Here is a 65,784-nt window from a genome sequence, read left to right on the forward strand (position 1 = left end):
TGGCTGTCTCTCCGATTGTCTTTGGTCTCCGGTATTTAAACATACAAAAACCGTGGCAGGCTCTAAAGCCCGCATGCACATTTGCTAATTGGCTGATTCCCTATCTCGCATCACATAACCTTTCGACTATATTTATTGTCACATGGTCACCTGTTGTTTTATTTCATGACCCTTAGTAAAACCACGGGGTCGATTTTCATGGAGCCGTCAGGCGGGGTTTCAGGCATGTGGGGGGGGGGAAATCCCGAATTTGGGGGTCCCAACACCATCCCGCCCAAAACCCCGCTCCACGCAACTTTCAGAGGCGGCGGGTACCCGCCCCGCAATGGGACCCGCCGAAACCAGGCGGGAAGGGATTAGTGCTAATTAACTGCCTGTTAACAGGCAGTTTTTAGCCTAATCCCTATTTTGAGGGTTTTCGTGTGGGATTCCCGACAGCTCCAAACCACGCCAGGTTAGAGCAGGCGGGCCGTCGGGTTGAAAGAGTTGGAGTCGCTGTAGTGTATGTACTTTGCAGAAGGAACTATATTCTGCAGCCCCTGTATACTGCAGTACCAGTAGTGACCACCCCTGTATATAAGCCTGTGTAGTAACATTTGCATAGTAGTTCCAGGTTGCCCCATTCAGTAAAGACCTGTTATAACCAACTCCTGCAGTCCGTGTCTCAATTATACATGGACATAATACTGACGACGAGCAGATACGAACTTACCTACAGTCTGCACCACATCATGGGGATGCATCCCTGAAGCGAAATCAACAGAGGTCGAGGCCAGAAGGAAGAAAGAAACAGAAGAAACGGGCGTTGACCGTGGGTATCCGCCTCTGAGTCAGCGGAGTTGAAGATTTGCAGGAGAGGCTGTCGAGAGCGGGGCTTGGTTATCCTGTCGATGGTGCTTCAGCTAATCGGGCTGGTGGCAGGTAATACACTGATCCTTCCTGGGCTGCGGCGGTCTAGAGCTCGAGCGGGTGGCTTTGCAACAGGGCCAAGCAGCGTTGTCGGGAAGAGAAGAGAGAGAGAGGGTGGAGCACACAGGGCGCGGCCGGTGCTACGAAGCCGGGCAGCGTACAGACCCGAGAAGAGGGAGGCAAGAGTCCCGCGGGGTTGTTCCGACAACGGGGAAAGAATAAAAATTAAACGCGCAGAAAGCCGCGAGGAGCTGCAGTTTGCCACGGGAACCGCGGAGAGCGGCGTTAGCAGCAGCGCGGGGGGAAGTGCGCGAAGACCATAGGGCGTCGCCATCAAGGCATAAAACGCCAGCAACAGCGCTAGCAACAGCGGAGCAGACAGAAAGCGCGGGAGGCGCCATCTTAATCCAACGGGGAAGAAGGCAAAGCGCGGGAGGCACCATTTTGGTAAATCGGGGAAGAAGGCAAAGCGTGGGAGGCGCCATCTTTGATTTCCAAGATGCCGAAGACTGGCAATATCACTGCCTTCGATAATGCAACAGAAGATTGGACCACGTATGTGGAAAGAGTCGAGGTCTATTGCGAGGCAAGCGAGGTAGCCGATGAGAAAAAGGCATCGGTACTGCTAAACTGAATGGGCGCAAGAACGTACGGCCTATTGCGGGACCTGATTACTCCAGCCAAACCGAAGGCGAAGAGTTTTAACGAAATTGTTGCTATCCTACAGGAACACCTAAATCCTACACCGCTGCTGACAGCAGAAAGATTTAAATTCCACAGGAGAAATCAGCATAAAGATGAGAGCAATGCTGATTACCTTACGGAACTACGCAAGCTATCAAAGCACTGCCAGTTCGGAGCAGGACTGGCAGATACCTTACGGGACAAATTTGTCTGTGGACTCCTGAGTGAAGGAACCCAGAAGAGGTTACTCTCAGAGAAAGAGTTGACGCTAGACAAGGCTTTCAGCGTGGCAGTATCATATGAAGCAGCAGTAAGGGGAGCTGCGGAAATACAGCAAAAGCCACAGGAATACGGCACCCACGAAATGACACGGGGATTTGCAAAATGTTATCGCTGCGGCAGAACAACCCATGACCAGAAGGACTGCTGGTCCAAGGACAAAATATGCAGGCAATGCGGAAAGATGGGACACATTGCACGAGTTTTCAGGTCTGGGAAGAAGACCAACGACAACAAAAAGGCTACTAAGGAACCATACAGGGAAGTACAAAAGATGACGGACAGTAGTTCCGAAGACCAGATGAGCGATAGTGAATCCGGGAACAAGAGACTAAGCTGTCTCAAACTTCACAACGTAATCGCAAAAGAGGATCACCGAACCATTTGGGTCACCCTCACGATAGCAGGGTCCCAAGTCAAAATGGAATTGGATACAGGATCAGCTCTAACCGTCATGAATCGACGAGACTACGAGCGGCTATTCTCACACATACCCTTGAAAGAGACATCCATTGTCTTGAAGGCGTATAAGGGGCAAAAAGTATATCCCAGAGGAAAAATAAGGGTGCCTGTCGAATACAACGGCAAGGAAATACAGAAATTGTATCTGTACATACTGCAAGATGGTAGACCACCGTTATTGGGATGTGAATGGATCAGAAAGATAAGTTTAGACTGGCACTCCATTCAGGCACTGACGGTGGCTGGTAAAAAGGACGACGACGTCACTCATGGACAATTGTCAACAATCTTAGCTAACGCCAAAGAGGTATTTCAACAAGAACTGCGAACTCTTAAAGGCATAACCGCCTCGATAAAAATAGAACAGAATGCAATTCCCAAGTTTTTCAAAGCAAGACCGGTACCATATGCAATTCGCCCAGCCGTCGAGGCAGAGCTGGAGAATCTGGAGAATGCAGGCGTGTTATCTAAGGTAGACTGGAGCGAGTGGGCGACACCCATCGTTCCTGTCATGAAGAAAACGTTAAACAATATGTCTGAGGAGCCAAGGAAGGTTCGCATCTGTGGGGACTTCAAGGTGACGGTGAACCCAGTCCTTCACACAGTACAATATCCTCTTCCAAGGATAGAAGATATCTTCGCCTCACTATCTGGAGGGAAGCGTTTTACAAAAATTGACCTAGCACAAGTATATTTGCAGATGGAGGTTGAAGAATCCTCTAGGAAGTATCTCACGATAAACACTCACAAAGGTCTTTACCAGTATAATCGACTGGTATTTGGAGTAGCAACAGCTCGGGCGATATGGCAAAGAGCGATGGAACAAGTCCTGCAAGGAATTCCGGGGACTCAGTGTTACTTGGATGGCATCCTAGTGACAGGTGAAGATGACAGTGAACACTTTGCCAACCTAGAGCAGGTGCTCACTAGACTACGTGAACATGGGCTACGGGCCAATCGCCCCAAGTGCGAGTTTTTTAAGAAACAGATATCGTATTGTGGCCACGTGATTGATGAAGAGAGGTTGCATAAGTCCCCTGACAAAATTGAAGCGGTAGTTAAGGCTCCAGCGCCTGAAAATGTGTCGCAACTGAGGTCATTCCTCGGATTGGTGAATTACTACCATAAGCTTTTGCCGAATTTGTCCACAATTCTGCACCCACTGAACGCACTACTACAAACGGGAGTAGCATGGAAATGGAGCGATGAATGTAAGCGGGCCTTTCAGAAGAGTAAGGACCTAATCACTTCAAGAGAAGTATTGGCTCACTACAACCCATCACTACCGATAAGACTGGCGTGTGATGCGTCTCCCTACGGCATTGGGGCGGTACTGTCACATAAATTCCTTGATGGTTCAGAGAGGCCGATAGCTTTTGCGTCACGCTCGTTAACTTCAGCCGAGCGTAACTACGCCCAGATTGACAGAGAGGCCCTCAGCCTGGTGTGGGGGGTGAAGAAGTTCAATCACTACCAGCACGGTCAGAAATTTACTCTACTAACTGATCATCAACCTCTCGTCTCCATTTTCAACCCTCAGAAGTGTGTACCGATAATGACGGCACAACGGCTACAGAGGTGGTCCCTTTTCCTAGGGGCACACCAATATGACATCGAGTACAAAGGAACTAAACAGCATGGGAATGCTGATAGATTGTCGCGCCTACCGTTGCGGACGGTGGAAGAAGAACTTGCAGTGGATCCAGTGGAGATATTCCACTCAACTATTGTTGAATGTCTCCCTGTGACGAATGCAAACATAGAAAAGGAAACACGAAATGACCCGGCACTCTCCTGGGCCTATGATTTAACGGTGAAGGGGTGGCCAGCACATGGCAAACCACTGCTGCCAGCATTCTTGCCGAGAAGAGAACAGCTGTCAGTGTGCAGAGGAACCTTGATGTGTGGATCCAGAGTAGTAATTCCACCCAAATTGAAGGATAGAGTGCTCAATGAGCTTCATGAGGGTCATCTGGGAGGGGTAAAAATGAATAACTTAGCCAGAGCGTTTGTGTGGTGGCCGGGATTCGATAGAGAAATCGAAGAGATGACCAAGAGCTGTACAGGATTCCAGAAGGTCCAAAACGCCCCACCACAAGCCCCTCTACTTCCATGGGAGTGGCCCTCATCTCCATGGCAAAGGGTGCACATTGATTTTGCTGGTCCATTTATGGACTCGATGTTTTTAATTGCGGTGGATGCACATTCAAAGTGGCCAGAGGTAATAAAAATGTCCTCAACCGCCACAGAAAAAACTATCACAGTCTTACGAACCATATTCGCCAGGAATGGGCTGCCTGAACAGATTTGTTCCGACAATGGACCACAGTTTGTGTCTGAAGAGTTCCGGAGGTTCTTAAAGAACAATGGTGTTAAGCATTACACATCCGCCCCATATCATCCAGCCACTAATGGATTGGCCGCGAGGTTCGTTCAAACATTCAAGAAAGCTATCAAGGCAATGTGTAATGAAGACATACCCCTACAACACAAGGTGGATATCTTCTTGTTTGCCTACCGGAATGCGACACATGCGGTTACCAACCAAACTCCAGCCATGATGTTCTTCAATCGAAGACTAAGATGCCGCTTGGATTTGGTTAAGCCAAACATCAGAAGAGATGTGGACAACAGGCAGTTTCAGAATATGAATGAAAGGCCAACCAGGAGTTTTAAGATAGGTCAACCAGTTTTGGCCCGGGACTACCGCACAGAGAAATGGCAGCCAGGAACGATCTGCACACGGCAAGGACCTCTAATGTATACCGTGGACGTTGGAGAGAGCATTGTAAGACGCCATGCTGACCAAATTCTAGAGTCACTGGAAAACGCCAAATCTACACCACGATCCTATACACCTGGTGATGAAACCGAAGTACCAATTGCATCTACCTCAGAATCGGTGATATTGGAAGCAGACGAACCAAACAACGACATTGATCCCGACTCAACTTTGCCAGAAGAACCTGATACCCCAAAGAGGCGTTATCCAGACAGAATCAGGAAGCCTCCTCAAAGACTGAATTTATAATTGCTTAACTTCAACTCATGTATCTAGCAACTGTAATTGTAAATATGTTATTTCATTGTTAATCGAATGTTATGTACTGTTTAGCTAAAAGGGGAGGAATTGTAGTGTATGTACTTTGCAGAAGGAACTATATTCTGCAGCCCCTGTATACTGCAGTACCAGTAGTGACCACCCCTGTATATAAGCCTGTGTAGTAACATTTGCATAGTAGTTCCAGGTTGCCTCCATTCAGTAAAGACCTGTTATAACCAACTCCTGCAGTCCGTGCCTCAATTATACACGGACATAATAGTCGCGATGTCGGTGTTCAGGTGAGTGATGAGTGCATGAGTGCAAAGGTAAGTGTGTTTGGTGTGTCTAAAGTGTGTAAAGAAGTTTTACTTACCTGTACTTACCTTAACAGCCTTTCTTCCTGTAGCCGTCGGGAGCCCATCACTCACCCGGCACTTAAAGCTGAACGGCTGCGATCTGTGAAAAGCGACAGCCTTCAGCTTTGAGTGCTGCTGAGAGTTCTAACTGAGTCTGTGCAGAAGGACTTAGGTTAGGACTCAGACTGTCAGTGTTTCACAGCTTCAAACAGCTGTGAAACACTGATATTACATCTGTCAAGAACTCTTGACAGATGAAATTGCAGTCTGTGACGTCACCTGTTGCCGGGTGGCCCTTAAATGGCCTGCTGAGCCCGCTGGGCGGGCTCAACAAGGTCAATCAAGGGAAAATCACGTGGATTGGCCGGACGTCGAAGTAGGCGGGTCTAAAACCCGAAAGTTGTAGTCCCGCCTTCTTCCCGACAGCTTCAGGAAAATCGACTCGCACATGTCTGCATTTCTGTTTGACTGTGCCCCGTGTGGTTTTTCTTAACTCTAGGTTCCATTGCTTGTGGTTGGTGCTTCTGTACCTGTTTTATCTAATCTTGCAAAAGCATCAAGACCTTGCAGTCAACATGTCTGAACTGAAACCGCTGTTGTGTCGTGTGCAAGCTGCATTGTTAACCCCTTAATTCCTGAAGGGTGCCAATGCTTTACTTCTGAGCCATTTGCAAGGCCTTTTTATTTCTGGCTGTTGTTGCCAGGCAGAAATGCCTTGACTACTTATTCTTACCCATGAAGCTATGCTTCTACTAAGTGTGATTTCTAAAAATCCACTTCAGTGTCCAACCTGGCAATTTGGTTTTCAAAACCTGGGTACTCAGTCCTATCTGCACTTCTATTTCTTGTTTGATGATTTTATTTATTCATTCATGGGATGTGCACATCACTGGCAAGGCCAGCATTTATTGTCCATTGCTAATTGCCCTTGAAAAGGCGGTGGTGACCTGCTTTCTTGAACCGCTTCAGTCTGTGTAGTGAAGGCACTCCCGTAGTGCTGTTAGGGAGGGAGTTCCAGGATTTTGACCCAGCAACAGTGAAGGAACTGCGATATATTTCCAAGTCAAAATGGTGTGTGACTTGGAGGGGAACTTGCAGGTGGTGGTGTTCCCATATGTCTGCTGCCCTTGTCCTTCTAGGTGGTAGAGGTCATGGGTTTGAGAGGTGCTGTCGGAGAAGCCTTGGCGAGTTGCTGCAGTGCATCTTGTGGATGGTACACACTGCAGCCATGGTGCACCGGTGGTGGAGGGAGTGAATGTTTAAGGTGGTGGATGGGGTGCCAATCAAGCGGGCTGCTTATCCTGGATGGTGTCGAGCTTCTTGAGTGTTGTTGGAGCTGCATTTATCCAGGCAAGTGGAGAGTATTCCATCACATTCCTGACTTGTGCCTTGTAGATGGTGGAAAGGCTTTGGGAAGTCAGGAGGTGAGTCACTTGCCGCAGAATACCCAGCCTCTGACCTGCTCTTGTAGCCACAGTATTTATGTGGCTGGTCCAGTTAAGTTTCTGGTCAATGGTGACCCCCATGATGTTGATGGTGGGGGATTCAGCGATGGTAATCCTGTTGACTGTCAAGGGGAGGTGGCTAGACTCTCTCTTATTGGAGATGGTCATTGCCTGGCACTCGTGTGGTATGAATGATACTTGCCACTTATCAGCCCAAGCCTGAATGTTGTCCAGATCTTGCTGCATGAGGGTACAAACTGCTTCATTATCTGAGGAGTTGCGAATGGAACTGAATACTATGCAATCATCAGCGAACTTCCCCACTTCTGACCTTATGATGGAGGGAAGGTCATTGATGAGGCAGCTGAAGATGATTGGGCCTAGGACACTGCCCTGAGGAACTCCTGCAGCGATGTTCTGGGGCTGAGATGATTGGCCTTCAACTACCACAACCATCTTCCTTTGTGCTAAGTATGACTCCAGCCAGTGGAGAGTTGCCCCCCTGATTCCCATTGACTTCAGTTTTACGAGGGCTCCTTGGTGCCATACTCGGTCAAATTCTGCCTTGATGTCAAGGGCAGTCACTCTCACCTCACCTCTAGGATTCAGTTCTTTTGTCCATGTTTGGACCAAGGCTGTAATGAAGTCGGGAGCCGAGTGGTCCTGGTGGAACCCAAACTGGGCATCGGTGAGCAAGTTATTGGTGAGTAAGTGTCGCTTAATAGCACTGTTGACGAAACCTACCATCAGTTTGCTGATGATTGAGAGTAGACTGATGGGGCGGTAATTGGCCGGATTGGAGTTGTCCTGCTTTTTGTGGACAGGACATACCTGGGCAATTTTCCACTTTGTTGGGTAAATGCCAGCATTGTAGCTGTACTGGAACAGCTTGGCTAGAGGTGCGGCTAGTTCTGGAGCACGACTTTTCAGCACTACAGCCGAGATGTTGTCGGGGCCCATAGCCTTTGCTGTATTCGGTGCGCTCAGCCATTTCTTGATATCACGTGGAGTGAATTGCATTGGCTGAAGACTGGCTTCTGTGATGGTGGAGTCCTCAGGAGGAGGCCGAGATGGATCATCCATTCGGCACTTCTGGCTGAAGATGGTTGCGAACACTTCAGCCTTGTCTTTTGCACTCACTCAAAAGTACAACCGTGACTACACTTCAAAAGTACTTCATTGGCTGTGCAGCACTTTGGGACGTCCTGAGGTTGTGAAAGGTGCTATATAAATGCAAGTCTTTTGTTTTCTTCCTTCCTAGATCTATAGTATCGGTGGCTACAGCTATATATAAATTAATGAGAACATGGATTGAAACTTCCTGGTGGGAATGAGGCAGCTGTGGGCCGAAAATGTCGGTGCACCAACCCATTTCCGCTTCCGATTCAGCTATTGTAATTTCCGACCCTTGATGGAAATGAGTAGCCAGATCACCCGCTTGTTTCAGATGGGAGCCCACTTTTAAAATGCAATGCTTTACATTGATTTACATATTTTGAGCTACCAACTGGCAGAGTATGCACATGAATGCTCCTCCTGACTCTACTTAAAAATTCCAGCCCACTGCCGGCCTGTCTGCAACCACCCCCGCCACCCCCCCACACACAGTTACCTCCTCCCTTTTATCATGCAACTTCCAGCTCGGCTCCTGGAGGAGCCGCCAGGATTCCTACCACCCCCAAACCTGTGAGCTGCCAGTGAGAACCTCACCAGCAATACCAAATGAGGCCCGTTCCTGAAAATGGCTCATGCCTCTGCAAGGACTTCGGGTGGGCAGTGCAAGCGCCCCTCTCACCGCCCGCCCAAAATCTACCCACTGTGAAAGTCACCTATATGTGGTCCCAGGACTCCATAGTACCCACTATATAGTCTATGAAGACAACACCTTGAACAATCCTGTGTTAATCATAGAATCATAGAAATTTACAGCACAGAAGGAGGCCATTCAGCCCATCGTGTCCTTGCCAGATGTAAAAGGTCTATCCAGCCTAATCCCACTTTCCAGCTTTTGGCCCGTAGCCTTGTAGGTTACGGCACTTCAAGTGCAAAGCCAAGTACTTTTTAAAAGTGATGAGGCTTTCTGCCTCTACCACCCTTTCAGGCAGTGAGTTCCAGACCCCCACCACCCTCTGGGTGAAAAAAGTTCTCCTCAACTCCCCTCTAATACTTCTACCAATTACATTAAATCTATGCCCTGTAGTTATTTGCCTCTCTGCTAAGGGAAATAGGTCCTTCCTATCCACTCTATCTATGCCCCTCATAATTTTATACACCACAATCAAGACTCCACTCAGCCTCTGTTCTAAAACAAAAAAACCCAGCCTATCCAATCTTTCCTCACAACTAAAATTCTCCAGTCCTGGCAACTAATCTCCTCTGTACCCTCTCTAGTGCAATCACATCTTTCCTGTAATGTGGAGACCAGAACTGTACGCAATACTCTAGCTGTGGCCTAACTAGTGTTTTATACAGTTCAAGCATAACCTCCCTGCTCTTATATTCTATTGCTCAGCTAATAAAGGAAAGTATCCCATGTGCCTTCTTAACCACCTTATCCACCTGTCCTGCTACCTTCAGGGATCTGTGGACATGCCCTCCAAGGTCCCTCTGTTCCTCTACACTTCTCAGTATCCTACCATTTATTGTGTATTCCCTTGCATTGTTAGCCCTCCCCTATGCATTTCCTCATACTTCTCCGGATTGAATTCCATTTACCACTTTTCTGCCCACCTGATCAGTCCATTGATATCTTCCTGCAGTCTAAAGCTTTCTTCCTCACTATCAACCACGCAGCCAATTTTTGTATCACCTGCAAACTTCTTAATCATACCCACTACATTAAAGTCTAAGGGGGAAAAATTTGGTTGCTTTGCTCCTCCCGCTAGCACCCGGGCGCAGTGCTGCTAACACCTCCCGTGAAATTCAGTTGGAGGTTAGCAGCGACGGCAGCCGGTAGTGCCCCGCGGTGCTGCGCCTCCGGTGATGACGTCACCACCATGCGCAGCGCCCCGCTTGCACTATGGCCACAAACTTGGCTCGCGCCCCCTGGCCTCCCGCCGGATGCCATGTCTGATAGAGTCAGGGTGGCGTTCTTGCGGCTGGAGCGGCGTAAATTAAAGGGCAGGTGCTGGGCGGACATTTTTTTGGAGGCCACCTGCCAGCACCTGTTGCCTCTGGCCTCCTCCTGTGGGGTGCCAGCCGTGATCAGTCAGCCCGGCACTCCTCTTGAGTGTCAGGCTCTTTTGCCGGCACCCCGCTCCCTGGTGGTCCAGCAGGGCCCCGGTGCGTGTTGTGCTAGGCTCCACCCCTTTAATCAGGGGAGGAAGGCCTGCAGTACCACGGCGCTGCTGCACGTAGTGCCGCGATATTCCACAGGAGTGCCCCAAAAGGGAGGGGGAGCATTTCCAGTAGTGCCCTGCCTCCTGCTTGGGGCACTACCATTGAATTTTGGGTGCGGGGGCACTAACTTTTTTGGGACCCGTGAAGTTAGCGCCCCAAAGGGGACGCAAGCCAATTTCCCTCACTAAATCATTGATATATACCACAAAAATCAAGGGACTTGCTACCAAACACTGCAGAACCCCACTGGAAATAGCCTTCCAATCACAAAAACACCCATTGACCATTACCCTTTGCTTCCTGCCACTGAGCCAATTTTGGATCCAACTTGCCACTTTCCCCTGGATCCCATGGGCTTTTACTTTTCTGACCAGTCTGCCATGTTGAACCTTGTCAAAAGCCTTGCTAAAATCCATGTAGACTACATCAACCGCGCTACCCTCATCAACCCTCTTCAAAAAATTAATCAAGTTAGTCAGAAACGCCCTCCCTTAACAAATCCATCCTTGATTAAAAGAGCACAGATCCTGGTGAATGGGGAAGATACAAAGAACAGCAAAGGATGACAAAACAGTCAGTAAGAGCTACAAAAAGGGAGTATGAAAAGAAACTTGCAAGGGATATGAAAATCAACACACAGAATTTTTACAATTATAAGGAAAAAGAGAATGGTCAGGACCAATGCTGGCCCTTGAAAACTGATATCGGTGATATTGTCACTCGACAGGCCGAATGATCTTCTTCCATGCTGTAACCATTCTATGATTCTATGATAATAAGGAAATGACGGTCATGTTGAATAATTATTTTGCGTCAGTATTTACAGTAGAGGAAGAGGATAGCATGCCGAAAATCCCAAGGAAACTAATATTGTATCAGGGACAGAGTGTTCTGGACATTATGTGACATTCTGGACATTTTTACATGCAGTAGCACCCTCTGGTGGTGGTTATTGTGTTAGCAGTGTGTTTGTATGAAACAGAGGTCATTTGACCTTTGTTCCTTTCTTCCTGTGTGAGGACATTTGACCTTTGTTCCTTTCTTCCTGTGTGAGGTCATTTGACCTTCGTTCCTTTCTTCCTGTGAGAGGTCATTTGACCTTCGTACCTTTCTGCCTGTGTAACACAGGAAGTAGAATTCCAGGAAGAACCTGGCAGTAATGGAGGATTCCATAAGGGTTTCACAATCCAATGTAATCTGATTTCATATGTTAGGCCAAGCGCAATATCTGTGAGTATCTTTGTTTCTTAGCATAATAGCAACGTTGTCAGAGTAGTATTTTGATAACACTATGTTTATAAAAGGTTAATATTTGATAGTTATAGAAGTTAGTCCAAATGTTAGTTAGTTATACAATTAGTCTATTCTACTGTTGTAAATATGTTTATATCTTATGTAATATCGAATGTATAGTACTCAGTTTATGTACAAAACATACTTTATCTTTGTTTACAGTTTCACAAAAATTGTTCAAGTAAAAGCTTCAAAACAGCAAATGGCTTCACGAAGAATTATTTTTGAATAAGTGTTTAACTTGCTGGATAACTAGATAGGAGCATGTCTAGCGCGGCCAGTACAGTGAAAAGATAGTAATACAGCTAGCAGTGAAAAGATATCAGTGAAAAGATATCAGTGAAAAGATATCAGTGAAAAGATATCAGTGAAAAGATAGCAATACGGCTAGCTGTGAAGAGTGGAGCAGGAGGAACCCAGAGTAAGCCTTAACCTCGTAGAGCACATCTACCTCACATCAACATGTCAGAAGATAATAACGAAAATGCTTTGCAGCAAGTAGAAGACCTTAAACAGGCAGACGAAACTGTAGAACGTGACAATCGGTCTATAAGCTCCGGTTACTACAGATCGCAAGTTGGTTCACGGTCATCGGGTGGTTCTAGAGTAAGCATAGCCATCGCCAAAGCACGGGCTAAGCTAGTAGCAGCTCAAGCCAGAGCTGCGCATGTGGACAGTGAAATAGAAATAAAAGTAAGACAGGCCCGTATCCAAGCTGAATCAAAAGCCGAACAGGCCCAACACCAAGCTGACCTGGCCCGTCACCAGGTTGAACGACAAGCTGAACAGGCCCGTCTCCAAGCCACATTAGACGCTCTGCAGCAACAAAAAGAGATAGATGCTACATTAGCCGAGACACAAGTATTCGAGGCAATTTTGGAGGGAGCTGTTCCCGAGACAGCTTACAAACCTTTTATACCCGTTTTGTGGCAGAGTCCACGAGAGCGCACCATAGAGTACGTGAGCGACCATGCCGAGATACAGTTTACAGGAGAAAGGGATGGAGGCCCGAACATCTCTGCAGATGCAAGCACTTCGTATAGCATGCCACAAGTTGCCAATCAAGGTCAAAGCAGACGGCGTGCCTCAAGCCGCAGAGTCTCCCCCAGCAGAAAGGAAGACACGGTGCAGAGGAATAGGATGCTGAATAGAGAAAGTCAGAGGCAAATCCCCTCTCGGTTCCTTGAGACCCCCAACAGAGCCCCTAGCCAAGGCAACCCTGGCACAGGTCCCAGCACCTACGACCTCGCCAAATACCTTGCACGCACCCAGCTGGTGACTTCGGGGTTAATTAAGTTTGATGACAGGCCGGAGAATTATCGGGCTTGGAAGTCCTGCTTCCACGATGCCATATCGGGCTTAGACCTGTCGGCAGGAGAAGAGCTCGGCCTCCTTATCAAATGGCTCGGCCCAGAGTCCGCCGGACAGGCCTGCAGGATAAAAGCGGCCAATGTGGGACAGCTGCCAGAGGGGTTGAAGAAGGCTTGGGTGAGGCTGGAAGAAAGCTACGGCTCGCCCAAAGCCATTGAATGGGCTCTCTTTGACAGGTTGGAGAACTTTCCGAGGTTGACGAGTAAGGAACCCCAGAAGCTCCGCGACCTTGGAGGTCTGCTGTCGGAACTCGAAGCCGCAAAGCAGGACGGCTACCTACCCGGTCTATCGTACTTAGACACTTCCAGAGGGGTAAGTCCCATCATTGAGAAGCTTCCATTTAGCCTGCAGGAGAAGTGGATAACGTTTGGATCAAAGTTCAAGCTAAAGCACAACGTGGCGTTTCCACCATTCTCTGCGTTCGTTAAATTCATCCGCAAAGAAGCCAAAGCCAGGAACGACCCCAGCTTCAACTTCTTCTCCGCCCACCCAGCACTTGCCAGAAGAGACAAGTTCGACAGACATGGAAAGACACCAATATCTGTCCACAAGATGCAAGTGTCCTCAACTGAGCACACAAAGATTCAGAAGAAACCTGAGGATATGAGCAAACAATGCCCTATCTGTGCTGTATGTAACCTGTTCCACCTTAAGAGAACTTAAGCCTGTTCCACCTTAAGAGATGTACTACTTTCTCTGGCTGCTGTATACGTAATACCGGCGGTGACCACCGGTATATAAGTACTGTGTAGTGATATTGTATTTAGTATAGTCCTGACCTCCAACTAGTAAAGACCTGTTGAACTTTATTCTTGTAGTCTGTGTCAGTAATTAATCTTAATACAACTGGAACACACAGACTTAACAGTGGCGACGAGTCCGATTCTTACCCTGCGGCAGTTTATATCCACGGCGGCTTCGCACACAGAATGGGCGTCGAAGAGAGGCATCCACCCTCATCACCCTGCTGGAAGACACGTCGCGCGGCAGGCATCGAGAACCCGGAGTGCAGAAGACATCCTGAACTCGAAGCCTCCATCAGCGGCAGTCAGCTATCTTCTTTCTACCTCGGTGGTGGGTAAGCCGGTCAGCGACGCGAGCAGAAAGTCGGCCGCATTGGCTGTACAGACGGGGGGAGGAAGACGGAGGAATAAGGGCGGTGAGATCGATCGCGACCGGAGATAAGGGCCGGGCCGCATTCGGGCCAAAAGGCGCAGCACGGGGACATCAATCGTGGCTGGTGATAAGGGCCGGGCCGCTTTCGGGCCAAAAGGCGCAGCGTCTGGGGCGACTGAAGGCGCGAGAGCTGCGGTGAAGGCGAACGCAGCTGGTGCTAATAACCGGGCTGCAAGAAGGGCTGCGAGGCGCGACATCGGGGAAGCGCGAATGCCCGAGGGAGCCGCGGTGAAGCGGAGACAGCGTCGGGGGAGTTACTAACCGCTGGGAAAGGGGAGCAGCAGCGGCACGCCAAACGCCATTGCAGCCAGTGGGTGAAGACCGCCAAGCGCGGGAAAACCGCCATTTTGTAGGCGGAGGACGAAGACAAGAGCAGGAAGCCGCCATCTTGGGATAAAATAAATTGCAACGATGCCTAAACATGGGAACATTAATACCTTTGATAGCGACATCGAAGATTGGGCCATGTATGTAGAACGCATACAAAATTATTGTAAAGCAAATAAAATCCCAGATGCAGAGAAAGCACTAACTTTATTAAACTTAATGGGTGCGAAGACATACGGGCAATTGAAACACCTTTTATCACCAGATGAACCGGCGGATAAGACGTTCGAGGAGATTGTTACTGTCCTGAAAAATCATCTAAACCCCACGCCGCTGATGCTAGCGGAACGATTTAAATTTTACAGCAGAAGGCAGCTGAAGGATGAAAGCAATGCTGAATATTTAATGGAATTGCGTAAGCTAGCAAAGTACTGTCAGTTTGGAACGGGACTAACAGACGCGCTAAGAGATAAATTTGTGTGTGGATTATTAAAAGAAGATACACAAAAGCGACTGCTCGAGGAGAATGAGCTGACGCTTGAGAAAGCGGTCACTATGGCAGCAGCACACGAAGCCGCAGCGAGAGGCACGGCAGTAATGCAGCTACGGTCACCGGAACTCAGCACAAATAAATTGGGTTTGAGTACTGTAAAATGTTATCATTGTGGAAAGACAACACACGATCAGAACCAGTGTTGGTTTAAAAACCAAGAATGCAGAACGTGTGGCAGGCTTGGCCACATAGCTAAAGTATGCCGGTCAGGAAAGAAGACCAGCAACAAAAAGTCACCGCAAGGAAAATACATAAAGGTGCACAAGGTGACAAAGACCAGTTCGAATGAACAGAAGTCAGATTCAGACGCTAGCAGTAATGAACTGGATAGCTTAAGAGTACACAACGTTGGTAAGAATGCAGATCTCCAGACAATTTGGGTCACTCTTCAGATAGCAGGAGTCCAAGTAAATATGGAATTGGACACTGGATCGGCATTGACGGTCATGAATAAGAAAGATTACAAAAGGTTATTCCAACATATTCCCCTACGGGATACGGAGATTATATTGAAAACATACACGGGGCAAAGAGTGTACCCCATCGGAAAGATAGAGGTAAAACTGGTCCACAAGGGCGAAGAAAGCCAAGTAATGGACTTATATGTGCAACCTGAAGGAGGTCCACCACTACTGGGACGGGAGTGGATTAGGAAAATGAATATGGACTGGCACTCCTTAAAAGCACCAACGGTAGATTCCGGGGAAACAGATGTCAAACCTAAACGATTGTCCAAAATATTGGATGATGCTAAAGAGGTGTTCCAGCAAGGACTGGGAATACTGAAAGGAATTACGGCAAACATCAAGATTGATGAACATGCACAACCAAAATTTTTCAAAGCCAGACCGGTACCCTATGCAATACGACCTACTGTAGAAGCGGAACTGGAAGCGCTAGAACGTTCAGGTGTACTGTCTAAGGTAGATTGGAGTGAGTGGGCTACGCCCATTGTTCCCGTTATGAAACGTCCTTCGAGCAACAAGCCAGGAGAACCAGGGAAGGTTCGCATCTGTGGAGATTTCAAGATCACCGTTAATCCGGTGCTTCACACGGTGCAGTATCCGCTTCCGCGGATTGAGGATATTTTTGCTTCGTTGTCTGGCGGGAAACACTTCACCAAGATAGACCTGGCGCAGGCGTACTTGCAGATGGAGGTTGAAGAAGAGTCACGCCAGTACCTCATGATCAACACGCATAGAGGTTTGTACCGGTATAATAGGCTGGTTTTTGGAGTGGCATCGGCTCCGGCAATTTGGCAGAGGGCCATGGAGCAGGTATTACAGGGAATTCCAGGCACACAATGTTACCTGGACGATATTCTGATTACAGGTGATGGTGATGAAGAACACCTCGCAAACTTGGAACTGGTGCTCAACAGACTGAAAGAGTATGGACTTAGAGTTAATCGGCAGAAATGTGAGTTCTTTCAGAAGCGGATCTCGTACTGTGGTCATGTCATTGACCGGGAGGGGCTTCATAAGTCTCCTGACAAGATAGAGGCAGTTGTAAAGGCTCCCGCTCCGGATAATGTCTCTCAGTTGAGGTCGTTTCTGGGATCGATTAACTATTACCATAAGTTTCTACCGAATCTATCCACGGTACTGCACCCGCTGAACGCTCTTTTACAGAAGGGGGTACCATGGGAATGGAGCGAAAACTGTAAGAAGGCATTTCGCAAAAGCAAAGAATTGATCACCTCAGAGGAAGTGTTGGCTCACTTCAACCCGACACTGCCTATTCGGTTGGCTTGTGATGCTTTTCCATATGGTATTGGGGCAGTACTCTCACACAAGTTGCCAAATGGCACGGAAAGGCCAGTCGCGTTTGCATCCAGATCATTGACCTCCACTGAGCGCAACTATGCGCAGATCGATAGGGAGGCTCTCAGCCTTGTATGGGGAGTGAAGAAGTTTAATCATTACCTGCAGGGCCAAAAATTCACACTTCTGACAGATCATCAGCCGTTGGTATCCATTTTTAACCCTAAGAAGGGTGTTTCGGTGATGACAGCACAGCGACTCCAGAGATGGTCCCTTTTCCTAGGGGCACATCAATATCAAATAGAATTCAAAGGTACAAAGCAGCATGGCAATGCTGATGGGCTGTCGCGCCTGCCACTACCTGAAGCAGAAGAGACGACGAAAGTTGACCCTGTTGAGTTATTTCATTCGACCATCATCGAGTGTTTACCAGTCACCAATGCAAGTATTGAAAGAGAAACCAGGAACGACCCGACACTGTCCCGAGTTTACGAGGTGACAGTGAAGGGATGGCCAACACATGGTGATCCTCTGTTACCGGCATTCTCGGCAAGGCGAGACCAGCTGTCCGTCTGCCATGGTACTTTGATGTACGGGACAAGAGTGATTATTCCTCCCAAGTTACGGGAAAGAGTTCTAAAGGAACTGCATGAAGGTCATCTGGGGGGAGTTAAGATGAAAAGTCTTGCTAGGGCTTATGTATGGTGGCCGGGCATTGACCAACAGATAGAGGAGTTGACAAAAAGCTGCGCAGGGTGCCAAAAAGTGCAAAATGCACCTCCGATCGCACCGCTACACCCATGGGAATGGCCTTCAGCCCCATGGCAACACGTACATATTGACTTTGCTGGTCCATTCATGGACTCCATGTTCCTAATTGCGGTGGACGCACATTCCAAATCGCCAGAAGTGATCAAGATGAATACCACTACTTCAGAAAAGACAATTGCGGTGTTAAGAACAATATTCGCAAGGAACGGATTGCCAGAACAGATATGTTCGGACAACGGACCACAGTTCGTGTCGGAAGAATTCCAAAAATTCTTAAAGAAGAATGGGGTGAAACATTATACCTCTGCCCCATATCATCCGGCGACAAACGGGTTGGCCGAGAGATTTGTCCAAACATTCAAAAAGGCAATAAAGGCCATGAACGATGATCAGATTCCGTTACAACACAAGGTGGACAATTTCCTAATGGCATATCGAAACGCCGCTCATGCAGTGACTAACCAAAGTCCTGCCATGATGTTTTATAACAGGAGGTTGCGGTCCAGGTTGGACTTGTTAAAACCAAATGTGCGGAGGGAAGTGGAAAACAAACAGTTCCGGCATATTAATAACAAATCCACTCGAAGTTTCGACGTAGGACAACCAGTGTTGGCAAGGGGCTATGGAAACGAAAAATGGCAGTCCGGAACAATTCGGGCCAGACAAGGACCTCTGATGTACACAGTAGATATTGGTAACAATGTGATAAGGCGTCATGCGGATCAACTGGTAGAATCAAGAGCAAGGGTCGAACCCATGGTTGCGACAGAGACAACTGTGGAAGACGTTAATGAACCTGAAGCATCTACCTCGGCAGGGACTGTACCTGATGATGACGTCCAATACATAGGAAACCAACAAGAAGAGTCACCTCAGCAACAAGAATCAGAGACCACTGAAAGGTGTTATCCAAACCGAATCAGAAGGCCTCCTGAGAGACTGAACCTTTGAACTGTTTATACCTGAAGTTATATATGTATATATGTTATGATGTTATGTTAAATGGGGATATGACTGTTAAGCTAAAAAGGGAGGATTGTGGTGTATGTAACCTGTTCCACCTTAAGAGAACTTAAGCCTGTTCCACCTTAAGAGATGTACTACTTTCTCTGGTTGCTGTATACGTAATACCGGTGGTGACCACCGGTATATAAGTACTGTGTAGTGATATTGTATTTAGTATAGTCCTGACCTCCAACTAGTAAAGACCTGTTGAACTTTATTCTTGTAGTCTGTGTCAGTAATTAATCTTAATACAACTGGAACACACAGGCTTAACAGTACCAGTAGCTGGCTTAAATCTCACCTTCCCTGATCTCAGGACAATTTGCACATTTAAGTGACACTCTTAATGTCTGCCTGCCACTGCTGGTGCAGCTGCACAATCTGATGTCTATAATTTCTCTCCTTCTGTCATAGGTGCACGTTTGTGTTTTTTTGGAACTCTTCTGCATGCACCAGATTACTAAAAGTGAAGAATCATTAAAATCTGAAATCCTGAAAGTTCAAAAGCCTGCAAATGTGTAAATCTGAAGGTGTGACAAAGCACCATTTTATATAACTCTCAATTTTTACAAGTAAAAAAAAAACCCTTTCAATTCAGTTGATCAATCTGAGTGACTTATGTGTCAGAACCGTTCATCTCTTTTTGGTGTCAATCATCTCAAACAGCCATGGTAATCTCAGGTTACTGTTGACTACAAAACCCAGACATGTCAGGTGATAAGTCATTCCCCTAACTTCTCAGTTTCTCAGTGCAAAGAATTTCTGTTCTGTTGTCAGTTAGGGAGTTACATAGGACCAGGAGTAGGCCAGTCAGCCCTTCAAGCCTGTTCTCCCATTCAATTAGATCATGGCTGATCTGCACTTCAACTCCATTTACCTCCTTTGATCCATATTCCTTGATACTCTTACCTAATAAAAACCTATCAATCTCAAGTCTTGAAAAGTTCAATTGACCCAGCCTTTTGGGGACAGAGTTCCAGATTTCCACTACCTATTGGGTGCAAAGGGGCATCCTGATTTCCCTCCTGAAAGGCCTAGTTCTAATTTTATGATTGTGCCCTTGTTCTGGATTCCCTCACCAGAGGAAACAGCTTCACTGTATCTGCTTCATCAAATCATTTTAAATACCTCGATTAGATCACCCCTCAACCTTCGAAACTCAATGGAATACAAGCCAAGTTTATACAACCTGTCTGCATAATTTAACCCTTTAACCCCCCAGTATCAATCTGGTGAATCTGCATTGAACCCCTTTCAAGGCCAATATATTCTTCCTGAGGTGAGGTGCTCAAAACTGAACAAACTACTCCAAATGGGGTCTCACCAGAGCTCTCTACAGTGGAAGCATAACTTCCTCCCATTTGTGCTCCTACCCCCTTGATATAAATGCTAACATTCCATTAGCTTTTTTGATTACTGTGATAAATCCATGTAGTGAGACAAGGACTCGAAGAGACGAGGTATTAGGATTAATACGAGTACTTTATTAAGCGACTGCGAAACAACCAGGCAGGCTTGCATCCAGGCATTGCACCTTTGCTGGCCTTGACAGGAAGCAAACCTCTGACCTTAACAGGAAGCAAACCTCTGACCTTAGCAGCAGCATTGGCTACAGCACCACCTGGTGGATAACCTTAATCATAACATCCCAGATTACTATATCCCTCCCCCTTAAGATTTCAGTATGACTTTCTTAACAAACAACCATTCCTGAGGGTCACATAAGGAGTCTCCATTCATCATGTTCCATACTTGATGAATCTAACAGTTCAGTATCAATCTCTCTGGTGGCTTGTGAGTCCTTTGTGAATGTCTAACAGTAAAGTCCCTGCTTGTTTGTGGTGAAGCCACCAGCTGCTCCTGAGCAGTGCTCAGAGTATCTGACTCTGCAACGATGGTTTCCTCTTGACGAATAGGTTCCTGTGGAACTGTCTCTGTCCCTGGTGGTGGCACCACAGATGCACTTGGATAACTGGGGGCAACCCTGTCTTCAGTCATTGCATCTGGAACCTTCATTTCAATTTCCCCTTGTCTGGGAAGTATCTGATCTACATGTCTGCGTACTACCCTACCATCTCCCAACATGACCTTGTATGATACTGGACCTGTCATTGAGTCGATGAAGCCAAGAATCCACTTTGGTCCATAACTGAAATTCCTAGTAAGGACCGCATCTCCTTCTCCAAAACCTCGGCTCTTTGTTCTTTTGTCATGGTTCTCTTTTTGTTTGTTTTGTCTGTTTTCCATTTTTCTTTTTAGGTCTGGGTGGACAAGGTCAAGAGTGGAGCGTAGTCTACGACCTAATAACATCTCAGCAGGAGAGAGTCCTGTGGTGGATTGAGGTGTTATTCTGTAGTTGAACAGAACCTGTGACACTTTGGCTGCTAAACTCCCTTCTGCACTTTTTTTCATCATCTCCTTAAATGTTTGTACAGCTCTCTCCGCAAGTCCATTCGAGGACAGATGATATGGAGCCGAGGTCACCTGCACTATGCCATTTTTTCTCAAGAACTCTTTTGTCTCTGTACTCACAAAACAAGTGGCATTGTCACTCACCACGATCTCCGGTAGCCCTTGATTACTGAAGCTCCGACGTAGGCAGTCTATAGTAGTAGTGGCGGAAGCAGAATTAACAGGATAAACATCCATCCATTTGGAATGTGCATCAATGATTATGAGGAACATCTTCCCCATGAATAGACCCGCATAATCTAAGTGCAATCTTCTCCATGGTTTATCCGGCCACTCCCAGGGGTGGAGAGGAGCTGCTGCTGGTACCTTCCGGTGTTCCTGACAAGTGCTGCATGTCTTGACTAGATTTTCTATCTCCTCATCTAGCTTTGGCCACCACAAGTAACTCCTAGCCAAGGCTTTCATACGCGAGACCCCAGGATGACACTGATGTAGTTGCTCTAGGATACACTGTCGTGCTGGCTGTGGAATAATCACTCGTGCTCCCCACAACACGCAACCATCCTGCACACTCAGCTCTGTTTTCCTGACACTGTAGGGTGTGAAGTCAGCCCCTTCTGGATGCTGTGGCCATCCCCTCACCACATATTCTCAAACTCTAGACAGTACTGGATCTTTACCTGTCCATGTTCTTACTTGCTCTGCAGTCACAAGTGCCATGTCAGTGTCCTCCAACATCAAAACTCTGTCCTCTGGAGCTGCACGGATAGGTGTGCCTGGCAGTGGAAGACGGCTCAAGGCATCTGCGTTCCCATGGTACTTGCCCGCCTTGTAGACGATGACATACTCATATGCCCTCAACGTCACTGCCCACCTCTGGATCCGGGGTGACACCATCTGTGGAACTGCTTTCATTTAATTGAAAAGAGAGAGGAGGTTTATGATCGGTGCATATGGTGAACTTCCTGCCATATATGTACTTGTGGAACCTCTGTAACCCAAACATTACTGCTAACCCCTCTTTGTCTAACTGGGAATAGTTTTTTTCCGCTGGTGTTAGAGTTCGGGACATAAACCCGATTGGTCTTTCAGTTCCATCTTCCATGCAGTGTGAAAGAACTGCCCCCACCCCGTAAGGTGAAGCGTCACAAGAGAGAATGATGTCTTTCTCTGCATTGTAGTGAACCAGCACATCCGACGACAGCATCAGTTTCTTGGACTGTTCAAATGAAACCCCCTGCTCCTCTCCCCACTGCCACTGTGTCTCCTTGCGCAGTAGTTTGTGAAGAGGTGCTAACACAGTTGACAAGTTTGGTAAAAACCTGTGATAATAGTTCAGCAGTCCCAGGTAAGCTTTTAACTCAGCCACATTTGTAGGAGCAGGGGCGTCCTGCAGTGCTTGTACCTTCTCCTTGAGTGGATGGAGCCCAGTGGCGTCCACTCTGTGTCCCAGGAACATTGCCTCATTCCCCAGGAAAGTGCACTTACTCCTCTTGAGCCGGAACCTTGCCCTCTCCAATCTCTAGTACCTCTCTCAGAGTGCTCAGATACTCCTGGTCGGTTCTTCCCGTCACCAGAATGTCATCCAGATAGATGGAAACATGTGGAATCCCTTGCAGTACACCTTCGATTGTCCTCTGGAAGATAGCTGGACTAGATGAGACACCAAACGGTAAGCAGTTATATGTAAACAAGCCCTTGTGTGTATTTATGGTGACATACTTCTTTGATTCGTCATCCAGTGTAATCTGCAAGTAGGCATGACTCATATCCAAATTTGTGAATTTCTTTCCTCCAGCCAGGTTTGCAAAGAGATCCTCTGTTTTGGGAATCGGATACTGCTCTAGTTTGGACACCCGATTGACTGTCAATTTATAGTCTCCACAGAGTCTTACTGAATTGTCCGGTTTTAAAACAGGTACTATGGGAGCTGCCCATTCCGAACATTTCACTGGCTCCAGTATGTTCTCTCTCAATAGACGGTCAAGCTCAGCCTCTACCTTTGGCTTCATGGCATAAGGCACAGGTCGTTGTTTAAAAAACCTTGGCGGTGCCTCCTTGTCTACATAAATCTTAGCTGGGGGGCCATTAAATGTGCCAAGTTCCTCCTTGAACACATTCTCATGTTCACTCAACACTTCTTGCAAAGTCAACTGTTTGCCCGCATCTATTTGATGTACTGCTCCCCAGTCTAATTTAAGTTCTTTTATCCAGCCCCGACCTAACAGGTTTGGTCCGGTACCCGATACTATAACTACAAGTAGCTGTTCCACTGTGTCCCTGTGTTGCACAGTTACATTAGCTGTACCTAATGTCGCTACTCGTTCACCTGTATATGTTTTAAGATGCAGGGAGCAAGGCTTTAACTCTGGAACTTTTGCACAGTTCCACAATTTTGAGTACTCTGCCTTGTTCATTATGGTCACGCCGCACCCTGTATCCACTTCAAAGTTCACCTTAGAGTCATTTACTGTCAGTTGCAATGTGATAAGAGCCACTTTTGGAATGTTCGCTAACATGCTATACATTATGAACATGTCCTCTTTTTCCTCAGCTTCCCCGCTGATGTGGTGTGCTCCATGGTTTTTCACTTCTCTCCCTTGGTTTTGCTGTCCTTCCCCTTTTGGTTTGGGTTCCTCCACAGGTGATTTCGCCCTGCAAGCTCGTTTTATGTGTCCTTGTTTCCCACACTTGTAGCACTTTTCCTCCAGAAACCGGCATTCACTCGCCAGGTGATCGCCCTTGCATCTATAACATGCCTTCACATGCTTACGTTGTGGTTTCTGACGCATGTTCAACTTGTGCACAACAACCTGACCTGCAACTTGCGTAGCATTAGCCCTGTCTGAACCCTGTATTTCTTTTACATCTCGGTTCGCTGTCTCTATGGCTTGAGCAAGTTCCAATGCTTTTTCATAAGTAAGCCCAGTCTCGGATAATAATCTGCGCTGCATTCGGTCGTCCATTATTCCGCAAACTAGCCTATCTCTCAGCATTTCCTTCAGGTTGTTCCCATAATTGCAATCTTGTGCTAATTTACGCAACACCGCTACATAGTCCAATACACTCTCTTCCTCTTTCCTGTTCCTTGAATTAAACTTGAACCGCTGTACAATCTCACTAGGCTTAGGGTTGAAATGTTCTTTTAGCAAGGCCACTAATTCAACAAATGATTTGTCTCCAGGCTTTTCAGGACTGAGCAGATTCTTCATCAAACTGTAGGTTTGGCTTCCCACTGAACTAAGCAGAATGGCTTTCCTTTTTCCAGCATCATTTATTTCATTTGCTTCAAAAAAATAACCCAACACTTCACAGTATTCCTCCCAGGTTTGTGCTTGACAATCAAAAGCGGAAATCGTTCCTACCATGGCAGCCATGCTCTCTTCCAGCTGGTAGCTAACCGTAGCTCGTAATTTTGTTGTTTAAACGTCCTGGCAGACTTTTCTTCTTTATGCAGGGTCCTTTAGTTGCCTCGTCGCCAAATGTGATAAATCCATGTACTGAGACAAGGACTCGAAGAGCCGAGGTATTAGGATTAATACGAGTACTTTATTAAACGACTGCGAAACAACCAGGCAGGCTTGCATCCAGGCATTGCACCTTTGCTGGCCTTGACAGGAAGCAAACCTCTGACCTTAACAGGAAGCAAACCTCTAACCTTAGCAGCAGCATTGGCTACAGCACCACCTGGTCGATAACCTTAATCATAACATCCCAGATTAGTATAATTACTTTTTGTACCTGTGCATTAGCTTTTAGTGATTTATGTACTTGGACACCCAAATCCCTTTGCTCCTCCACAGTTCCCAGTTAGACGTTTATCTCTCATACTGAGCTATCTCTGGCCCATAGCCTTGATGGTATATATTCCTCACAATTCTATGAAAATGCTTTCTTCCCACAGGCATTCACCGCTTTTGGGCTTTTGGCATATCGCACAGTTCCATCTGGTTACTGATTCCATTTTGAGGACATCCTTAAGGCATGTTTTAGAGCATTATGTCTACGTTGGAATACTTGCAGGTGGTTGAGCACTCAAGTGGGAGTCTAAAGACTGGGACAACTATGGAAGTTGAATCAGATGGGGGTAGGTTCGGGGGTATAGGGGGCTAAGAGGTTTGGAGTGTAAGGCCATTGGGGGCTGCCAGAATGTGGAAGAGGACTGGTAGCTGCACTGGAGGGAAATTGGGTCACGAGAGCACTTAAGGGAAACAGGAAACAACAACAATTGGGGCAAAAATTCCTCAAACCTGCAGGAAATTAGTCGGCATGGGAATTTTGGCCGCCAGTCGGGCCCAGCTTGACCCTGTCCTAAATCTATCCCACGGACAGGGCTATCTACATTCAGGGCTAGCTACATTAACACCCAAGCCATTTACAGTAATTCTTGGGTATCTGTCCGACAGGCAGAGCAATGGACACTAAGCCTTTGTGGTGACTTAAGAGCAGTCCGTAAAGGCTTGGTCAAACAGCTGGGTTTTTCACAGATTTTTAAAGGTGGAGACAGGAGTAGAGAGGCAGTGTGGGTTTACCGAGGGAGTTCCAGAGAGTAGGGCCAAGACTGATGAAGGCTTTGCTACCGGCGATGAAGCAGTGGTGGGATACACAGAAGTCAGACTCAGAGGAGCAAAGGGCATGAGAGGAGATGTAAGGCTGGAGAGGGGTGAAGGAATAGAAGGTGATGAAGCCATGTTTGTAACAGAGGACAAGGATTCTAAATTTGATGCACTGGAGACAGGGAGCCTATGTAGTTCAGTGAGGATGTGAACGATACTCAAGCAGGATTTACTGCAGGACAGGATGTGGGCAGCAGAGTTCTAGTCAAGTTAGAGTTTATGGAGGCTGGAGGACAGGAGGTTAGAGATGAGGGTAGTGGAGAAAACACTGAGGATGATGAGTTGATCAATGAAAAGTCTCAGAGTAGAGAAGGGAGGAGACCTCGTGAGGAAGTTGCCATTGGACTTGACTGGATAAGAGACAAAGGGGGCAAAATTCGGATACTTTGCACCTCCCGTTAGCGCCCCAAGGGAGCGCTAATGGAGTGTAAAGCAACTGGAGCCTGGGTATGGTGCCGCTAACGCGTCCCGTGAAATTCAGCAGGAGGTTAGCAATGGCGGTAGCGCACCGCGGTGCTGCGCCTCCGGCGATGACGTCATCACCACGCGCAGCACTCCGCTTGTGCTACGGCCGCAAACACGGCTCGTGCCCCTGGCCTACCAACGGACACTATGTCTGACAGGGTTAGGGGGGCGTTCTTGTGGCCGGGGCGGCTGCGATGATTAAAGGGGAGGTGCCAGGCGGCCAGCACCTGCCCCCACTTCCTGCGGGGTGGCGGCCTCGATTGGTCAGCCAGGCACTCCTCTTGAGTGCTGGGATCTTATGCTGGCACTCTGCTCCCTGGTAGCCCAGCTGGGCCGTGATGAAGCCCATCCTCGTGGTGAAACCCCACCCTCATGGTGAAGCCCAACCCCGGGGTGAAGCCCCCCGCCGTGGTGAACCCCTCCTTCTGGTGAAGTGACCCTCCTGTGGAGAAGCCCCCCCCCTCTGTGGTGAAGCCCCCCCCCGTGGTGAAGCCCCCCCCACCCCCGTGGTGAAGCCCCCCCCCACCGTGGTGAAGTCCCCCTCCCCCCGGGGTGAAGCCCCGCCCCCCCGGGGTGAAGCCGCCCCCCCCGTGGTGAAGCCCCCCCGCCCCGTGGTGAAGCCCCCGCCCCGTGGTGAAGCCCCCCTCCGTGGTGAAGCTCCCCCCCCCGTGGTGAAGCCCCTCCCGTTGTGAAGCCCCCCCGTGGAGAAGACCCCCCCCATGGTGTAGCCCCACCCCGTGGTGAAGCCCCCCACCGTGGTGAAGCCCCCCACCCCCCGTGGTGAAGCCCCCCCGTGGCGAAGCCCCCCCCCGTGGCGAAGCCTCGCCCCTGTGGTGAAGCCCCCCCGCCGTGGTGAAGCCCCCCCGTGGTGAAGCCCCCCCCGTGGTGAAGCCCCCCCCCGTGGTGAAGCCCCCCCCATGGTGAAGACCCCCCCCGTGGTGAAGACCCCCCCGTGGTGAAGACCCCCTCGTGGTGAAGCCCCACCCCCCCGTGGTGAAGCTCCCCCCCCAGTGAAGTCCGCCCCCCCCCCGGTGAAGCCCCCCCCCCGGTGAAGCCCCCCCCCCACGGTGAAGCCCGCCCCCTGGTGAAGCCCCCCCCCGTGGTAAAGCCCCCCCCCGTGGTGAAGCCCCCCCCCGTGGTGAAGCCCCCCCCGTGGTGAAGCCTCCACCACCCCCGTGGTGAAGCCCCCCCCCGTGGTGAAGCCCCCCCCCGTGGTGAAGCCCCCCCCCCGTGGTGAAGCCCCCCCCCCCGTGGTGAAGCCCCCCCCTCGTGGTGAAGCCCCCCCCCGTGGTGAAGCCCCCCCCCCGTGGTGAAGCCCCCCCCCCGTGGTGAAGCCCCCCCCCGTGGTGAAGCCCCCCCCGCCCCGTGGTGAAGCCCCCCCCGCCCCGTGGTGAAGCCCCCCCCCGTGGTGAAGCCCCCCCCCCGTGGTGAAGCCCCCCCCCCCGTGGTGAAGCCCCCCCCCGTGGTGAAGCCCCCCCCTCTGTGGTGAAGCCCCCCCCCTCTGTGGTGAAGCCCCCCGCCTCCATGGTGAAGCCCCCCCCCTGTGGTGAAGCCCCTTCTTCCAGTGGTGAGGCCCCGCCCCCAGTGGTTAGGCCCCGCCCCCCAGTGGTGAAATCCAGCCCCAGGTGCACAGGCCCCGCCCCCATGTGACGAGGCCCCGCCCCCAGATAGAGAAGCCCCGCCCCCAGATAGCGAAGCCCCTCCCCCAGATGAAGCCCCTCTCCCAGGTGAAGCTCTGGCCCGCCCCATGTTGACGCGGTGCTGCACGCAATCCTGTGTTGCCGCAGACGGCAGGGCGGAGGGATCCGCGGGCCGCCGTCTTCACGCCGCCATGGCCGAATACTTCTCGCTGGCCGACTGCGACGTGATCGGCTTCGACCTGGACCACACTCTCTGCCGCTACAACGTCGGCAACACCTTCTCGGTGAGTTCAGAGCGGGCCCGGCATCGCGGCGCCTCCCTCGACCCCGCTCCGGGGGCAGCCCCAGAGCGCGGCCACCACACCAGGGTAGAGCCGGCTCCCTGTGAGCGGGGTACCCGGGGCGGGCGGAGGGATGCCCCGGTCAGCAGGCCGCGGAAGGCGAAAGCCCCCCTCGGACCGTCTCCGCACCGCGCCAACCCGCGGCACAAATCAATCGGCGGGGGGCCCGTCCGCTCCCGCCAGCGGATCACCTGTGGCCACTCGGCCCCAGCGCTCAGCCCCGATTACTGGCAGTGAGCAAGTGCTTCACTTCAGCAGCATCCTCAGCCTGGATCACAGCATTGTAAACCCCCCCTCACTGACTGTAGGTGAGTGTGAGATTATAAACATCCTCCCCCCTCATTGACTGTAGGTGAGTGTGAGATTATAAACATCCTCCTCCCTCACTGACTGTAGGTGAGTGTGAGATTATAAACATCCTCCCCCCTCATTGACTGTAGGTGAGTGTGAGATTATAAACATCCTCCTCCCTCACTGACTGTAGGTGAGTGTGAGATTATAAACATCCTCCCCCCTCATTGACTGTAGGTGAGTGAGATTATAAACATCCCCCCCTCACTGACTGTAGGTGAGTGTGAGATTATAAACATCCCCCCTCACTGACGGTAGGTGAGTGTGAGATTATAAACATCCCCCCTCACTGACTGTAGGTGAGTGTGAGATTATAAACATCCCCCCTCACTGACGGTAGGTGAGTGTGAGATTATAAACATCCTCCCCCCTCACTGACTGTAGGTGAGTGTGAGATTATAAACATCCTCCCTCACTGACTGTAGGTGAGTGTGAGATTATAAACATCCCCCCTCACTGACTGTAGGTGAGTGTGAGATTATAAACATCCCCCCCCCTCACTGACGGTAGGTGAGTGTGAGATTATAAACATCCTCCCCCCTCACTGACTGTAGGTGAGTGTGAGATTATAAACATCCTCCCTCACTGTAGGTGAGTGTGAGATTATAAACATCCTCCTTCCTCACTGACTGTAGGTGAGTGTGAGATTATAAACATCCCCCCCTCACTGACTGTGGGTGAGTGTGAGATTATAAACATCCTCCCTCACTGACTGTAGGTGAGTGAGATGATAAATATCCTCCCTCACTGACTGTAGGTGAGTGTGAGATTAGAAACATCCCCCCTCACTGACTGTAGATGATTGTGAGATTATAAACATCCCCCTCACTGACTGTAGGTGAGTGTGAGATTATAAACATCCCCCCCTCACTGACGGTAGGTGAGTGTGAGATTAGAAACATCCTCCCCCCTCACGGACTGTAGGTGAGTGTGAGATTAGAAACATCCCCCCTCACTGACTGTAGGTGATTGTGAGATTATAAACATCCCCCTCACTGACTAGGTGAGTGTGAGATTATAAACATAAGAACATAAGAAGTAGGAGCAGGAGGAGGCCATACGGCCCCTCGGGCCTGCTCCGCCATTCAATAGGTTCATGGCTGATCCGAATCTAGACTCGCGTCCACTTCCCTGCCCTCTCCCCGTAACCCCTAATTCCCTTATCTGCTAGGAAACTGTCTATCTCCATTTTAAATTTACTTAATGTTGCAGCTTCCGCAGCTCTCTGGGGTAGCAAATTCCATAGATTTACTACCCTCTGAGTGAAGAAGTTTCTCCTCATCTCTGTTTTGAAAGGGCTGCCCCTTATTCTTAGATTATGCCCCCTAGTTCTACTCTCACCCATCAGTGGAAACATCCTCACCGCATCCACCCGATCAAGCCCCCTCACAATCTTATATGTTTCGATAAGATCGCCTCTCATTCTTCTGAACTCCAATGAGTAGAGTCCCAACCTACTCAACCTTTCCTCATACGTCAACCCCCTCATCTCCGGAATCAACCGAGTGAACCTCTGAACCGCCTCGAGAGCAAGTATATCTTTTCTTAAATATGGAAACCAAAACTGCGCGCAGTTTCCAGGTGTGGCCTCACCAATACCCTGTATAACTGCAGCAAGACTTCCCTGCTTTTATACTCCACCCCCCTCGCAATAAAAGCCATGATTCCATTGGCCTTCCTGATCACCTGCATACTAACTTTTTGTGTTTCATGCACCAGGACCCCCAGATCCCTTTGTACTGTAGCACTTTGCAGTTTCTCTCCATTTAGATAATAACTTGCTCTTTGATTTTTTCTGCCAAAGTGCATAACCTCACACTTCCAACATTATATTCCATCTGCCAAATCTCTGCCCACTCACTTAGCCTGTCTATGTCCTTTTGCAGGTTTTTTATGTCCTCCTCACTCACTGCTTTCCCTCCCATCTTTGTATCATCGGCAAACTTGGATATGTTGCACTCGGTCCCTTCCTCCAAATCGTTAATATAGATTGTAAAGAGTTGGGGTCCCAGCACTGACCCCTGTGGAACACCACTAGTTACTGATTGCCAGCCCGAGAATGAACCATTTACCTAACTCTTTGTTTTCTGTTAGATAGCCAATCTTCCACCCATGCCAGTATATTACCCCCAATCCCGTGATTTCTTAGCTTGATCAGTAATCTTTTGTGTGGAACCTTGTCAAATGCCTTATGGAAGTCCAAATACACCACATCCACTGGTTCCCCTTTATCCACCCTGTATGTTACATCCTCAAAGAATTCGAGCAAATTTGTCAAACATGACTTCCCCTTCATAAAACCATGCTGACTCTGTCCCATTAAATTATGTTTATCCAAATGCTCTGTTACTGTTTCCTTAATAATGGACTCCAACATTTTGCCAACCACAGATGTTAGGCTAACTGGTCTATAGTTTCCAGCTTTTTGTCTACTTCCCTTCTTAAATAAGGTGTTACATTAGCAGTTTTCCAATCTGCCGGGACCTTTCCTGAGTCCAGGGAGTTCTGGAAAATAATCACCAATGCATCCGCAATCCCTACCGCCACTTCTCTCAAGACCCTAGGATGTAGGCCAACAGGTCCGGGGGATTTATCCGCCTTAAATCCCATTATTTTACTGAGTACCATCTCCTTAGTGATTTTAATCGTGTTTAGCTCCTCCCCCCCCCCCCCCCCCCCCCCCCCGCCATTGCCCCCTGTTTGTCCAGTGTTGGGATATTTTTAGTATCCTCTACTGTAAAGACTGTAGGAGTGTCGGTCACTCACTGACTGTAGGTGAGTGTGAGATTATAAACATCCCCCCTCACTGACTGTAGGTGAGTGAGATTATAAACATCCTCCCCCCTCACTCACTGTAGTTGAGTGTGAGATTATAAACATCCTCCCCCCTCACTGACTGTAGGTGAGTGTGAGATTATAAACATCCTCCCCCCTCACTGACTGTAGGTGAGTGTGAGATTATAAACATCCTCCCTCACTGACTAGGTGAGTGTGAGATTATAAACATCCCCCCCATCACTGACTGTAGGTGAGTGTGAGATTATAAACACCCCCCATCACTGATTGTAGGTGAGTGTGAGATTATAAACATCCTCCCCCCTCACTGACTGTAGATGAGTGTGAGATTATAAACATCCTCCCCCCTCACTGACTGTAGGTGAGTGTGAGATTATAAACATCCTCCCTCACTGACTGTAGTTGAGTGTGAGATTATAAACATCCTCCCTCACTGACTGTAGGTGAGTGTGAGATTATAAACATCCCCCCATCACTGACTGTAGGTGAGTGTGAGATTATAAACATCCCCCCATCACTGACTGTAGGTGAGTGTGAGATTATAAACATCCTCCCTCACTGACTGTAGGTGAGTGTGAGATTATAAACATCCTCCCCCATCACTGACTGTAGGTGAGTGTGAGATTATAAACATCCCCCCCCATCACTGACTGTAGGTGAGTGTGAGATTATAAACCTCCTCCCTCACTGACTGTAGGTGAGTGTGAGATTATAAACCTCCTCCCTCACTGACTGTAGGTGAGTGTTAGATTATAAACATCCTCTCTCACTGACTGTAGGTGAGTGTGAGATTACAGGAAACTTTGGTTTAGCCGGAGGTTGTATGTTCGGAAACCTCGATCTACCGGCAGAAATCAGGAGCCGTTTTGTTCGGTTTTTTTTCTTCTCGTGGCTTCGTTTTCAACAGTCGGGCTCTGGAAAGCCTCTCTGAAGCTGTTGCTAAGCTACAGAGACGCTTCCAAGGTACGGGCTGACTGTTTACAAGCTGTTGCTAAGCAACAGTGTTTGTTGTCAGATACGGAGATGAAAACCTCCGTATGCTTCAATATTAACTTTGTATGTCCGGCAGTTTTGATAGATCAGCAACAGCTCGGTCCCGTCGGTGCCGGAAATAACAAAGTTTCCTGTATGAACATCCTCCCTCACTGACTGTAGGTGAGTGTGAGATTATTAACATCCTCCCCCCCTCACTGACTGTAGGCGAGTGTGAGATTATTAACATCCTCACTGACTGTAGGTGAGTGTGAGATTATAAACATCCTCCCCCCCTCACTGACTGTCGGTGAGTGTGAGATTATTAACATCCTCCCCCCTCACTGACTGTAGGTGAGTGAGATTATTAACATCCCCCCTCACTGACTGTAGGTGAGTGTGAGATTATAATCATCCTCCCCCCTCACTGACTGTCGGTGAGTGTGAGATTATTAACATCCTCCCCCCTCACTGACTGTAGGTGAGTGTGAGATTATAAACATCCTCACTGACTGTAGGTGAGTGTGAGATTATAAACATCCTCCCCCCTCACTGACTATAGGTGAGTGTGAGATTATAAACATCCTCCCTCACTGACTAGGTGAGTGTGAGATTATAAACCTCCTCCCTCACTGACTATAGGTGAGTGTGAGATTATAAACCTCCTCCCTCACTGACTATAGGTGAGTGTGAGATTATAAACATCCTCCCCCCTCACTGACTGTAGGTGAGTGTGAGATTATTAACATCCTCCCCCCTCACTGACTGTAGGTGAGTGTGAGATTATAATCATCCTCCCCCCTCACTGACTGTAGGTGAGTGTGAGATTATTAACATCCTCCCCCCTCACTGACTGTAGGTGAGTGTGAGATTATAAACATCCTCCCCCCTTACTGACTGTAGGTGAGTGTGAGATTATTAACATCCTCCCCCCTCACTGACTGTAGGTGAGTGTGAGATTATAAACATCCTCACTGACTGTAGGTGAGTGTGAGATTATAAACATCCTCCCCCTCACTGACTGTAGGTGAGTGTGAGATTATAAACATCCTCCCCCCTCACTGACTGTAGGTGAGTGTGAGATTATTAACATCCTCCCCCCTCACTGACTGTAGGTGAGTGTGAGATTATAAACATCCTCACTGACTGTAGGTGAGTGTGAGATTATAAACATCCTCCCCCCTCACTGACTGTAGGTGAGTGTGAGATTATAAACCTCCTCCCTCACTGACTAGGTGAGTGTGAGATTATAAACATCCTCCCCCCTCACTGACTGTAGGTGAGTGTGAGATTATAAACCTCCTCCCTCACTGACTATAGGTGAGTGTGAGATTATAAACATCCTCCCCCTCACTGACTATAGGTGAGTGTGAGATTATAAACATCCTCCCTCACTGACTAGGTGAGTGTGAGATTATAAACATCCTCCCCCCTCACTGACTGTAGGTGAGTGTGAGATTATAAACATCCCCCCTCACTGACGGTAGGTGAGTGTGAGATTATAAACATCCCCCCTCACTGACTGTAGGTGAGTGTGAGATTATAAACATCCCCCCTCACTGACGGTAGGTGAGTGTGAGATTATAAACATCCTCCCCCCTCACTGACTGTAGGTGAGTGTGAGATTATAAACATCCTCCCTCACTGACTGTAGGTGAGTGTGAGATTATAAACCTCCTCCCTCACTGACTGTAGGTGAGTGTTAGATTATAAACATCCTCTCTCACTGACTGTAGGTGAGTGTGAGATTACAGGAAACTTTGGTTTAGCCGGAGGTTGTATGTTCGGAAACCTCGATCTACCGGCAGAAATCAGGAGCCGTTTTGTTCGGTTTTTTTTTCTTCTCGTGGCTTCGTTTTCAACAGTCGGGCTCTGGAAAGCCTCTCTGAAGCTGTTGCTAAGCTACAGAGACGCTTCCAAGGTACGGGCTGACTGTTTACAAGCTGTTGCTAAGCAACAGTGTTTGTTGTCAGATACGGAGATGAAAACCTCCGTATGCTTCAATATTAACTTTGTATGTCCGGCAGTTTTGATAGATCAGCAACAGCTCAGTCCCGTCGGTGCCGGAAATAACAAAGTTTCCTGTATGAACATCCTCCCTCACTGACTGTAGGTGAGTGTGAGATTATTAACATCCTCCCCCCCCTCACTGACTGTAGGCGAGTGTGAGATTATTAACATCCTCACTGACTGTAGGTGAGTGTGAGATTATAAACATCCTCCCCCCTCACTGACTATAGGTGAGTGTGAGATTATAAACATCCTCCCTCACTGACTAGGTGAGTGTGAGATTATAAACCTCCTCCCTCACTGACTATAGGTGAGTGTGAGATTATAAACCTCCTCCCTCACTGACTATAGGTGAGTGTGAGATTATAAACCTCCTCCCTCACTGACTATAGGTGAGTGTGAGATTATAAACATCCTCCCCCCTCACTGACTGTAGGTGAGTGTGAGATTATTAACATCCTCCCCCCTCACTGACTGTAGGTGAGTGTGAGATTATAATCATCCTCCCCCCTCACTGACTGTAGGTGAGTGTGAGATTATTAACATCCTCCCCCCTCACTGACTGTAGGTGAGTGAGATTATTAACATCCCCCCTCACTGACTGTAGGTGAGTGTGAGATTATAATCATCCTCCCCCCTCACTGACTGTCGGTGAGTGTGAGATTATTAACATCCTCCCCCCTCACTGACTGTAGGTGAGTGTGAGATTATAAACATCCTCACTGACTGTAGGTGAGTGTGAGATTATAAACATCCTCCCCCCTCACTGACTATAGGTGAGTGTGAGATTATAAACATCCTCCCTCACTGACTAGGTGAGTGTGAGATTATAAACCTCCTCCCTCACTGACTATAGGTGAGTGTGAGATTATAAACCTCCTCCCTCACTGACTATAGGTGAGTGTGAGATTATAAACATCCTCCCCCCTCACTGACTGTAGGTGAGTGTGAGATTATTAACATCCTCCCCCCTCACTGACTGTAGGTGAGTGTGAGATTATAATCATCCTCCCCCCTCACTGACTGTAGGTGAGTGTGAGATTATTAACATCCTCCCCCCTCACTGACTGTAGGTGAGTGTGAGATTATAAACATCCTCCCCCCTCACTGACTGTAGGTGAGTGTGAGATTATTAACATCCTCCCCCCTCACTGACTGTAGGTGAGTGTGAGATTATAAACATCCTCACTGACTGTAGGTGAGTGTGAGATTATAAACATCCTCCCCCTCACTGACTGTAGGTGAGTGTGAGATTATAAACATCCTCCCCCCTCACTGACTGTAGGTGAGTGTGAGATTATTAACATCCTCCCCCCTCACTGACTGTAGGTGAGTGTGAGATTATAAACATCCTCACTGACTGTAGGTGAGTGTGAGATTATAAACATCCTCCCCCCTCACTGACTGTAGGTGAGTGTGAGATTATAAACCTCCTCCCTCACTGACTAGGTGAGTGTGAGATTATAAACATCCTCCCCCCTCACTGACTGTAGGTGAGTGTGAGATTATAAACCTCCTCCCTCACTGACTATAGGTGAGTGTGAGATTATAAACATCCTCCCCCTCACTGACTATAGGTGAGTGTGAGATTATAAACATCCTCCCTCACTGACTAGGTGAGTGTGAGATTATAAACATCCTCCCCCCTCACTGACTGTAGGTGAGTGTGAGATTATAAACCTCCTCCCTCACTGACTAGGTGAGTGTGAGATTATAAACATCCTCCCCCCTCACTGACTGTAGGTGAGTGTGAGATTATAAACCTCCTCCCTCACTGACTATAGGTGAGTGTGAGATTATAAACATCCTCCCCCTCACTGACTGTAGGTGAGTTGTGAGATTATAAACATCCCCCCCCATCACTGACTGTAGGTGAGTGTGAGATTATAAACATCCCCCCCCATCACTGACTGTAGGTGAGTGTGAGATTATCAACATCCTCCCCCTCACTGACTGTAGGTGAGTGTGAGATTATTAACATCCTCCCTCACTGACTAGGTGAGTGTGAGATTATAAACCTCCTCCCTCACTGACTAGGTGAGTGTGAGATTATAAACATCCTCCCTCACTGACTAGGTGAGTGTGAGATTATAAACCTCCTCCCTCACTGACTATAGGTGAGTGTGAGATTATAAACCTCCTCCCTCACTGACTATAGGTGAGTGTGAGATTATAAACATCCTCCCCCCTCACTGACTGTAGGTGAGTGTGAGATTATAAACATCCTCCCCCCCTCAAACAGTGTTGGGATTCCAGCAATGAAACCAACCTTGTCAGCACTACATTCACAGCACAGAGTCTGGCCACTCGGCCCAGCTGCTCACTGCCATCGCCGTTCTTGTCATTTCCGATCCCTGGATCGGTGTTAACAAACAAAGCCGTATTCCACCTCTCTCCCTTCGCTGTGCACACTCTCGATAAAACGCTAAAAATACATTTCTGTGTTGCTTGCTTTGCCTCCACCTGCTCATTTCAGGCAAACTTTTGACCGAATTGGATGTAAAGATGAGGGAGGGAGTGAGGGACATGCATTTCTTCAATTCATTTCACATTCTCTGGGAGCCCCACGCTTCATTTGCAGCGATTGAATTATTTTTGCAGTGCACTTGATCACAGCAAGCAAGTTGCACACCGCAAGGTCACACAAACGGCAAATGAGACCAACGATCTGTTCTGAGGATGAGGGATAAATGTGGGTTAAGACTGCTTCGAATAGTGCCATGTGCACAAGGCTTAGATTGGAACTCAAGCTGAGATTTTGTCCTCTTGACAGATCTTCCTCATCCCCGGGAGATGGGACTCTGTGGGTGGAGAGTTGCGCTGTATGCCCAACATCCGGCCGCTGAATGCCCGTGAAATTCTTGCGCCTTGTAAAAGCGTAAGAGTTTTAAAAAAATAGAAAAATAAAATTTTATCACTCATTTATACATTAAAAACCCTCTCCAATAAGATAAGTTTATTTTTAGCCCCGTTAAAACATACAACTTTTTTCCCAAAAATTAAGTTTTTTGTGTATTTTTTAAGTGATCCCCATTCATACTTTCGAGGTGTCCATACGTACGGAACGTCCATAACTATGAATGGGGATTCCCTTCTTTTATTGGTTGGGCCGGCCCACATGACCCCAGGGGCGCTTGCGAAGCGCATGCCCCTCCCGGGATTCATGGACCTCTGCCTGCGCGGACCCGGAGAGGCCCAGGAGCACGAGTGTCCGTACTTCCCGGGCCACCAGGTAAATGTGTAGATATTTTACAGGTCGGAGGCAGCCTCCGATCGCAAATGTTGGGCCAATATCTCCTTATGTGGCTCGGTCTCAAATTTTGTTTGAAAATGCTCCTGTGAAGTGCCTTAAAATGTTTTACTACGTTAAAGGCACTATATAAATACAAATTGTTGTTTGAAACATTTTTTCTTGATTACTTTTATATATGCAACAGATCTCTTGCAAAATTAGTTATTATGGTGTCAATTTAAGAAGAACTAGATGGATATCTGATTAGCAGGGCCATTATTCTACGGTGCTTAAATATGTCGGGTTCTGTTTTTATTTCATGGAATTTTGGGGATTAAATTCTGGTATTTCATTCAGTTATAATTGGGTCCATTGGTTTGTTAGGATATGGGATTTTTGACTGTTCCTTGATTGCCTCCATTTTTATGTGAAGGCTGGGAATTGATGGGGGGATGGTGCTTGCTGAGCAAGAATGTGATTAAAGGTTATAAGTAGTCCAAATGGCTTGTTGCAGCAATTGAATTGTTGAAATCTGTTCAGAAACTTGCATTTTCAATGACCTCTGAGACATTTTATGCAAAATTGCAATAGTCGTCAGCAAATTGCTCGACCCATGTTTTTTGTAGAATTTTGTGGGAATTAGCGTGGTATGTTGTGCCTCAAAAAATTGCTTGTCCTGGTTGTCCAGATAATTCTAGGCTCAGATCATTAGTTAGTACATAGGGGAGAATGGTGTTATAGACTAGGAAGTGGCACCTGCAGGGAAACTGCCAGCATTAAATAGTGAACATATTACCAAAGATAGATAACCTGAATTTTTGCTTCATTGTAAAATATGATCACCTCTTTTCTATTTATTGCATTTGGAATAATCAATCAGGAATACAGTATGATTGACATTATACAGTCAGTGATTGCTGGAGTGTTGGAACGGTAGGGTTCATACCTGAAGCAGACATCATAGATGTCTGCACACAGTTTGTAGCCAGAAAGGTACTACATCATTTATATCACTTATGGGTTATTGTTTTAGTGGGGGGTGCGGGGGGGGAGGGGGCAGCAAACAAACTTGACTTTTCTAAAGTGCTATCTATTTTCAAAGAAAATAACCAGAATCTCCCCTTCTCTAATGTGTGCTGTTGAATTCCTGTTTTCATAATGCAGCAGCAGTGGAGCTTGTTTCCAGGCAACACAGCAAGCAGACTTTATGGGAGAGAATATGAACCCCTTCCAAACACTTGCAGTATTTATGGACTGGTGCATGCGAACATATTATTTAGAGCCGTGCCCCACAAGCTACATGCAAAATATAAGTGACGTGCAACCATATTTTAAGATCATTATTATGGTGTTATACTCTTGCATATCTGAAGTCCTTTTGTAGGAAATGTGCAATGTATCATTAAAGGGTACTAATTTTTAGACTCCTATTACATTACTGAGCATCTACCTTGGAGAGGATTTTGAGGTAGGACTGAACGCAACAAGTTCTCATCGCAATCTACCAGAAGAGTAATCAGTCGTTTATTGTTGCTTTGAAGTTGAATGCTTATTTCTTGCAAGAAGCAACTTTTGTGTTGGAAGTAGAGCAATTGTTCCAAGTTAGAATTGTCTCCTTCAGGGTTACGCAGTAGCTGTATGATTTATAGATCACGAGCATTAAAATTTACAGGAAACTTTCGATTTACCGGCACCTAAATAACCGGAAATCTCGGTTAACCGGCAAAATGCAGGAGTAGGTTCAGGTAAGTTTTACTTCATATTGTACTTGCCTTCCTCGATCTGTTGCTGTGCAAGGGTGTGGCTGCAGCTGTTGCTAAACTACAGAGACGCTTGGAACTTGTGGCCATTGTTCTGCACTTGCAACAAGGTTTGTTGCTTTATATGGAGCTGTCAGCTCTCCGTATCTTTTACTATAGCTTTCGGTTATCCGGAATTTTTGATGAACCGGCACCACGTCAGTCCCGTCGGTGCCGGATAAAAAAAAGTTTCCTGTAACTTAATTTTTTTCGGCCAAATTTCTGTTTACGGTTTCCTAAATATCTTGTATGTTGGCAAAAGCAGCTTAAAGGGGCACTGCAATCCTGAAATTTTGTGCAAAAACATTCAATACCATGTGTGGTTCATAAACCTAAATGCATGTCAGTCATTCAATGACTGTTATTTAAGTGGTAAGATCTTCATATAGAAGTTTTAATGTGAAAATTTGTATTGTCTAGACTCTTTAAAAGGTAGTGGTATTGGAAAAAAAATTGCAGTTGACTCATGCATGTGTTGAGTACTAACGTCACTGTGGTAGCAGCTTAGGCGGTTCATACTATGGTGCTATAATCGTTTGCTGCCCTAACCTTCCTGATGTGGAGATGCCGGTGTTGGACTGGGGTGGACAAATGTGAGAAGTCACACAACACCAGGTTATAGTCCAGCAGCTTTTTTTGAAATCACAAGCTTTCGGAGCGCTGCTCCTTCGTCAGGTGAAGTGAAGAGATGCATATAGGCACAGCATATATAGTCAGAGAACACTGCCAGATGATTACAGGTAATCTTTCTAACTGCCCTTTATCCCACCTCGGCAGAGAGATAATCACAGCAATCAAAGGTGTGGATGGTGTCCAAACAGGTCAGTCAGGAAAACATTACATCAAAGAACAATGAGGTGGGGTCATCAGGGGTCAAATGTTGCAGATGCTGGGGTCTGTATGAAAAACAAAAAACAAACGAACAATATATTGCTGGAAATCACAGCAGGTCCGGCTGCATCTGTGTAGAGAGAACAAGCCAACGACGACTCGAGTCTGGATGACTCTACATCAGGTGGGGTTACATGTAGTGTGATATGAATCCAAGATCCCGGTTGAGGCCGTCCTCATGAGTGCGGAACTTGGCTATCAGTTTCAGCAGAGTGTGAGAGTTGATTGTTCCCTCGTGCAGAGTATGACACTCTCTGCTCTATTGTAGGAATGCCCTGATAGTTAAACCTCAGAAGACAACCCACTACTGCAGCAGTTTGAATTTTTAATTTTCCATACTATCCTTCCTTAAGTTCTTTGAGTGAGATTGCCATTCAGTGCTAGTTTAGCACTGAGGACCCTTGTACTGCCAAAGGCTCATTTCAGACCCTTGCAGCAGGCAGAGGGAAGAGTTTCATTCAAGTAGTCTGGGCTGGATTTGAATAAATGCAGGTTCCAGGAATGAAAGAACTGTGAGCCAACTTACTCTGACTCCTATTTGCATATAATGATTTTTGCTTACATTTCAAAGACCTGTTGATATGGGTGATTGGAGATCTATAGCTTGTTGTAGAACAGAGTGATCTTGGCAGTGCTGTGGCAAAGTGCATTTGAGCTTCATCATGCTTCGCCACATAAGATATAATTTCTAACCCATGATTCCATAAATGTTGAGATCGTGATCTTACAATTACTGTAGTGAAAAGGGGTAGATTTCAGAATTAAATATTTTTTTCTTTGGGGAAAAGAAATCAAGTATGGTGACTTTAGAAAATCTGTTTGGAAATTTAAGGATACTTTTCTTTATTCGTTTATGGGATGTGGGCGTCGCTGGCAAGGCCAACATTTATTGCCCATCCCTATTGCCCTTGAGAAGGTGGTGGTGAGCCGCCTTCCTGAACCGCTGCAGTCCGTGTGGTGTAGGTACTCCCACAGTGCTGTTAGGTAGGGAGTTCCAGGATTTTGACCCAGCGACGATGAAGGATCGGCGATATACTTCTAAGTCAGGATGATATGTGACTTGGAGGGGAACTTGGAGGTGGTGGTGTTCCCATGCACCTGCTGCCCTTGTCCTTCTAGGTGGAAGAGGTCGCGGTTTTGGGAGGTGCTGCCAAAGAAGCCTTGGTGAGTTGCTGCAGTTCATCTTCTAGGCATTCGCGCCACACAAGCTCCAACAAGCGAGAGTCTAACCACCGCCCCTTGACATTCAACGACATTACCATCGCCGAATCCCCCACCATCAACATCATGGGGGTCACCATTGACCAGAAACTTAACTGGACCAGCCACACAAATACGGTGGCAACAAGAGCAGGTCAGAGGCTAGGTATCCTGCGGTGAATGTCTCACCACCTGACTCCCCAAAGCCTTTCCACCATCTACAAGGCACAGGTAAGGAATGTCATAGAGTTATACAGCACGGATAGAGGCCCTTCGGCCCATCATGACCGCGCCGGCCATCAAGCCCTGTCTAATCCCATATCCCAGCATTTGGTCCGTAGCCTTGTATGCTATGGCATTTCAAGTGCTCATCCAAATGCTTCTTAAATGTTGTGAGGGTTCGTGCCTCCACAACCCTTTCAGGCAGTGAGTTCCAGACTCCAACCACCCTCTGGGTGAAAAAGTTCTTTCTCAAATCCCCTCTAAACCTCCCGCCCTTTACCTTGAATCTATGCCCCCTAGTTATTGACCCTTCTACTAAGGGAAAAAGCTCCTCAGCATCCATCCTATCTATGCCCCTCATAATTTTGGACACCTCAATCATGTCCCCCCTCAGCCTCCTCTGCTCCAAGGAAAACAAACCCAATCTGCCCAGTCTCTCTTCATAGCTGAAGCGCTCCAGCCCTGGTAACATCCTGGTGAATCTCCTCTGCACCCTCTCCAAAGCGTTCACATCCTTCCTGTAGTGTGGCGACCAGAACTGCACACAGTATTCCAGCTGTGGCCTAACCAGTGTTTTATACAGCTCCATCATAACCTCCTTGCTCTTATATTCTATGCCTCGACTAATGAAGGCAAGTATCCCATATGCCTTTTTTACCACCTTATCCACCTGCCGCCGCCTTCAGGGATCTGTGTACTTGCACACCCAGATCCCTCTGACCCTCTGTCTTGCCTAGGGTCTTACCATTCATTGTGTATTCCCTTGCCTTGTTAGTCCCCCCAAAGTGCATTACCTCGCACTTTTCCGGGTTAAATTCCATTTGCCACTGTTCCGCCCATCTGACCAACCCATCTATATCGTCCTGCAGACTGAGGCTACTCTCCTCGCTATTTACCATAATGGAATACTCTCCACTTGCCTGGATGAGTGCAGCTCCAACAACACTCAAGAAGCTCACACCAACCAGGACAAAGCAGCTCACTTGATTGGCACCCCATCCACTACCTTAAACATTCACTCCCTCCACCACCGGCGTACCGTGGCTGCAGTGTGTACCATCTATAAGATGAACTGCAGCAACTCACCAAGGCTTCTTCGGCAGCACCTCCTAAACTCGAGACCTCTTCCACCTAGAAGGACAGGGGCAGCAAGCGCATAGAAACACCACCACCTCCAGGTTCCCCTCCAAGTCGCACACCATCCTGACTTAGAAGTACATTGCCGATCCTTCACAGTCACTGGATCAAAATCCTGGAACTCCCTACCTAACAGCACTGTGGGAGTATCTTCACCACACGGACTGCAGCGGTTCAAGAAGGCTGCTTACCAAGGATATGCTACTGTAACTTGGATAAATATTCCCAACAGATCTACAGGTTCATACAATAAAAGAACAAATATTTTTGTCAGAATATTTGCCAAATGTTACTAAGCTGGAGTATATTTCTGGACACATGAATCACCGAATGAGACGGTATTGCAGTTTCTGGATCAGTATGTTGAGGAACCAACTAGGGAACAGGCTATTTTAGATCTAGTATTGTGCAATGAGAAAGGGTTAATTAATAACCTTGTAGTAAAGGGGCCTTTAGGGAAGAGTGACCATATTGGCCCAGAAATTCGGGTTGGAGGCTTCCCACGGGTGCAAGCCTCCGACCTGCACTTACCTAGCGCGCCGGCCGTTGAGCTGTGGGCCCACGTGGGATTCCGATCCTGGGCCTCCTCCAACTGCCGGCGCGCAGTACTTGCGTATCACAGGGGCGCAGTTAGTTCGAAGCGTCCCTTGGGATCACGTGGGCCATGGAGAGCCAATGGTAGCAGGGAATGCTTCATTCATAAGTTTGACAGGAAGAGCTGTCAAACCTATAAATACTATAAGCCCCAAAACATCACTAAAACTTCAAATAAATTTTTAAAAAAATCAACTTTTTAAAATAACTATAAATTACATGAAATAACTATCTTAAACAATAATTTAAATTTTTGAAAAAATTAATTACATTTTCTAACGGGGCTAAAAATAAACTTACCTTTTAAAGTATTTAAAAATAATAAACCTGTGGAAAAAATGTTTTAATTTTAATTAATTCACCACTTACCTTGTTAAAAGCAGGCCTTGTGCCTGCTTTTTAAAAGTGTAACTGCTGGAGACTTACCCTCCCGGAGAAACCTGCAAAACAAAGTAAGTTCGATGCGCACGCGCTGCCTGTCCGGCACACGCGTTGCACCTGTCAACCCCTTCTTTCAGGGGAGCGGAAGTGCTGGTTTTCAGCGCATGCGCCGTGCATGCACAAAACCGGCACTTTCGTTGGGCCTACGCGTGAGTACCCAGCACGTACTTACACGTTGGGACCTGAATTTCTGGGCCACTATGATAGAATTTTACGTTGAGTTTGAAACTGACTTAGTTAAATCCGAAACTAGGGTCTTAAATCTGAACAAAGCAAGCTACTTAGGTATGAGGGGCGAGTTGGCTAAGGTAGATTGGGAAACGACATTAAAAGGTATGACAGTGGACGAGCATTTAAAGAATTAATACATAATTTACAACAAATATACATTCCTTTAAGGCACAAAAAACCCCACAGGAAAAGTGATCCAACTGTGGCTGACAAGAGAGGTTAAAGATCGTATTAGATCAAAGGAAGAGGTTTATAATGCTACCAAAAAGAGTAGTAAGCCGGAGGATTGGGAGGATTTTAGAATTCAGCAAAGGAGGACCAAGAAACTGATAAAGCGAAAATAAATATGAGAGTAAACTAGCAAGAGACATAAAAACAGACTGTAAAAGCTTCTATAGGTATGTAAAAAGGAAAAGATTAGCGAAAGTAAATGTGGGTTCCTTACAGGCTGAGACAGGAGAAATTATAATGGGGAATAAGGAAATGGCTGAGAAATTAAACAAATACTTTGGGCTGGATTTTGCCAGCTGAGATGAGTTGGGGGGCGGGACTACTGCCTTCCAGGTTCTAGTCCCGCCCTCAGCGATGTCTGACAAACCCACGCTATTTTCCCTTGATTGGCCTCATACCGGCCAATTAAGGGAAAGCCGGTGACAGATGACGTCAACGTGTGATGCTTCATCTGTCAAATTTTTTGACCGATGGATTGTCAGCGTTTGACAGCTTTGAGAAGCTGTCAGACACTGCCAATCTCTGTTCTGAGGTGAGCCCTTGCAGCAGCCATTCTGTTCTCTCTGCCATTGAGACGAGGCACCTCCGGATCCTCAACGGTTGAAGCCTGCATAAAGAAGCAAAGATAAGGAAACTTTTTCCAACACTTTACACTCGCCTCTCATACTTACCTGTCCACACTTGCACCCATCACTCACCTCTACAGCTGACATTTCGACTCCTCTCATCCCCGCTGACCCTGGCGAGGTTCGCAGCCGTTGGGAAGCCCGCAATTGTAGGCGTAAGATGGGGAAAAGCCTCAAAACTGCCTGTTAACTACCTGTTAACAGACAGTTAATTGGCTCTAATCCCCTTCCCGCCTTGAGGAGACGGTTCCCTGCGCGACTCGGGGACCCGCCTCCCGGGAAGATGGCACGGAGGCGGGTGGGAGCGGGGTTGGTGCCCACTCCCAGTTTCTGCCATTCTCCCGGCAGTCCCGCCTCCAAAACCGCCTCCTCAGGGCTGGTAAAATCCAGTCCTTTGTGTCTGTCTTCATGGAAGAAGAAGCAAAAAACTTCTCGGAAATAGTGGACAACCAAGGGCCTAGCGAGAATGAGGAACTGAAAGATATTAGTATTAGTAAAAAAGTAGTACTGGAGAAATTAATGGGACTGAAAGCCGATAAATCCCTGGCCCTGATGGCCTACATCCCAGGGTTTTGAAGGAGTTGGCTATAGAGATAGTGGATGCATTGGTTTTCATTTTCCAAAATTCCATAGATTCTAGAACGGTTCCCGCGGATTGGAAGGTAGCAAGTGTAACCCCATTATTTAAGGAGGGAGAGAGGAAACCGGGAACTACAGACCAGATAGCCTGACATTAGTAGGGAAAATGCTAGAATCTATTATTAAGGATGTGGTAACGACACTTAGAAAATAATAATAGGATTGGGCAGAGTCAACACTGATTAATGAAAGGGAAATCTGTTGGAGTTGTTTGAGGTTGTAACTAGCAGAATAGATAAGGGGGAACCAGTGGATGTGGTGCCTTTGGATTTTCAGAAGGCATTCGATAAGGTGCCACACGAGATTATTAAACAAAATTAGGGCTCGTGGGATTGGGGGTAATATACTTGTATGGATTGAGGATTGGTTAACGGACGGAAAACAGAGAGTAGGAATAAATGGGTCATTTTCGGGTTGGCAGGCTGTAACTAGTGGAGTACCACAAGGATCAGTGCTTGGGCCTCAGTTATTCACAATCTAGATGAGGGGATCAAATGTAATATATCCAAGTTTGCTGATGATACAAAGCTGGGTGGGAATGTAAGTTGTGAGGAGGATGCAAGGAGACTTCAAGGGGATATAGATAGGCTAAATGGGTTGGCTGGCTGTAACTAGTAGGGTACCGCAAGGATCAGTGCTTGGTCCTTAGCTATTCACAATCTACATCAATGATTTGGATGAGGGGACCAAATGTAATATATCCAGATTTGCAGACGATACAAAGCTGGGTGGGAATGTAAGTTGTGAGGAGGATGCAAGGAGGCTTCAAGGGGATATAGACAGGCTAAGTGAGTGGGCAAGAACATGGCAAACGGAATGTAATGTGGAGAAATGTGAAGTTATCCAGTTTGGTAGTAAAAATAAAAAAGCAGAGTAATTTTTAAATGGTGAGTGATTGGGAAATGTTAGTGTTCAGAGGGACCTGGGTGTCCTTGTACACAAATCACTGAAAGTTAACATGCAGGTACAGCAAGCAATTAGGAAAGCAAATGGTATGTTGGCCTTTATTACAAGAGGATTTGAGTACAAGAGTAAAGACGTCTTACTGCAATTATATAGGGTCCTGGTGAGGCCAGACCTGGAGTATTGTGTACAGTTTTGGTCTCCTTACCTAAGGAAGGATATACTTGCTATAGAGGGAGTGCAATGAAGGTTCACCAGACTGGTTCCTGGGATGGGGGGATTGTCCTATGAGGAGAGATTGAGTAGACTAAGCCTATATTCCCGAGTTTAGAAGATTGAGAGATGATCTCATTGAAACATACAAAATTCTTACAGGACTTGACAGGGTAGATGCAGGGAGGATGTTTCCCCTGGCTGAGGAGTCTAGAACCAGGGGTCACAAGTCTCAAAATAAGGGGCTGGCCATTTAGGACTGAGATGAGGAGAAATGTCTTCACTCAGAGGGTGGTGAATCTTTGGAATTCTCTACCCCAGAGGGCTGTGGAGGCTCAGTCGTTGGGTATATTCAAGACAGAGCTCGATAGATTTTTGAATATTAAGGGAATCAAGGGATATGGGGATAGTTCAGGAAAGTGGAGATGAGGTAGAAAAGTGTAAGACGGTACAAGAGCAGTGGTCTACATTCAAGGAGATATTTCACATCTTTCAAGATAAATATATTCCACTGAGGTAAAAGGGGAGTAAAAGAAAAGACAGCCATCCGTGGCTTAGTAAAGTAATAAAGGATAGTATTCGACTGAAAACAAGGGCATATAAATTAGCCAAATCTAGTGGGAGGATAGAAGATTGGGAAGCATTTAAAAGCCAGCAAACAATAACTAAAAGATTAATTAAGAAAGGGAAGATAGATTATGAAAGTAAACTAGCAAAAAATATAAAAACAGATAGCTAGAGTTTCTACAGCTATATAAAAAGAAAAAGGGTGGCTAAAGTGAACGTTGGTCCCTTAGAGGATGGGACTGGGAAACTAGTGGTGGGGAACATGGAGATGGCAAAGACGCTGAACAAATATTTTGTATCAGTCTTTACAGTAGAGGACACTAAAAATATCCCAACACTGGACAAACAGGGGGCAATGGGGGGGGAGGAGCTAAACACGATTAAAATCACTAAGGAGATGGTACTCAGTAAAATAATAATCACAATAATCATCAACTTTATTGTCATTGTTAGTGCACAAGTGCAGTACAACGAAATGTAGGCTTGCGGCTCCCGAGAGTGTACATTTAGATTAAATCATTTAAACATTCAACATTCATTTGGCTTGTAATACATTAACATAAACATAATAAAGTGCATTGGCAGATGTGCAGGCTTTAGAGTTTATTAGTGGAGTTCAGTAGGATGACAGCCCTGGGAAAGAAGCTGTTCCTAAATCTGGTCGTTCGGGTGCGAATGCATCTGTAGCGTCTCCCAGATGGCAGGAGGGCGAACAGACTGTGGCTGGGGTGGGTAGGGTCTTTGATGATGGTCCGTGACCTCCGTAAACAGTGTTTCTGGTATATGTGCTCTATGGTCGGTAGCCGGGTGCCGGTAATGCGTTGGGCAGTTTTGACTACCCGCTGCAGGGCTTTCCGGTCATAGTAGCTACAGCTGCCATACCATACTGTGATACAGTTCGTCAGGATGCTCTCTATTGTGCAGCGGTAAAAGTTAGAGAGGATCAGGGGTGACAGGTTACACCCCTTCAGCCTCCTTAGGAAATATAGGCGCTGCTGGGCCTTCTTCACCAAAGAGGAGGTATTGAGGGACCAGGAGAGGTCTTCCGTGATGCGGACTCCGAGTGGGACTTAAGGCGGATAAATCCCCCGGACCTGATGGCCTACATCCTAGGGTCTTGAGAGAAGTGGCGGTAGGGATTGTGGATGCATTGGTGATCATTTTCCAGAACTCCCTGGACTCGGGAAAGGTCCCGGCAGATTGGAAAACTGCTAATGTAACACCCTTATTTAAGAAGGGAAGTAGACAAAAAGCTGGAAACTATAGACCAGTTAGCCTAACATCTGTGGTTGGCAAAATGTTGGAGTCCATTATTACGGATACAGTAACAGAGCATTTGGATAAACATAATTTAATAGTAAAAAGTCACACAACACCAGGTTATAGTCCAACAGCTTTATTTCAAATAAAGCTGTTGGACTATAACCTGGTGTTGTGTGACTTCTTACATTTATCCACCCCAGTCCAACTCCGGCATCTCCACACCATAATTTAATAGGACAGAGTCAGCATGGTTTTACGAAGGGGAAGTCATGTTTGACAAACTTGCTCGAATTCTTTGAGGATGTAACATACAGGGTGGATAAAGGGGAACCAGTGGATGTAGTGTATTTGGACTTCCAAAAGGCATTTGACAAGGTTCCACACAAAAGATTACTGATCAAGATAAAAAATCACAGGATTGGGGGTAATATACTGGCATGGGTGGAAGATTGGCTATCTAACAGAAAACAAGAGTTGGGATAAATGGTTCGTTCTCGGGCTGGCAATCAGTAACTGGTGGTGTTCCGCAGGGGTCAGTGTGCTGGGGTGCCAACTCTTTACAATCTATATTAAAGATTTGGAGGAAGGGACCGAGTGCAACATATCCAAGTTTGCCGACGATACAAAGATGGGAGGGAAAGCAGCGAGTGAGGAGGACATAAAAAACCTGCAAAAGGACATAGACAGGCTAAGTGAGTGGGCAGAGATTTGGCAGATGCAAGATAATGTTGGAAAGTGTGAGGTTATGCACTTTGGCAGAAAAAAGCAAAGAGCAAGTTATTATCTAAATGGAGAGAAACTGCAAAGTGCTACAGTACAAAGGGATCTGGGGGTCCTGGTGCATGAAACACAAAAAGTTAGTATGCAGGTGCAGCAGGTGATCAGGAAGGCCAATGGAATCTTGGCTTTTATTGCAAGGGGGATGGAATATAAAAACAGGGAAGTCTTACTGCAGTTATACAGGGTATTGGTGAGGCCACACCTGGAATACTGCGCGCAGTTTTGGTTTCCATATTTAAGAAAAGATATACTTGCTCTCAAGGCGGTTCAGAGAAGGTTCACTCGGTTGATTCCAGAGATGAGGGGGTTGACGTATGAGGAAAGGTTGAGTAGGTTGGGACTCTACTCATTGGAGTTCAGAAGAATGAGAGGCGATCTTATCGAAACATATAAGATTGTGAGGGGGCTTGATCGGGTGGATGCGGTGAGGATGTTTCCACTGATGGGTGAGATTAGAACTAGGGGGCATAATCTTAGAATAAGGGGCTGCCCTTTCAAAACTGAGATGAGGAGAAACTTCTTCACTCAGAGGGTAGTAAATCTATGGAATTTGCTACCCCAGAGAGCTGTGGAAGCTGCAACATTAAATAAATTTAAAATGGAGATAGACATTTTCCTAGCAGATAAGGGAATTAGGGGTTACGGGGAGAGGGCAGGGAAGTGGACGTGAGTCTAGATTCAGATCAGCCATGATCCTATTGAATGGCGGAGCAGGCCCGTGGGACCGTATGGCCTACTCCTGCTCCTATTTCTTATGTTCTTATCAGCCATGATCTTATTGAATGGCAGTGCAGGCTCGAAGGGCCGAATGGCCTACTCCTGCTCCTATTTCTTATGTTCTTATGTTACTCTCAAAATTCCATTCAAATAAATGAGAACTACAGACTACTTCACAAAAAAACCCAAAGCAAATTTGTTAATTCTGATTATGCTGCTGTGCACTTCATATTTATTGCCAGTAATCTGAGGCATTGAAACCGCATGAAGCTTGTCTGTAAAGAGTTGTCATAAATAGAAAGCAACATATTTTCATGGAGATTCAAGTTAGTGCTTCCTCTGTTGAAGAACACATTTGCACTGTGCACTTTGTTACATTGTAGAGGACACAATATTGCTCTCATTTATTGTAAACCGAAATTGTATTTTTTTGGAATTTTTCAGCTGATATATGATAGCTTTGCTCAGTTCTTAGTTGAACAGAAAGGCTACGATCGGGAACTGATGACCGTGTCTCCTGACAGTTGGGATTTTTGGTGAGTCCTTTCCTCTTTGATATTTCTTGTTGCAAAAAAGGGCAATTATTTTTTATAGTTTAGTGAACAACCAGAACTTTGGCTGAATCCAAATCAATACCAAGGCCCAGTTAGACTTTTTCCCCTCGCCCTTCAGCTCGAAAATCTTCTGCGCCGCAAATTGCTGGAAGTGCGAGCTGATAACGCTGCGGCGAGGTCAACAGGGCACCTGGGACCTTGGTGAACAACGGGACCAGCATTCTATCTCCTTAACCAACTTAAGGAAAGGAAGAAACTGAAGAGCAAAGCAGAAGGAAATCGCGTGAATTAGAGTCACATTCGGTACAGAAAGAGAAATAATGAGAAGGAAAGAAAGATTGGATTACGAAAGAAGAAAAAAGAGACTGAAGGGAAAAAATTAAAAATTTAAAAAACTTCCAGGATCAATTTACTACCTGCAAGAATGAGATTCTACGGTTTCAATTGTTTCCTTTCTGGGCCGGAGAGGTTGAGTGGCATTGCAGGAACAAATTATGTCATTAAAAGGGTCCTTACACTGTTAAGTACCAGCCCTAACTTTCTGCGGTGAATTTAATTCGTATTTACTCCGCCAATGCCGCAATTCTTTGAAACTCACAGGGAGCTTGACAGCGAGCTGCCGCTTTTGCGAGGCTAACAATGGAGCTGCGCAAATCGTCCAACAATTTGTGGCGATTTGCAACTTACAAGGGTATCTCTTTCTCCTCACAAATTGTAGGAAGATTAACACATTAATAACAGTGTGCGCATTAAACTCAACGTTATTTTCCTAGCAAATTCTGGGCCCAGCTTTGGCTCGATGGTGAACCAAATATATTTAGAAGCTTAAAGCTTTTTATATGGGTTTAGTGATGATAACTTAGTGTAAACTTTTCAACATTTACTAATTTTAGCAAAAAGGTAGATTCAACCTGCTTTATGCCTGCATCTAATTTTCATTAGAATTAACGAATTGCTCAAAATATATTGATATATTTAGTGTATGGTATTTGGACACTGAACAAACTTTTTTTTTTGTTTGCAATGTTGGTTGTAAGTCAATGCTAGAGGTAACAAATGCATAGATGAGGGTTTCAGCAGCAGGTGAGGCAGAGGCGGAGTCGGGCGATGTTATGGAGGTGGAAGTAGGCATTCTTGGTGATGGAGCGGATATATAGTTGGAAGTTCATCTCTGGGTCAAATACGACACCAAGGTTGTGAATGGTCTGGTTCAGTCTCAGACAGTTTCCAGACAGATGGATGGTTTCATCCAGTACTGGATGTTGGACAAACATTATGACGAATTCGAGACAGTGGAGGGGTCAAGAGAGGTGGGGGTGAGGTAGAGCTGGGTGTCGTCTGTGTACTTGTGGTATCTAACATTGTGTTTTTGGATGATGTCGTAGAGGGGCAGCATGTAGATGAGAAATAGGAGGGGGCCAAGGATAGATGCTTGGATTCCAGAGGTAACGGTGCGGGAGTGGGAAGAGAAGCCATTGCAGGCGATTCTCTGACTACAATTAGATAGATAAGAATGGAACCAGGCGAGTGCAGTTCCACCCAGCTGGCGACAGAGGGTTGTTGTCACCGTGTCAAAGACTGCAGACAGGTCAAGAAGAACGAGGTGCGATAGTTTAATACGGTCACAGTCACATAGGATGTCATTTGTGACTTTGATATAAGGGCTGTTTTAGTGCTGTGGCAGAGGTGGAAACCTGATTGGAAGGATTCAAACATGGATTTGCAGGAAAGCTGGGCATGGATTTGGGAGGTGACAATGCGTTAAAGGACTTGAGAGAAAAGAGAGGTTGGAGATAGAGCAGTAGTTTGCAAGGACAGAGGGGTCAAGGGTGTTTTTTTTTTTAACCATAGCCAGCTTCTCTGATGAATAAATTAACAAGTGCAATTAATGGAAGTTCTTGGCTTCTTTTAGCAACATTATCTTGAATGCTTGAGTATATTCCATGTGGACTAACTAATTTTGTGGGATATACGGCAGAGTGTAATAGATTGATTAGCTACTGCGCTTTTAACAAATATATACTTATAAAGTTTTTTGCTAAGTATAGAGTCAAGCATAACAAATTGTCAACCCCTGGAGAACTAGGAACATGTAATATACATTGCTATGTATGAAACATCAATAAAGTAATGGGGATATAAAGTTAAGCAGCTAATGGTGGTAAAACTTAGAAGTGAAAGGAATGGGCTGAAATAATAAATTATACGTAGGTAGGGAAGGATCAAACCCCTCCAAAATAGGAAATGTACTTTCATCTCAGAAATTAGAAAAAGAGTATATCTGGAACTGAACACCCACCTAAAACTGGGGCCAAAGGAAAAGATAAAGGACAGATGTAAGAGGAAAGAGAAGGAAGTTAGCAGTAGCTGAGCGAGTAATCAAATACTCCCTGTGGGAACCCAAGCAATTACAATTGCTTGTAAATTGTTCAGGTCAATTGGAAGTCAGCAAATTGTTTCTAAATTTCAGCTTTCAGTTCAATCACTGGCTTTCTCTTTTTAAATGCCTAGTAGATTTCCTGTAAAGTTGCTTACAGTATGTCAGAGGATACAGTGTTTATTACAAAATAAAGTATTATCAGCAAAGTACGATGAGGAAACTAATGGTTAAAGTGCTACAGAAAGTAAGTATGACACAGGAAATGTGTAGGACATTTAATGTATGTTGTCATTTTCTATATCTAACAAAATATGATGTCTGGTGTGTGAACAAGACAGTTGGTGTCCAACATCTGCTAATGTTAATAATTGGGTTATCTGGAAACTGATGGATATGTGCAGACAAGGCTTTTATATTTGCATATATGTGGATTGCCTATGGAATTGCTCATGGTGACTCACGGGAAATAGTAATTGATGACAGGAGCATTTTACCACCTAACATAATGTATGATAAGGTCATTGATCTGAAACATTGGGCTAGATTTTCCTGGAGCCGTCAGGCGGGGTTTCAGGCGTGTGGGGGGGAAAATCCTGAATTTGGGGGTCCCGACACCATCCCGCCCAAAACCCCGCCCCACGTAAGTTTCAGGGGCGGCGGGTACCCGCCCCGCACTGGGACCCGCCGAAACCAGGCGGGAAGGGATTAGTGCCAATGAACTGCCTGTTAACAGGCAGTTTTTAGCCTAATCCCTATTTTGAGGGGTTTCGTGTGGGTTTCCCGATGGCTCCAAACCACGCCAGGTTAGAGCAGGCGGGCCGTCGGGTTGAAGGAGTTGGAAGGGTCGCGATGTCGGCGCACAGGTGAGTGATGGGTGCATGAGTGCAAAGGTAAGTGTGTTTGGTGTGTCTAAAGTGTGTAAAGAACTTTTACTTACCTGTACTTACCTTTACAGCCTTTCTTCCTGTAGCCGTCAGGAGCCCATCACTCACCCGGCACTTAAAGCTGAACGGCTGCGATCTGTGAAAAGTGACAGCCTTCAGCTTTGAGTGCCGGTAAGAGTTCTAACTGAGTCTGTGCAGAATGACTCATGTCAGAACTGAGCCTGTCAGTGTTTCACAGCTTCAAACAGCTGTGAAACACTGATATTTCATCTGTCAAGAACTCTTGACAGATGAAATTTCAGCCTGTGACGTCACCTGTTGCCGGGTGGCCCTTAATTGGCCTGCTGAGCCCGCTGGGCGGGCTCAACAAGGTCAATCAAGGGAAAATCGCGCGGATTGGCCGGACGTCGATGTAGGCGGGTCAAAAACCCGAAAGTTGAAGTCCCGCCTTCTTCCCGATAGGTTCGGGAAAATCTACCCCATTAACTCCGTTTCGGTCTCCACAGATGCTGCCTGACATGCTGAGTATTTCCAGCATTTTCTGTTTTTATATTATGTATGATAGGAGCTGCTCGACTGGAGCATTGCTCAAAGACAAAGCAAATTATATTTATCTTGTTGTTACTGTCTCTATACTTTCCCGCCACTCTTTAATTCTTCATGTGCCACTCTCTGTCTTTTGTCTTCCATTCTATTTTTCTATTTTTGTCTCACATATTTCTCATTGTGGTGTTTGTATCATTCTGCAACTGTTTTAATTCTCCACTTCATTGCCTTGTTTGAATGTGTGCAATAGCTATGTGTGACTTTCATACGTGTTTGTTTACTGAGGTACTCAATATCTGTCTCCTGCTTTTCTTAATGACTAAAGTATGAAGAAAGCTGGGAGACCAATATTTGAAGAGTGGTGGGGAGAGGCCATCAGAGAGTTTCACATTGACAGTTGAGAGAGAAGTTAGCAGCTGAGGGCCAGACTGGAAGAAGCTGGGGTGGGGGATAGCGGGGTAGAGAGTCTGTAGCCAGTTGGGAGATGTTGGGGTTAGAGTTGAAAACTGGTTCATCGGGGGTGGGGCCAGATTGTGGAGGAGGGTGCCTAAACCTTGTTAATCCGTGGGTGGGGGTGGGGGTGCGGAAAGAGAGAGAGAGATGATGCTGAAATCATTTGGGGAGGGGGCAGAAATTTTGCTCAGTGCAGAGGGCAGATTGGGTAGGGCTGTAAACTTACTTAGCGGCGGGGGTGGGGGGGGGGGTGGTGGATGGGAGATGCGGGGGGAGGGGTGGGGGAGAAGTGGCTGTTCTGCTTAATTGATGGGTGGATGGGTGCTGTTTTCTCGGCCTTGGGCTTTCTATCCGCTATCTCAGGTCTGCTGCTTTTCATCTTCTGTATTTTTCCATTACATATGATGTACATAGGAGTACATTTCCTGAATAGCAGTGGCGGAGATGGGGCTTGAAGGCTGAAATCTAGCCCATCAGGGGTAGGGGGTCTCACTATCTTGCTCAGTGAGTGGGGCGGGGGGCTCGATCCAAAAGCTCCGTGATAAATTCCTCCTGCTTTCTGGGAGAATTCATGGGTTCTTGGCACTACAATTTTTGGCTGATCCTTGGAATTCCTGTGTACTCAGTGAGGGAATATCACACAAGCTCAGTCTGGCCATTGTAATCATTTGGTCATGTTTACAGTGCTACCTACAGGTGCAATATCTTTATAATCTTGTGACCACTCAACATTTTTAATACATAACTAGCGGCCTTCCCAACATGTTGCCGATGGAAAGTATGATTTTCATGGAAAAATGGAGAAGAGTAGCTGACTCCAATCCCCAAAATGTAGGTAAAAGTACAGGAGTATCTTCTAATAAAAATAGAATTTGACTTATTCAGTCATGGTAAATCAGTGGCCCTGTTAACGCAATCTATGCTACATGATGTGATATCCCTGCATTTATAAATAGCACATTCTGCGATTCACTGAGCAATGCTTCAGGAGTTCTGCTAGTGGGCCAGTCAGTGTAGCGCACACAAGTGTTGCACTCAAATTTCTGTTATACTTCAAAAGAAAAGATTTAATAAAAGGTAGCCATTTGACATGAGTTAGAATGCTTGTAACCTGAGTGACCTTACTAATCATACATTTATTTTTCAATATGGAAAAAAGCCACTGTTGTGACTTGCAGCCTGAAAACCAATTAAACTCTGACTTCACCCTGTGTTTACTTAACAGCAATTATACTTAGTGGCTTTAAAGGGGCACAGGTACGTCTTAGCAGTGGAATACCACAGTCTTTATTACTAGTATAACAGGGTCCTTCTAAAGCAACGATTCATCTAACTTACCATGAGCAATGACATGGGCGATTCTGTAGTAATTTAGTAAAAATGGTACTATTGATGTTACAGATTTCACATTTCATTACAGATGCAAAACCATCTTAAAATGCTCTGTGCTTCTGAACTCCAGCCTGAAACTGATGATCACATTCCAGTCTGCAAAGTTCCCTTAAAAAACAACAGCTAAACTCAGGCTGAACATTGTACCCATAAACACAGCTCCTTAGCAGCCGAATAATATGACATGTATTATTTATAATAGAACAGATTATCCAACTTAGTGTGAGCAACGCCAGTTGTGAAATAAAAATGGAAAATGCAGTAGTTGTTCAGATGCGACTCTTCATCAGAATTCAAGGAACGCACTCAAAATGCTAATCTCTTTTTCTTTCAAATGTTGACCACCATGTTGTGCATTTCCAACATTTCCTATTATTTTCTATTTCTAGCATTTGTGGGTTTTTTATTAGCACTATATGGAGATTGAATTCTGTGCAGTTGTAGAAGAAAATAACTGAAAAGAATTGGGAAAGTTGGTGATTTTTGGTAGCTTGTAAGATACAGCGTAGCTCTTTTTTTATTTGTGGTTTCAAACCCAGATGTTTGCAAAGAAAACTAAAACTTCACCATGGAATTTATTGTAGCTAAACATAAACCAAAGGCAAAAAGGAAGCAGATGGAACATCTAACCTCTTGAGGAGTGGAAGATACAACAATTTAAAAAGTGTTACAAAACCACCAACTTGCAAAAAAGAAAAACAGTAAAGGCTATTGCTTTATTGATTTGATAAACAAATAAAGTATTGGAGAAAAAAAACCAAAGTAAAAAAAAAGGAGAGAACAATAACACATTTCAGCTGAAAAGTAATCAGGCAACAAACACAATCTGTGAATGTAAACTTGTTTTGCTACAACTGTAGCGTTGGAGCCATGTGGTTTAATAAACTAAGAAATTGTGAACCAAATCTGGAGTGAAGCCCTGACCTGTCTCTGAAGTGATGCAGTGAGACTCCCATCTCCAGGGACTCTCTTTATTCTGGAGTCAGATCAGGTCCTGACTCTTATTTAAACAAACTTCAGCATTGCTGCAAAATGAAATACTTTGCAGTAATGTTATAATTGTACAAATGTAGCTTCAGTGTCTCAAAATTAATAAGAATGCAGTTCATAGAGTTCATTTGCTAGCCAAAAAGAGATTGTGAGAGGGTACCTGACGCAACTCTTTAAAATGTTGAGCAATCATAATAATGGGAAACTAAGCAGATATAAACCAACAAATCTCATGACTGAACTTCTGAATTTCAACTTTGATTGTCAGTCTTCAACATGTTTTGTTCTAATGGCAGTTTCAAAGGCTTGATTTTGGACCTGGAAGATGGAAATTTACTGAAACTGGGTGAAGATGGGACAGTTCTTAGGTAAGTATTTTAGTTTTATCATTTGTACCACATTAAATAAGAGCTAGGAGTATCATGGAGATGTAGGGTGACATACTTTCACTTTTGTGCCACTGCCATGTGATTTTAGCTTCCCAGCAACACAAAAATGAGAATATAACTACTTTTAAATTTAATTGCACTTGGGATATGGAAGGTGCTGGCAAAGCTGTATTGTTATTACCAATTCCTATTTTCCCTGAGAAGGTGGTGGTGGGCTTCCACCTTGAATCGCTGCAGTTTTTGTGCTGATGGTATGCCCAAGATGGTGTTAGGGAATTCCAGGATTTTGACCCAGTGATGGCAAAGTAACAACAGTATATGTGCAAGTCAGGATGTTGTGTCTCTTGGAGGTGATGGTGTTCCCATGATATTGCAGTTCTTGTCTTTCTTGTAGTACAGGCTTGTTGGGCTGGGCGATTGCTATGGAAGTAAGCTTGGTGAGTTGCATTCTGCAGGTGCACATACTGCAGCCACAATGCACTGGCAATGGAGAGAATGGATATTCAGTCCAGTGGCAGAGCTGCCGGTCAAGTGGACTGCTTTGTCCTGGATTTTGCTGAGCTTCTTGAGTGTTGTTGCTACTCAACCCAGCCAGAATGTTGTCAGGGCCCAGAGCCTTAGTTGTGTCCTCTTTTTAATGCTTCTTGATGCCATTTGGAGTGGACCAAATTGGCTGGACCCTGTCATCTATGATGGTGGAAACCTTGGGAGGAGGGGGACAAGTGGAATTGCCCACTTGGCACTTTGGCGAGAGACATTTAAAAATGTCTTTAGCCAGAGTCAGGTTCAGATCTGAAAAAGTGCAATATTAGATCCTCAAGAGGAGACCATCTTGTATTACTTCAGTTTACCATGCAAGTCATAATATGAATGCAGACAAATTGTATTTATTCACTTGGGAGTTCTTTTGGTACTAAATTTGCAGTTTTCTAAGCTCATTAGCTTAGCCTGGGATGGGCCGAATGGCCTCCATCCGTGCTGCAACCATTCTATGATTCTATGATTATTTTTTGTGAGATAAGGTCAAGTGAGGGCTGAACTATGTTAACTTCAGCCAGACAAAGCAAGCCTGCTAAATTATAAATTTGGCTTACAGTGAATGATGGAATAGTTGTTTATTACTATAAATATTAGTAAGTTAGTTCCTGAGACCATTGCTGGCACAACCACAATCCTGTAAAATAGAACATTTTGAAAGGTTTGTTTTATTTAATAACCTAGTAAATAAATAGTATGCAATATGCATTGCTTTTTTGTATAGTCATTAGCTTAGTAAATATTCTAGAAACAAGTGATCACCGGACTTGTAGTAAACTGTTTTTTAGCTAAGTGTAAATTAATGGATCACCAACATTTGATATTTCAATTAGGGCTAGTCATGGCACTAGAATTTTGACAGTAGAAGAGATATTGGAAACCTATGGAAAGAAGAGAAAATGGAAACACTTCAAAACTATCAATGGAACATTTGCACGTTCAGGTATGGAGCAAAAGATGGGTAAAAGCATTAATGTGTGTTACTTAATTACATTTTTTAAAGAGTGTTGACTTCTGTGCAAGTTCCTCAGATGTTGAAATGCTTTTTTTAAATAATATTTTTGTTATTGAATGGAAGAAAATACATTTACCTTCGTAACATACAATTCTGGAATAATCTTAAACGTTGAAATTATTCGTTGAATTGTAAAACTTAATTAGAAATAGCACACTCGACCATAGTTGTTAATATACTTAATCTAATGATAGAAATTCTAAATGTATCAATTGTCTTTTGTAATAGAAATACAATATATCATCTTTTAAAGAGTTATTGTTTCAACGTTTTTCTCCTCTTTGCCAGGCAAATATCATTTCTATGACAATTATTTTGATCTGCCAGGAGCTTTGCTGTGTGCTCGGGTAGTGGATTTGTTAGATCAGGTGAGACAATAATGTTTTTAATTCTTTTGTCTTGTTTTTTCCACATAGAATCATAGAAATTACAGCACAGAAGAGGCCATGTATCCCATTGCACTTATTCTGGTTGCTAACTCTAAATGGAATTATCTACTCTGATTTTAATCCCCTGTTATCCCTGTTTGACATTTTCTTTTGGAGAGAGCAGGAAGCTTTACTTTGCATGAAAGAGTGTTTTATTTGCTGTAATGGTTTGTTCTGTTTTTGTTACAGCAAAAATTCACTCAGCTCCAGGAGTAATCCTCAAAACATTTTGTCTGGAAGATTTTTTTTTCCACAAACTTTTGAGCAAAGTAAAATTTTGGAGTATAAATAAAAAGCAAAAAAAAAAGCAAGCTGAAAATCCGAAACAAAAACAAAGTGCTGGAAATACTAAGCAGGCCAGGTCCACGCCTGCAATGTTAGCTTCTCCACAAATGCTGCCTGACCGGCTGAGTATTTCTAGCGTTTTCTGTTTCTATTTCAAATTTTGGAGGCAATCAGTGTCACATGCCTCCAATTATTGTGATCAAAGAGCTAATGGTAATCAGGTGATTTTTAAGAACGATATAAAAATGATGGCCTAATTGAAGTCTGCAAAATGGCATTGTCCAAGCTTTCAGAAACTATACATGGCAATTTTAAGTTTTCTAAGGACTTAATTCTAATATTCATCTTAATACTTACATTCTATTTTGTGAACGTTCGTATTAGTTATAACTTGAATCTGCTAGAATTTGATTTGGTTGAGTTGAAATTTAGAATGCTGTATTTAAACCTTTTTAAATGTGAGATTATTTTTAACAAATTAGGATGTGCATATAAAAGAATTCAGAGTGGTGTAACCTCATATTTACGGTTGCTATAAATAGATTTCTATGCCTTGTTTAGTTCAAGAAGAGAGATACTTTTCTTGCAAATGAAAACTGAAGAAAACAAAAACAAGGAAGTGGTGGATACATCTTAACCACATTGCGGTGATGAGGATTCCATTGTGCTTTGGTTTTAGATATATAAAAACTTCAGAGGATATTGTTGCTGCAGTTGAATTGAACCAACCCACATGGATGAGTGGAGATTTTTTTCAGTCACCCAGGAAATAAAAACCCTTTGCCTTGTTCCCCCCTCCAAGTCGCCTAACTGTCCAGTTCTATTTCTCCTCCAAAACACACCGTGGCATGTTTTTCTCCATTAAAGATGCCATATAAATGTTGGTGAAAGGAGTGTTGGCAAACTAAATGTGGTTAATGATTGATTACCACTGGTAGATTCTTAGAAATTCTAATTCACAAGAAAAACAATAGACTCACTTTTAAGAGCTACAGGAAACTTTGGTTTATCCGGAGGCTGTATGTCCGGAAACCTCGATCTACTGGCAGAAATCAGGAGCCGTTTTGTTAGGTTTTTTTTCTTCTTGTGGCTTTGTTTTCAACAGTCGGGCTCTGGAAAGTCTCTCTTAAGCTGCAGAGACGCTTCCAAGGTACGGGCCGACTGTTTACAAGCACAGTGTTTGTTGTCAGATACGGAGATGAAAACCTCCGTATGCTTCAACATTAACTTTGTATGTCCGGCAGTTTTGATAGATCGGCAACAGCTCGGTCCCGTCGGTGCCGGATATAACAAAGTTTCCTGTAATAGCTACCAAATTATACTGTAGATGGCTGCGTTCATAGAAACATAGAAGATAGGAGCAGGAGTAGGCCATTCAGCCCCTCGAGCCTGCTCCGCCATTCAATGCGATCATGGCTGATCATCCAAGTTCAGTACCCGGTCCCTGCTTTCTCCCCGTACCCCTTGATCCCTTTAGCCTTAAGAAATATATCCAACTCCTTCTTGAATATATTGAATGTATTGGCCTCTACTGCCTTCTGTGGTAGAGAATTCCACAGGTTCACCACTCTCTGGGTGAAGAAATTCCTCCTCATTTCTGTCCTAAATGGCCTACCCCTTATCCTTAGACTGTGACCCCTGGTTCTGGACTCCCCGACCATCGGGAACATCCTCCCTGCATCTAGTCTGTCCAGTCCTGTCAGAATTTTACAAGTTTCAATGAGATCCCCTCTCATTCTTCTAAACTCCAGCGAGTACAAGCCCAATCGTCCCAATCTCTCCTCATACGTCATTCCTGCCACCCCAGGTATCAGCCTGGTGAATCTTTGCTGAACTCCTTCCATGGCAAGAATACCCTTCCTCAGATAAGGCGACTAAAACTGCACACAATACTCAAGATGTGGTCTCACCAAGGCCCTGTACAACTGCAGCAAGTCATCCTTGTTCCTGTACTCAAACCCTCTCGCTATGAAGGCCAACATACCATTTGCCTTCTTAACCGCCTGCTGCACCTGCATGCTTACCTTTAGCGACTGGTGCACAAGGACACCCAGGTCTCGTTGCACTTCCCTTCTCCCAATCTATTGCCATTCAGATAATAATCTGCCTTCCTGTTTTTGCCACCAAAGTGGATAACCTCACATTTATCCACGTTGTACTGGCCGCGCTAGACGTGCTCCTATCTAGTTATCCAGCAAGTTAAACACTTATTCAAAAATAATTCTTCGTGAAGCCGTTTGCTGTTTTGAAGCTTTACTTGAACAAATTTGTGAAACTGTAAACAAAGATAAAGTATGTTTGGTACATAAATTGAGTACTATACATTCGATATTACATAAGATATAAACATATTTACAACAGTAGAATAGACTAATTGTATAACTAACTAACATTTGGACTAACTTCTATAACTATCAAATATTAACCTTTTATAAACAGTGTTATCAAAATACTACACTGACAACGTTGCTATTATGCTAAGAAACAAAGATACTCACAGATATTGCGCTTGGCCTAACATATGAAATCAGATTACATTGAATTGTGAAACCCTTATGGAATCCTCCATTACTGCCAGGTTCTTCCTGAAATTCTACTTCCTGTGTTACACAGGAAGAAAGATACGAAGGTCAAATGACATCTCACAGGAAGAAAGGAACAAAGGTCAAATGACCTCTGCTTCATACAAACACACTGCTAACACAATAACCACCACCAGAGGGTGCTACTGCATGTAAAAATGTCCAGAATGTCACATAATGTCCAGAACACACGTTCTGCTGCATCTGCCATGCTTCTGCCCAATCACCCAACCTGTCCAAATCATCCTGGAGTTTCTCGGCATCCTCCTCACAGCACACACGCCCACCCAGCTTTGTGTCGTCTGCAAATTTGGAGATATTACATCTAGTTCCCTTGTCTAGATCATTAATATATATTGTGAACAGTTCACTCCTCATAAAATTGTTGTGCTTAAGGCCATCATATGACTCTGGAATGGTGCTTTAAAAGAGTTGACTTTTTTTGCCACATAATTCAAATTTATTTTTTCTTTATAAATACATAATTAGCTTGCAATTATTTTCACCGCCAATTTTCTAATCTTGCCCATGCTGTCCTGTGACCAAGAGAACAGTCACGTGATTTGATTCCAGGTATCTGCTGCTGTAAAGCTAACCACTCTGAGGCAGGCAAAGGATTGCTTGAGAATGGGCAGCACGGTGGCATAGTGGTTAGCACTGTTGCCTCACAGCACCAGGGACCCGGGTTCGAATCTGGCCTCGGGTGACTGTCTGTGTGGAGTTTGCACATTCTCCCCGTGTTTGTGTGGGTTTCCTCCGGGTGCTCCGGTTTCCTCCCACAGTCCAAAGATGTGCGGGTTAGGATGATTGGCTATGATAAATTGACCCTTAGTGTTAGGGGGATTAAATACGTGGGGTTACGGGGATAGGGTGGGATATGTGCTGGTGTAGGGGTTACGGAGATCGAGTGGGATATGTGTCGGTGCAGGCTTGATGGGCCGAAATGGCCTCTATCTGCACTGGGGTTTCTGTGATTCTGTGATTCTGAATAAAATTCACCAGATTTTCCTCCCCGCTCCTTCTCCCAGAGTCACTGCTAACTCTGGCACTAAAGGTGGAGCAAATCAAACCTGTATTTCACCACTGTCTGATACTGTGTGATAGAGAGAATCTAAGATGGAGCAGTAAAAGGGGGCGTATGGCAAATACAAGTGAGAACCAGGCTGTATATAGAAGGTTCAGAGGGGAAGTGAAAAAGAAAATAAGAGGGAGTATGAGAATAGATTGCCAGCTAACATAAAAGGGAATCCAAAAGTCTTCTATAAGCATATAAATAGTAAACAGGAAGTAAGAGGAGGGGTGGGGCCGATTAGGGACCAGAATGGAGACCTACGCATGGAGGCAGAGGGCATGAGTACTTTGCATCTGTCTTTACCAAGAAAGAAGATGCTGCCAAAGTCATAGTAAAAGAGGATGTAGTTGAGATACTGGATGGGATAAAAATTGATAAGGAGGAGGTACTAGAAAGGCTGGCTGTACTTAAAGTAGATAAGTCACCAGGACTGGATGGGATGCATCGGATGATGCTGAGGGAAGTAAAGGTGGATACAGGGTGGTGCCAGAGGACTGGAGAATTGCAAATGTGATAAACCCAGCAACTGCAGGCCAGTCAGTTTAACCTTGGTAGTGGGGAAGCTTTTAGAAACGATAATCCGGACAAAATTAACAGGCACTTGGACAAATGTGGATTAATTAAGGAAAGCCAGCACGGATTTGTTAAAGGCAAATCGTGTTTAACTAACTTGATTGAGTTTCTTGATGAGGTAACAGAGAGGGTTGATGAGGGCAATACGGTTGATATGGTGTACATGGACTTCCAAAAGACGTTTGATAAAGTGCCACATAATTGGCTTGCCAGCAAAGTTGAAGCCCATGGAATAAAAGGGACGGCTGGCAGCATGGATACAAAATTGGTAAGTGACAGGAAGCAGAGAGTAGTGGTGAATGGTTGTTTATCGGACTGGAGGAAAGTATACAGTGGTGTTCCCCAGGGGTCGGTATTAGGACCACTTCTTTTCTTGATATATATTAATAACTTAGACTTGGGTGTACAGGGCACAATTTCAAAATTTGCAGATGACACAAAATTTGGAAGTATAGTGAACAGTGAGGAGGGTAGTGATAGACTTCAAGAAGACATAGACAGGCTGGTAAAATGGGCGAACACGATGAGATTTAATGCAGAAAAGTATGAAGTGGAACATTTTGGTGGTGGGGATCTCGGGAGGAGGCCAAGATGGCTGCAAATTTCCACTACCCTTTATGGGGAGAAGTGCTTCCTGACATCACCCCTGAAAGGCCTTGCTTTAATTTTAAGATTCTGCTCCCTTATCCTGGACTCTCCCATCAATGGAAATAGTTTCTCTCTATCTACCCTTTCAAATCCTTTGATCATCTTAAACACCACAGTTACATCACCCTGCAGTCTTCTATACTCGAGGGAATACATGCCTAGTCTATGCAATCTTTCCTCAGAATTTAACCCTTTTAGCCCCAGTATCATTCTGATGGTTCTGTGCTGCACGCCCCCCAAGGCCAATATGTTCTTCCTGAGGTGCGGTGCCCAGAACTGAATGCTGTACTCCAGATGTGGTCTAACTAGAGCTTTGTACATTAATATACTTGGGATGGGCCTATTACGTCTGCTCCCCTGGAGAATTTAAAGGGCCGGTATAAATGGGTAGATTCTCGACGTAACTGGGTCCTGCCTCAAATTCCTGGCCGCCCCAGGTGGAAACCAAGCTTTCTGCTCTCTCCAGCCCCAGGGCCTACTTGTCAATTCCCATGAGTTTGCATAAAGAAAGATAGACTGTGTACAGTAAACTTAAGTACTTCTGAAACCATTATTTTGCTATAAAATGGTGGCTGGTATGATCATGCAAACATTTTGTTGAGGGACTACTGCAACTTAGCTGGTTTGAGTTGGCAAAATTATTGTGGGTAGTTTGGTTACAGGATCGGCAAGAACTTGCATCACCTGGAAGTGAATGCTTGTACAACTGCCAATTAATTTCCCAAATACTAATAGGAGTAACTGCATAAAAGATATACATGCTCAGGAGTAGGGCCTCCACAATACAATAGAACACAGTTTAGAAATTATTAATGTACACTGGTGGATCTCCTGTGGCATAGTTCGTGGAGTCTTGGGTGGTGCACTATTTTATAATAGTTGTTGTAACGTATAATCTATCTATCTATATATATATATAAAAGAGTTTGTCTGTTTTTCTGTCTGTCTGTCTGTCTGTGTTTGTCTGTCTGTGTGTCTGTCTGTTTGTCTG

General features: G+C 45.8%; 1 protein-coding gene across 2 annotated transcripts; it reads left to right on the plus strand.

The window, feature by feature from the left end:
* Nucleotides 1–27,980: 27,980 nt before the first annotated feature.
* LOC147112754 (5'-nucleotidase domain-containing protein 1-like) lies at nucleotides 27,981–60,713 on the plus strand. 2 transcript variants are annotated; one of them, XM_085997360.1, is made up of 6 exons: nucleotides 27,988–28,193; nucleotides 50,510–50,601; nucleotides 57,561–57,632; nucleotides 59,024–59,133; nucleotides 59,494–59,573; nucleotides 60,480–60,666. In XM_085997360.1, exons 1-6 carry the CDS (start codon nucleotides 28,017–28,019, stop codon nucleotides 60,516–60,518), a joined length of 570 nt encoding a protein of 189 aa, XP_085853486.1. In that variant the 5' UTR covers nucleotides 27,988–28,016; the 3' UTR covers nucleotides 60,519–60,666. The 2 variants fall into 2 exon arrangements, with proteins under 2 accessions (XP_085853487.1, XP_085853486.1); XM_085997361.1 differs by lacking the exon at nucleotides 57,561–57,632 and having other exon boundaries at nucleotides 27,981–28,193; nucleotides 60,480–60,713.
* The last annotated feature ends 5,071 nt before the right edge of the window (nucleotides 60,714–65,784 follow it).

The sequence above is a fragment of the Somniosus microcephalus genome, chromosome 9, assembly GCF_052327205.1.
Source record: "Somniosus microcephalus isolate GS21.2 chromosome 9, FLI_Smic_1.0, whole genome shotgun sequence".
In the NCBI taxonomy this organism is placed as follows: Eukaryota; Metazoa; Chordata; class Chondrichthyes; order Squaliformes; family Somniosidae; genus Somniosus; species Somniosus microcephalus.

What these genes read in the sequence shown, in the direction of transcription:
- LOC147112754 (XM_085997360.1), top strand. Translation starts at nt 28,017, where the DNA reads ATGTTGACGCGGTGCTGCACGCAATCCTGTGTTGCCGCAGACGGCAGG. An exon ending in GAAGATGGGACAGTTCTTAG is followed by an intron (nt 57,633 to 59,023) that starts GTAAGTATTTTA and finishes TATTTCAATTAG; the next exon opens with GGCTAGTCATGGCACTAGAA. An exon ending in TAGTGGATTTGTTAGATCAG is followed by an intron (nt 59,574 to 60,479) that starts GTGAGACAATAA and finishes TGCCTTGTTTAG; the next exon opens with TTCAAGAAGAGAGATACTTT.